Genomic DNA, 70,549 nt, shown 5'->3' with positions numbered 1-70,549 from the left:
CAATCCTGGGAATGGTACACAGAAGTCATATCAGTCATCTGAAGCCAAAATCACTAATGTCAGCTGTGTAAGATGATCAATTTAACAACAGTGTGCGTGACTGGGCTCTACACTGCATCATCATACTACACTACATCATACTGCAGTCTCAAAAACTCTATAGTAAAAACTGCTTTATGAAGTTGATTGTACTTACTGCTACTGAACTACAAATAAAGTTTGTAAGAGTTTATGCTCTAGAAAGTTCACATTCAAAGTCACTGCATCACAGCATCTACAAAGACTGCATTTATACTTTTATACATGCATTTTTCTTTTAAAAATGTATTCCGTTTCAAAGATGAGCTTTCATACTTGTCATATCTACAGGATTACAAACTTATTTTTCTAAGCTGGGTATTTATTTAGCACAAGGGGTTTGCTTGAAACATTATAGAACCATTTTGTGATATAATTTTCCTTCTTCCAACTAAAGCACAACAGAATTATTTTATCAGGAGAGGTATTTGCAACTCTGTCCGTCAGTGGCTCAAGACTGATTTGCTGTTTAATTTAACTTAACAGATGTTTATCTTATACAGTTTTTGTTTCTTTGGATTTTTAAGAATCACTGGGGAGAATAACTGATACTATGTAGCTTCTTCTACTAATGAGGCTATACAAATATTACCATCAATAATCTGGGGGCCAATAGTTTAAAATAGTGATAAAACCAAGTTTCTCACAAATCACAATTTAATTTGCATTCTCATTGCTTCCTGACACTTTTTAAGAGATCTATTAGTCACACTGATTGCAAACGAGGGGCAGTTGAATCTTACAGTGCAAAGTGACTCTCCCAAGGAGATGATTCTTTCATGCAATTCCATTGCAATTAAAATATATTGCCCCCCCAAGAAGTTACCCAAATTACAAGCTAAAAATCAGCAGTTTACTTCTCAATGAAAATTTTACACAGCCTTATAATGGAAAGCAAAATATCACTTGTTATTACTGGAATAAATTCAGTCCCCAGCAAGAAAACAATGAAAATAGATGGGCCTATTACTCTTACAGCATACAAATTATCAAGAGTGATTCCAGCACCATAAGAAAAAATAATTTATAAAAAGTAAGTGTGGTGACAGTAAAAAGTATCAACCTTACTACTCAAGAACCAGAATGCCTCTATTAACCCAACAATACAAGTCTTCCCACTCTGCTGTAGCAATATGCATCAGCCTGGAGGAATCGCACAAAGCCAAACTGATGACTGTAGTTATGCTACACCAATACAACATAAGGCAGAAATTAAGATGAGATCAAAGTTCTGAGTAACACCCCTTACCATACCAGTAGGAGGGGAGAGTGAAACAGAAAAAGCCAACATACGTGGATTACTGTGAAGTAAAAAAAAAGTCTGAAGGAAACTAAAAATGTGAAAGGAAAATCCACGGTTAAAATAGCTAAGAAAAACAGCTATGCAAAGGCAATGACCTTTTAAGATACATCAGCACATAAATGAATTCTAGTACTGAAAAGATGAAGACAGTAAAATTGCTAAAGTGAGGCAAAAAGCTGTAAGTGTTCAATAAATACTGCCTATCTGTATTTGATAATGCAGATAACACATGAGGATAATGAAATACTTCCAATATAGATATGACTAAAACAGATAATATCATTATAATCGTTGTTAGGATTTCATAAGGAGAAACATAACCACAAGGTCTAGAAAAATACCCAAGAGAACTGCCTTAGGATATCAGCAGGACCCCAATGTCTCTCTCCAATGCATGTGGGAATAACTGAAAAATTTCTCCAGAGGAGGTATCCCGATATAAAAAAGTAACAACTAATAATTGCAGGAGAATTAGAACACTTTTAATCATGGATTAAATGTAAAAGGGAGGTTAAATAATGAAGTATTAATTCACTTCATAATAAGGAGTATAATTAAAAGGAGAACAATATCATTAATGCCAGTCAACATGGTTTCATAGAAAAGCTATCCTGTTAAATGAACCTGGGTTTTGTCCTTTGTGTAAGTAATTGCAACAACACTATTTAGGCTTTTATAAGGCACTTCACCTAGAACACATGGCATTCTAGACAAAATAAAAATAACACAGTGAAGAATGCATTACATGAATTAAAAATGAGTGAATTAAAAATGAGTGAAGTGAAAGACCTCATATTTAGCAGTTATGCCAGTGCTAGATCTGAAGTAATTTTACATTGTTCTCAGTGAAGTGAAAGTCACAGTACCATCAGTGGTGGTAGAATGGCAAATAATGGTGGGAATGGTGTGATCTGGGTAAGTTGGTTCACTGCACTCATTTCTTGAGAACACATTCTCATGCACATATTAAAAAAATGGAATGAGCGTTTGCAGAAAGCATGTATGTAAATCCCAGTTAAAAGAAAATTATTTATGCTCAAATTTAAGAAAGCTTAATCTTTTTAATCCTTTAAATAAAAAGCAGACTTAATTTGATCGCAGTATAAAGTGCATACAAGAGGCCATACTGAAAGGCTCTTTAATCTTGAGGATAAAGAAATAAGGACACCAATGTTTAGAAATTAAACTTAAAAAAGATATCAAATTTCATATTTAAACTTACCTAACACTAAAGGTAATAGAATCTGAAAAAAACACAGATAATACCCTTATCTCTTGAAATTTTCAGATCAAAACTATACACCTTGGTATTCTTAGGTGCAAATAGTGAGTCAGGGGTGCACTTATATAGGAATTACAGTTCATAAGCAGTCGGGCTATATAAACTAACAGGACCTTCTGTCTCATTTGGATTTTACAACTCAAAGACAAATGTTATTTAATTGTCTTCGCAGCAAGGCAATGTTTTGGAGAAACAGGCAAATGTATGTTCTTTTCCTCTATAAATATTTCTTCCTTCAGCTTTACTTATCCATCAGTTAACCCATCCTCATACAAACAGGCATAAGAACAAATACACCGTTCCTCCATCTATTCTTACTGCTTCAAGGAGGCTAGCATGCAATAGTTCTTCCTATAGAATCCAAACCATTCTGTTCTAAATCATGACTGATCAGATGCAGTCAGTCTTGTGTGACAAGTACATCGTTTTACATATGTTAAGATTTTGGCTTGTTTGTTGCAATGGCAGAACGCAAAACTTATCACCTTTCAGGGAAAATACAAAGTTAATTTTATTTACCTCCTCCAGATAATAGCCCCCTGGCTTACTACCAAGAGCTGTACTCCCTCAGAACAGCCTTTGTGCCACTAGCATGTCTTTGATATTTTTTTAAAGCAATAGAATGTAGCTCTAGATGTCACAGGTATTACAGTGTATTTACTTGTGGCTCAAGTATTTTATTTGCTTCAGTGGGTTTTCTTCAAGCTCCCCAGTCTCCTCCACCTGTTTGTCTGCAGAGAAACTTCAACTCTATGCCTGTAGCTTCAGTATACGAAATTGAAATTGAACTTGAATTACACTAATAAGTGTCCTGTTCCATGATAAATATCAAACTTGCAGAGAGCACACTTGAGACATGATATTATATAATGTATGAAATATCCCACTGAATGTGGTAGAATTAATAAACAAAAAGCAACAGAATTCACCACCATGGCTGGGATTAATCCAGGCTCTTCTCTACTCTTACACCGAGAGATACCAGGCAAGAAAAGAACATCTGAAAAACCTGCTGTATCCTCCTTCATGTCAAACCACACCCAGTAGCTGGAAATCAAACCCTGTGTCCCAAGTCATCTTTAATTCCACTTTAAGTGTTTACTGCTATGTGAAATCCACTGTTAAGCTAAAAACTTCATACTACATCTTTTCAGATAGGCTGTTAATATAACGTGCAGCAAGGCAAATCATCTTCCAAATGAAATTTAATCAAAGAGGGCATCTCACCCTTAGCAGATTTAAAGTTATTCTGTTCAATTACTGACAAATGTGTCAAATACATCCCTTAGAGGTCCTAAGGAAATAAATATTCAGTGCAGGTAATTCTAGCAGAGAAAAAAAGAAAGAGTTATATCTCCCCCAGAGGATAAAACAATGTTGCAAGAGCTGATTTTCAACCTTGTATAATAAAAAAAGCTATTTGCCACAAGACCTTTAACATCTATTTGTTAAAGTAACCCAGAAACTTTATTAGAGTGATAGACTAGAAACACATAAAAAATTTGTTCACAAGTTTTAATTACTAAGAAAATTATACTATACATTTTATTCAGATTAAACAAATACTACTAGACAAGCCTGCCTCCAAGATAATAAGGCAAGAAGCAAGCCACAGCTTTTTCTAATGCAAACAAACAAAAAAGCCCTCTTTATGCAAGCTGGAGTTCTACCCTTGCCAGTTTGCCCAGACTTGCCCCTTCCTTTGCTGTATGTTTTACCATGTGATTGATGTAGCGCAAGATATTTTTTTTCTGACATACGAACACTAGACAAAAGCTCTCTTTCATCAAGTATCAACTGGGCTCAAACACCAGGCTACCAAAAAAACAGCAATGCTAAACACTATACAGTCTCCTATAGCTGGATTACAAACTACTGCTTCTTAGAATAGGAATCACAATATCTGTAAATTGAATCCTTTACTGGAGTATCAGTACTACGTGTCTCCACGTAAACCAGCAACACAAAGTTTTGTTATTACATCAAATCCACTGTATCTGATACTTTTATAAACTTGTACCCAACTAGCATTAGAGAGACTGACAAAATGGGAAGGAACTCAATGTAACACCAGAAACGGCAAGTTTTTACCTTCCAGAAGTCAAAGTAGTTACACAGTATTGATGATCAACGTTTCACTCTGGCTTCCTAGAGTTTAAGTTTTAAATGCAAACTTCATTTCCCAATAAGCTCAAACATTTTCTGCAATAGATCAAATGTTAGAAGAGTACTTTTGCTGCCATTCAGTTTGCACACACTGAAAAGAAACCACACAGTTCTACACAGACCATTCAGCTCTACTCAGACACACAGCCAGCAAGCTTTACTGAAACTAAGCATTTTGTGGTGATCTGAAAAAAACATCAATGTTCAGAGCTTCACCTTTCTAACTCTGAAGCTATCTGATTATGATTAGAAATAGCTAGAGTAAGCTTTGAGAGCAATGTAAAAAGCCCGGGGCAGGGGGGAGGGCAGCTGGGACAAAATAGACCAAGTCAAAAGCAGTTTGAGCAAGTCTTTATTGTTCTACTCCAATAACTAGAAATAACAAGACAAATTAAGTCCCCAATTCTTTTTGTCAAAATGTTGGGGCATGATGGAATCCAGCCCTCAAATAAATGCATGCTTTGAAAAAGGAAAAGTAAGAGTTATTTGTGCCTTGCAGCCAAACTTGAACGACCCTGAGAGAAGTCTGTGCAGACAAGTCACTGGAAAGATTTATGTGCAGCCTGTTAGATCCGTTTCCCACCCGCTTCGTGTTATTGCTCTGCAAATTGAGGAATGTTTTAACAAGTGTTAATCTTAACTAAAAGCCATCATAAAGAGTGCTACAATATTGCTTTTTATTACAAATAGCCAAAATTCTTTTAAAATATAAATGTGTAAAACAATCAACTGACTGTACAGGGCATTTACAGTACACAATCTCAAAAGTTACATACAGTGTAAAGAACTGCTTTATACATTAGCCCTTGGCCACAAAGAACTTGGGAGTACAACTTTAATGACTATAGGGTGGAAAAAAAAAAAAATCCCAGTCACATCTAAGTTTACCATGAAACTGGGATACAAACATCACTGTACAAGGAATAGCAATTTCTAACTAGAAACTGTCATCATGTTGTAATTCTTGGAAGGGCTGGATCTGCCAATTCTCCACTCCTCCTTACAGCTGGTTCTACTCTCCAGCGGCTTGGTCGTCTTCCCACCAGGCTGGGGACTTTCGTAAAGGACACAGATAGACCCATCTTCACCTATGCGATAGGACACTTCGAAAGGGTCGACCCAAAGAGTTAATTCGCTGGGTAAGAGCTGGAAGAGTCTCTCGTGGCTCAGTCCAATCATCCCCGCTGCCTTTCCTATCAAGGGGTCCATCTTATGGTTGATCCTAATGCACCGGTACCCGGAGCCCTTGGAGGGCACCAGGGGGAACCAGTGGTGCTTGTAGTGCTCTGCGGGAGGGAACAAAGAGGAGCTTTACCGCGGCCCCGGAGCCCCACCGCCCTCTAGCCCCGCGGAGGCTGCCCTCCGCCGGACCCCTCGTGGGGCAGAAGCAGAGGCGACCGGCCGGGCCGGGCCGGCCCCCCCGCCGCCCCCGCTCACCGCGCAGCGCCTCCTGCAGACACTCCCGGAAGCACCGCAGCTGCTCCTCGCCGATACCGCCGGCGGCCCGCAGGAGGCGGGTGATGAACGCCGCCGCCGCGGAGATCTCAGTCCTCATGGCCGCCCCGGCCGGCGCGCACCTCCCCGCCGCCGCTACCGCCGCCCCGGCCCGCTGCCAGCGCCGCGGCGCCCGCCCCGGCCCGGCCCCCGCGCCTCCGGCCAATGGCGGCGCCGCGCAACAGCCGCGTCGCACGGCGGCGCCCCGCCCCGGCGGGCAGGCCGGCGTCCCATTGGCGGCGGCGGGCGCTGGGCGGGGCGGCCCCGGCGACGGCGGGCGGCCATTGGGCCGCCGCAGGGGCCGGGCCGTGTTTGTTTTGTTGGCGGCGGGGCGGGACCTGCCCGCCGAGGGGCGGGGCGGGGCGAGGCACGGCACGGCACGCCCGCCGCGGGAGGGGCGGGGAGGCGGCCCGGGCCCGGGTCCCCAGCGCGCGGGGCGCGGAGCCATCCGTAGCGGGGTTCGGGGCGGCGAGAGACGGCCGCAGCCCCAGAGCGCCACGGTTGGGCTTCGCCCAGCCGCGCCGCGGGTCGCCGCCGGGCCAGCGGCCGGCCGTGCTTCGCGTCCCGCCTCAGGCGCGCGCGGGCTCAGCCGCTTGCACCCGCTGAGCGCCGGCCGCTCCCTGACCGCGCTCGGCTCCAGCGCTTGTGGCCCCCCATTTCTCGAGTTTCCTCCTCTCTAGTTCTTCGCAGTCCAAGAGGAGGAGTAGGTTACATGCAGGTTTCCTGCTCAGCATCTACAGGTTCGACGGCAACATACTCCTCTGAATTCCTCCACTTGCCCACTTGGAGCACCAGATTCCCACCCCGGGCTGTCGCAGTCGCTCTCACAGGACATCCACTCCATCGCAGCATTCCAGGCAGACATGACGATTATCTCCCCTTGCGCCCTTTTCACTCGCATTTCTCAAGACCCAATATGAGCAAAATCTAAAAATACCTCACCGTCTCTTTTTAGACATACAACCCCAAGGCCAAGATGCTCTTGCATGACAAAACAGCAAAGACATTTTAAAGATATCCCCTCCTTGTCTCGCTAGCACAGAAACAGTTTTCAGTAACAGTGGTGCAAGAACCTAGAGGTCATTTTCAGGAAAAGAGGTGGCCCAGAAAGCATCAGTTTTCTTTTGAAAGCCTGTTTGCCTGCAACGATTGGGAATTTAGCACACTTGAAAATACATGCACAAGTTAAGTAAACTGAATTCTGTTAGAATTCAGAGGGATCTCACCTTTGAGGAAACTAAGCAATATCTTGTTTCCCCAACTGCACGTCTTAATCTTTTCCACCTTCCTTGCTTCTCAGCTTTAAGAGCCTGACACCACCTCTAGTTCACCAGCTGCAAAAGCCATGCCCAGAGAGTTAAAGGGAAGAAAAAGAAAAACCATTGTCTGCAGGCCTTTAAAAATTAGATCCAGTTTTACTGCTATTTAGAGATGACCAGATAGTACCCATTAATCAGTAGAAGTGTGAAGAAAAAACTCGTTCTGGCTAGTGTTTTAGCTGTTACTAGGAACCAATTTAACACAACTTTAGAATTTACAGAAGGTATTTACAGGAACTTTCCCCAAACCTCTGTCCCTTTAATCTAAGGGTCAAAAAAATCATCAAAGCTGTAATTACAGGGGTACAGGAAAACAGCTCATCACAGAGCCAAACCTCATCCCACACAGGAAGAGCTCCCAGGGGAATGCCCAGTTACCTGCAATAGCAGGACTGATAGTTCGTTCATTAAACTACTAGTGAATTACAGGTCACCCCCAACAGTTTATTTTTGCTAGATTCCACCACCTGATACGTTGAAACATTCAAATAAAAGTCTCACTACATTTACAATTAAAGCTTCTTCAGACTCATTCTGTTTAAATCTACTTCAAGAAAGCAAGTTCCTACTCAATTTGGACAAAATTATTTGTAACATTATGACAACATTAGAATTCTTGTAGTGCCTCCTTACTTGATGTTACTCAATTAAGATGATTAAGACTTCTTACCCTCCCTTTCCTCTAGTAGCAAGTAACAGGACCAAGACAAAAGGGCCAAGAACCTCAAATGACAAAACTATAGACATTTGTCCAAAACCCAGATGCTATCACCTAGTTTGACAGTCCCACTTCACAGCTTAGCTAGAGTATAATTCTGTATGCCATTTTATAGCCTAAAGAGATTTTTAGCAAAGAAAAAAAAAAAATCTTCTTTCACCTCCTCTTCAAGAAGAACGAACAGATTTCTGTGCTTTCTTTTCCCCTCACTCACAGCTGTTAGCTCCATACTACTTCCTCTCCTAATCAAGTCTCAGATCTGGATCAAGATTTTATTAGAACATATTTTCACTGAAGTCCAGTTGCATTTCAGTACCTCAAACTTTAGAAATTACGCTAAAAAAATTAATCTCTGCTGTTACGTGGACATATCAGTCATCCAGTTACTTCAGTCTTTTATTCAGTGTTTTGAGAATCAGAACACAAAACCCAATTCTCCAGCTTTGGAGACTTCACTAGTAAAGCCACCCAGGTACACATGGACTGTATCACCCTACATTTGAGCAGTCACAATCATCACTTGCTAGTTAAGTTATGTGAAAGCAATAAAAAAAAAAAAAAAAAAGAAGAGTAAGCCTGTGTTATTTGTTACTTGGTCTAGACCATTATTCCTGCACAACACAGTTTTACCATTGCTTTAAGACAATCTCTGGGTTTATTCTGCATGTTCTGTCAGGTGCTTATCTCAGAACACTTCCCCACCCCTTCCCTTGCATTTGTGAAATACAGACTTCCCCTACCATATCTACACTGCATGACTTCAAAGCCTCTAACACCCTGATAGCACTATCACAAATGCAGTAAGACAGCTACTCATTTCCAGACTCATTAAGATAATGGACAAAGAAACAACGCTTGCATTTAAGTAAGTTATGAAATTCTTACTAGTATTCCAGAATAAACGTAACATTACTGTTAACAGCACTAAGAACTGTACAAATCCAGACGTAAGTTATTAAACTTCATGCTTAATTATGCTAAAGAGCCTCTCCCTTCCAGGCTGCATGTGCCCATGTGAATATATACACAAATTCCCAATTACATGCAGCCTGGTTTTACTGCAAGTCAGTCAGACAAGGTTCTGCTAAAGCCAGGACAGATATTAAGGGATCTGGTTTTAACTCACTTGTGAGAAACTTCAGTAAAGATCAGAGTAGAAAAGCTTTCTAAGCAAGCAAATGAAAAGTAGTTAGAAGTACTACAAGAGTAAATGTTAATATTATAACACTGATAGCACAGATTAATGCTCACTAGATTGAGGTCTGGCGCCTGGATCCACTAGTCCTAAGTGGACCATTCAATTGAAATAAGAAGGTAAGAAGGTCTGGCTATAAAAACAAAAAGATGCCACAGTTGTCACGTAACGGTAAAGTCACACTTTGATTTCCTGTATTCTCCTCAGCGAGTTTCACATTTAAGGCTCGAGGTAAGCAAGCCACAGAAAGACAAAAAGAAATCAATAGATATGCAACTATTTGACTTTCATCTCCCTGACAGAAAATGATTCCATAGGCAGTAGTATTTAAAACAAACTCTGGGAAGGGTTCATCAAGAAACTAGTTATTTGCCAATTATTAAGCTAACCATTTATATAAGTGGGCTGGTTTAGAGAGTATTTGGGGTTCCAATAATTCCAGCTCGAGCTGCTCTACATGTTGGGTAAGTAAACCACTTATTTACTCAGCAGATTGGAAACTTGTCTTCTTCGAGCAGGAACCTAGGGCCAAGCCCTGTTGAGGTGGCATCCACACAATTCCTAACATGGACTAGATAGCGGCTGCATAATTCCTGCAACAGCTACAATACATATAACCTTCTTTCACAAATAATTTTTTAGCTCATCGACTCAGACTTAACTTGTTGTTCTGTTCATCTGCAAGTCATTTCTCTTTACCAGGAACACCTGGAGTAGAGGAAAACAGAGTCAGTATCTTGGTTTACCTTGTTAAAAAGAAAGTGCATGCAAGTATTCTATAATTCCATTTTTCCTCAACTTCAGTTAGGAGAAAAGGAGAAAATAAAACTGAAGCAATATCACTTATACAGTATATTGTTATTTAAAAGTAATAATAACAAAAAAAATAGTAATAATAATGATGATAGCACAAACTTATTCATTTATAAAAAAAAAAGCAGCATTAAGACCAAGTAAAGTCTAAATCAAGTTCCTTTTAGATTACTTAAATTAAGGTCTCAATACGTGTCTCTGCAAACATAAATAGCTGAAACAGAGCACTAGAACCTGCAAGAAGAGGTTTTAAACAAAACAAGGAATTTTGGTTTTACTCCATCTCATAGAAGCATCTCTTTCTAAACATAATCAAATAAAACCATTCTTAAAAGCAAGAGCTGCCTTTTCTTTATCGCTAGACTACAAAGACAAGCATTAGGTTACCATTCCCACTACAGGGAGAAAAAGAGTATTTCTGAATACAAATAACAGTACCTTCAATGATTTAAGCATCAAATCCCTCCATAATTTCCCCAGTTTGGTACACTAATTAATAAAACACAGCTTCTTAGAAAAACAAAAAGAAAACCTTAAGCCAGTACCTCAGAACTAAAGTGATAAAAGCATTGCCTCCCTCCAAGACTACTCCTTTTTTTGTGCACCTCTGCCAACTAGATACAGCTGCCCTGCCTGCTTAAGTTCAGAGGGATCAGCTGCAGTCACTTTAGCAGAGAAGCTGGGATGAGACAGCACAGCTGAGAACACTGACCCTCAGCGCTTTCTTTTTCTTTTGGCCTTACTGGCTGATCACAAGCTATTGCTGCTTGTGCCAGAGCAGCGGATAGATAAAGCAAATTACAGTCTAGTGATAATTTAAGTTTGCTGCACATAGAGAGAAAGAGAGAAATTAACAAGAGAAATCTCTGACAGAATCAGAAATATGTCATATTAACAGCACAGTGTTTTTCACTTAAAGACCATCAAGTGATTTGTAAACTGATTGATAGCACTGACAATTGCTACTAATCCTGTTTTAAAAATGTGCTGCAAGACCATTATCTAGTCTACACTTAAAAAGTTTATCAACATAGCTCTGACCTCATACTCACCTAAGTTATACAGAGCTTACATCAGCTGGAAAGTATATTTTTCAATCCGCTTTATACAGCTTTTAAAAACAGACCAAGATACGATTACAAAAGGAAGTTAATCCCAGTAAATTAATAGGAGGTTTTTAGTACAGAATTTTTGCAAATATTGCACTTCCCCGACACTATTCTCTCTTACTGGTCCCACTTCATTGGGAAAAAAAAACAAACATGAAAATAACCTATTTAAGATCCCATTTCTTTGCTAAAGCAACTAAGCATTTAGCCAGTAAACAACATGGTTGCCAATGAATTAGCAGAGAAAGTGAAAAATTACTCTGATTACTACCTTTCTGGCAATACTAATGAGGGCAAATATTACAGGGCAAAGTGTCTTTTTTGTAATGGGCTGTTCTATAGACTTAAGTATTAGATTAGGACTGCAATTAAAAAAAAAAAGGACAAATTTTGAGGACAAAACATCCCTTTGAGTCTGCAACAGAAAATCAGAGTAAGTGCTTTCTGGTCTTCACAAGCATGAGTTTGTCGAGTAAAAATAAAATTTCCTTTTCTTTCAGTCTTGTGTCTCATATTCCCATGGGGTACAAGCAAAATCACCATTGCTTACTTGTAGTCTTGTGTTCCTCTGCAGCTACCCCAGGATGTCCTCACAAAGAAAGGATCAAGAACACAAATGACCTACTAGGACAACAGCTAGGATCCATATTTGTCTAAATATCTGTAAAGTTTCTCCGCAATCCTGTGCCAGAGAGGTAAGAGCATTGTTTGTAAGTCTCCAAAAGAGGTGAAGGCAGCAGAGGTGGCCTTGTCTGATGGCTGGCAGCGCCACGACCATGCACAGGCATGCACCAGCAGGATGTGTCACTGCCACCCTCCCAGCATGTGGCCTGGCACCATCTTGCAACAGAAAAGCTCAGGGCACCAGCATGACCATGCCACAGGACAGGCCAGCATCCAGTCTGGCTCCCAGCAGCCCACCAGCCCTGCCCTGCAGGGTCTGTACACCATGACATCACCAGGTGCTGCTCATGACATCACTGACCTGGCATGGCAGCCCTGCTGCAGCCTGCATCTGTGATGCTGCATGAGGCCCAGCCGCCTCATGTGACCACACCCGCCCAGCTGCCACCGCCACCACACCGTAGGGCAGCGCCTGGCATTACATCAGTAGGCCCACCCCTCACCACGACGTGCTGTGACATCACCTGCTAACGGTCTGACGTCAGCAGCCTTTCCCTCACACTGCTGACAGGACGAGCCTTCCCCACGCCCTCAACCGTCCCGCTCAGCGCCTGCCCGCGCGCCGCCCAGCCAATCAGCGAGGCGCTTGCAGCGCCGGTGGCCGCGGCCAATCGCGGGGACGCTTACAGCCAGCCGCTGCGCGCCGGAGCTGGGTTTGACCCTCGGGGGCCGCCGTAGGCCCGGCGGCTGTCCCATTGGCCTGAGGGAAGCCCTGCCCGCCGGTGATTGGTGGGTGGTGCGGCGCGGCGCGCGCGGGGCAACGCGGGGGGGGGCGTGGCCGGGCCGGGGTCCGCCGGCGGGGCCGTCAGCGGTCCCGGTGCCCGGAGCGTCCCCGACCCCGCCGGGGAGGCCGCCAGCGTCCGCCGCCATGGCGGCGCAGCCTCCGCTCGGGCCGCGGAAACGGAGCGGCCCGGCGCTGTGGGGGGCGGGCTGGGCCGGGGCAGCCCCTCCGGCCGCGGCGGGCGGCGGCGGCGGGGCCCTGGTGAACGGCTTCCCGCCCCACAAGCGCCCCAAGAGCTCGGGGGCGGCTGGGCCCGACGAGGGGCCGGGAGACCCCTTCGGGGACAACGACGACTTCACGGCGGACGACCTGGAGGAGATCGACATCCTGGCTTCGCAGGCGCTGTCGCAGGAGGCTGCCGGCGGCGCCGGGCCCCGGGCGGGCCTCGCGAAACAGGCGTGGGGCGGGCGGGACGCCTTCGGACCGAGCAGCGCCGAGCGGCGGGCGGCGGAGCTGGCCCGCGGCAGAGACCCCGCTGCGGGAGGGAGGCTGAAAGGTCGGTGTGGCCGTGCGGGGGGGGCGCGGTTCGGCCTTGCCGAATGTGTAATAGCAAATAACAAAATCTTGATGTTAAGTCATCAGTGATGTACATACGTCATCCGTGCTTCAGAACAGATCTTGGCTTTTATTCTGCAACAGGAAACAGTACGGAAGATAGTCTGATGAGAGATGCATTCCAGTTTGAAGTACTGCAAACACAGCATGAAGAAATTAAACAGAAGGTTAGCAATATCTTCCTTCCCCTCTAAATTATCAAATTTTGTGATAGGGCTAACTGAAACATGGGATAAGTTCAGTTCCAAGTATTTCATTCTAATCAAGTTGATTAGTAATCTTTGAAATCCATGGATCTATTGAAAGCATCATACTAGAAACAGCTCTAGTGATATTGAGAGCAATATTTGATTTCTTAGTCATTTCAGATTAGCAAATTTGTCGGTTTTACCTGTTTCCTATCAAATCCATTCTCCCCTGCCCTGTTAGCTCCCCAGCAAAGAGTGGTTTTGTGCAACTTAAAGATTTGAGAAAGTAAAGTGACTTTAAAGTTGTATTATGTTACTTTACCTTCTGATGATCCCTTATGGAAAGATATTACAGGCAAGAATTAGATGCAGAAAAGGAAGAAGGTACAAATGCGCGTGTACCAAGTCCATCCTTTTTTGGCAGGCAGCTTAGGAAGAATATAAGACCTGAGCAAGTTTACGATAATATTTTACCAGAATAGTCTTTTAGCCTCTGGTAAAATGTTATGTAAGTACTTCCCGATCCAGAAATATTATACATGTATTTAATATTTTATAATGTGTTTTTTTAAACACTTGTGCGTTTGGTTTTGGATACCTTTTAGTGTGAAAGAGGTCTGCAGCTTAACAACACGTTGTGTCAAGAAATTTCTTCTTTGATTTTATTTTTAACTCTGCACCTAGTGATTTTCAGTGGATGGATCATGGCTGTTATGAGGGGCAGTAAACAAGGAATAACTTGTGCATAGCAATCGCACCTCAATAGACCTTTGTTTCCTCACAGTTGTGCTTTCTCCCAGATAGGAGGGTCCTACTCTATTTACTTTTCTCTCATCACCCTTACTTCTGTTCTCTGAATCTTTCCCAGCTCTATTATATCCTTCTCTATTGGAGAAGCTCCTACCTGTACACCACGTTCAACATGGGGGTAAACCGTAATTTTACATAGTGGTATAGACGTGTCTTTCTGCTTTTTTTCTCCATGCTTTTCTGAGTAACTCATTTATTATCTCTCCAAAGTCTTGTCTCTGAGTGGTGATGGCTGTTCGAAAAGTATTAGAGACTATATATGTCGTGAAGATACTGTCTGGGGGTGGTAGCTTGTCTTAGGACAGCGTGCTTGTTGGCTGCCATGCTAGATGAAATACGATAATTACATTATCATTGTTATCCTCCAAACAATGAATAAATTATTGATGTGTGTGACTAGAATACTTTTCAAAAAAAGAACATGATCACAGAGAAGGGCAAAGAGAAGAATGGTCTCTTACAGACACCAGGACAGTATATGAAGACATGCCTTTGCTGTTATTTTATAATTCTGATAGAGAAAACAGTAGCTGAGCCAGATTTAATGAGGAAAAGGTTAGAAGCAACATTGCAGAATTTCTGAACTGGGTTACAGGAGCATTTTTCTCCCTAGAAAGTATAAATATACCTAATTTTCAGCCACATAATGATATAAATACATACATTTGGTTATATACATCCTTTAATGGAATTCATCTGTTTGCAGCTGAAAGAAATGCAGGATGAAATTCTTACTAAAAATGGAGAAATTAAAATTTTGCGTGACTCAATGCAGCAGATGGAGTATGCTATGGAGGAACAGAAAAGATCGTACATGCTATTGGAACAGCAAAAATCTCAGACCTTAAGTGAAAAAGAAAAAGAGTTCTCCAAAAAGGTTTGTAAATAATGTCAATTACCTGCACATCACACGCAGAAGCTAATTGTATGACTTAATGATGTCACAGACCATCTAGTCAAAGGAATAACATTTGTGTGAAATTTCCAAATGATGTATGCTTTAATTTTCTTGTCTAGAAGAAAGCATTTGTAAGAACTTGCTGAGAGTTTTCTTCTGCCAAAATAAAAGAGTAAAATTCAAGTGGTAGAGGTTTTTGTTTACTTGTTGCCTTTTTTTTTTAAGCAAACCCAAGAACATTAAAATTGGAATGTATTTTAAAATGGAAAAAAGCGACATAATATGCTTTATGAGTCTGATCAGATTGCTATTCCTGTTGCGGTCATCTTTCTGAAAGCCCGGAAGAGGACAGTGGCTGCTTTTATCTTGTTTACTCTGCTGTTAATAGCCTCACTGTAGTCATGCTCTGCATGGCACTTGGTCTGTCTTAACAAGTCATATGCTTCTTGCCTGAAATTTTGACACTTGGTTCTAAGATAGTATTAATTGGACTAGCATACATAAAAATGGAGATCTTATGCAGAGTTTACAGTAAGTAGATGGTAATCTTGAAATCTTATGGTAGTCCTAGTTGCTCTGCAAGTTATAACACCTCTAAATTATTCGGTAACGGTAAAACTGTCTTTTTAATTCCTCTTTCAGTTACTGTCATTACAGACAGAGTTGCAGTTCAAAGATGCAGAAATGAATGAACTAAGAACGCGACTTCAGAACTGTGAAAGAAATAAACATGTTACTCAGACAGTTTTAGCGCCAAGGTAGGAGTTTTGGAGAATGAATTTGTGTTCCTCTTTACAATATGTGTGCTTAAACTATTAAAGGAGTTTTCTTTCTCCATGTAACTCTTGGCTCTGTTGTCTTTAAAAAATACAACCAAAAAAAGTCCATTGATCTCTGTGGAATTTGCTCAAAAGGAGCCTTCCTTGTATCTGTGACAGAAATGCAAAGAGCTTATAGTGAGATACCTTTAAAACATCTATGAAAAAGAAATATTGATTCATCTAAGTATTTGATTTTTATTTTAGCCCTAAAAAGAATTTTGGAATACAAGTGAAATCAGAAGGATGTTCTCCACAGCCTGGAAAAAGATCTTTTCCTACAAAGGAATCCTTCAGTGCTGAAATGTCCACTAGACCATCATGTTCTTCAGTAAATTTGATTGCCCCAACTACTTCAATCAAAGAAGGTAAACCCATGTACAGCCTGCAACACTTAGCTGCATATGAACGTTTCTGCCTTAGATAAGGATTTTTGTGCTATGTGCCTGAACAGTTTCAGTAAGTTCACTGTAGAGAAAAACAAGTGCTTGTTTTATTTTGGTTTTGCTTAAATTTCTTTCCGTTTTATACCAATTGGCGTTAAATAGCTATGACTGAAATTTGCATCAAGATCATTTTAATTCACACCTTGGTAATGCCTGTATACCAGATGCCAAGATGTGAACTGTTGGCCGTGATGAAAAGCTTTCATTTATTATGTGATGAACTAAAATATCCAAATTGTTAATCTGCCTTTATCACTGAATAAAGAAGAACAGGAAATAATTTGCCTATTTCTTGAATCGGTCTGCTAGTCATCTAATGCATTTTTTTAATACTCTTGTGATTTTGGCTTTAAAGCTGACCTTTTTGGGGATTTTATCTTAAAGGGTACATATTTAGCTGTATTGAAAGAAGCAACTGAAACAGTATATTCATTTCCTCTTTTATGTATAAGGCAGTAATTCTCACAAAATTGTATCTTGAAATTAACTGAGTAAAGCTTAAGAAATTAATATATGCATGTATTTGAAGGTTGCTATAATATGAAACAAAAATGGTGGGTTTTTATAGCAGCCAACTGTGATGTTTCCAATAGGAAATAATAAATGGAAGAAATTTGGGTATCATCAACTTATCCTTACAGAAAGAATCATGAAAAATCTGAGATATTACTATCAGTTAAAATATTCAATCTGAAACTGTATGGGCAGTATGAACTCCATCAAAAAGAAAAATACAGTCGCCTTAAAGCATTAGTATTGCTATTTTTTTAGCCGCCTGACTGTGTTATGGTAACAAAACTCAATATGCCTATTTGTTTGAAAAACACACTTGATTATTTGTCTTCTGAACCCTGCAAGGCTTTTGGCTTCAGGTTGGCTAGTCATTGTGACATATATAGATGACTGAAAGATTACGAAATGCTCGATTTTTTTAAAATTTTTTTAGACTTTTATGTTGATTTTTAACTAACGTCATGTAAATCTCTGCTAGCGATGGGAATTCAACTTAAGGTATGGGTTTTTTCTAAAAGAAAATTTGAGAGCAATAGCACTGAACAATCTGGAACATCTGACAGTAAAGGTGAAATTTTATTCACTTTTCTAATTTATTTTGGGGAGCAATTCTACTTGCATCACAGCTCTTAACTATTGTTTGTTGTATCAGAGTTATACAAGACAAATGTCTTTTACTGGTGTACTGTCTGTTTACTTACTATATAACAGCTATGGCTAACAATGTGTGTAAAGGATAGGTATAGATATATAAGCGATATAGTTCTCATGTTAGACTCATAATTACTGTTTGTTTTAGACAGTAACATAACCCATCCTGAAGTTTTATCCGTGAAGCATGAAGCAATGGGAAAAAACGGTTCCTACAACTCTGTACCTAAACGAAACACACAAGGTAACTTAATTCTGTTAATACAGAAATAGTGAGCATTTCTGAGGAACAGCTCAGATGCCTTTACTAAGCAGCATCATGCTGAGGAGCCTGCGATGTACAGTGCCACTGCACAGAATAGTGGTGGTCAGCTAGTCGCTTTTTGCTTCGAATATTGTGATTTTGCAGTAAAACGTTTCAGATTATATTATTATCTTGTATCCTAACAACATTCTTATGTTGTTATTCTATTTAAGAAAAAAGTTTGCCTGGGTTTTGCTTTATGGAAGGATATGGATCAAGAAGCATCTTATTACAAGGCTGGTTCTTTCAGTATTAATATATTATGCTTTTTATTGTAAACCAATATAAAAACAGGAAAAATGTACATTTTTTTTAAATGAAGGTAAAAACAATAAAGCAACATTTACAACAGTCAACGCCAGGAAGTCTTCAGGGTACTGTTTTATTTCCAATTCAGAACAGAATGCGTCACATAATTTTAATGTGTGGACTGGAACATGGAGGGCAAGTCATCAGGATAGTTGGGATACACAATCATTTGGCTCAAGCTATTTTGCTAATATGTGATTGTAATTAAAATCTTTCTAAATATAATTTGGTTAATGTTTAAATCATATCTTAAATTGATTTTTCTGAAAATCATTCTCTTGTAGAGAGAGAAGATTTGTACTGAAAAAATTATTTTGAAGTTGAGTGCACTGTGAATAAGGCTAGTCTTTTAAAATACTAATTTTGCATTGTTGTTGATGTTGCAGTTGATGGTAAAGCTACTCCAAAGACAATTATGTATTGTTTCAGGTTCTATCTTACTAAATGCACTGATGAAGCAGCCCATTGTCCCTGGGTCATTACTAGGACTCTGCCATCTTCTTAGCAGTAACTCTGAGCCTCTACCTGGAGCTGTATTGCAGCCTAACTATTTGGAATCGTAAGGTTTTTGGGGGTTTTTATTGTTTGGGTTTGTTTGGTTTTGTTTTTTTTTGTTAAACTGCATCTGACATGTTCTTAGTATAGTGGCATTCTCTATACTAAGAAATGCTTATTCATGTAGGATAGTTCATTCCCTATGTTAAATGCTGTTTTGCTTAGGCCATTTAATGCAAAATTTGGAACATCATTCTGCATCTTTGATTATTAATCTTTGATTATCATAGATATTAAACAGTAGAACAACACTAAGAGATAAACTAAGTTAATTATATATTGGGGAAGGCACAGAAACATGTTTTGAAAACCTAAGAGTGACTGTAAGCAGCTGCTATTGTTAACCATAAAACTTGCATTGCAATGAGGGAAGCTTATAAACATGATCATGAGTTAAGTGGGAAGTAAATGTCAAAAATGTGATCAAAAGAACAGTAGGCTTTATATCTTCAAAGTCTAAACTATGTTCAATTTGTAACATACAATTTATGTGCAATTTTCCAAGATATATTTATAGTGACCGGTAAAGCATTTTAAATACAAATATTAGATATATATAATCGTTTTTCACTTTCAAGAAGTAGACTGTAGCTCCTGAAATACCTTTGCTTTTCTAATATGTTATTTTATTAGTAATTCTTGTGTTTTGTGGATTCATAGCAAAGCTCATGTCTCGTTGCATAAATGGCAAGGGCAAGTAGCGGTGGTGTGTTTGGCCTTTGTGGCTGCAGTTTGACTAGTTAATAGCTGAACTCTCTCTCATCTCTGGCCAAGAAAATAATTTTTTATTGTTGTTGCAGTCCTTTTAAAGGCCCCTACATATTACAGATCAGTAATGTACAAATACTTGTTCTTCCCAGAAGCTACCAAATAACATCAGGGGAAGATAAGAATATATGGCAGGTTATCAAAAGCATGAAACCGGGAAGCCAGTGTTTGAAATGTAGTTTCAGACAATGGCTTATAGTGAGCTGCTGAAGTTACTCAGCTGTAAGCTCCGACTATTTTCACAAGACGTAGGAATGCTTTGAAATTGCTCTTCCATGCAGGTATCAAGGAGTAGGATTTTGCGCCCCCCCCCCCCCCGTTTACATTTTATGTTGGGAAGACACCTCTTACTACTCTAGCCTTTCTATTATTTGATTCAAAATATGGATAACTCAAATTTCAGCTACGTTCTCTGAGTTTTCTTCTGAAATATTTCCCTTCTTTTAATTTTATTTGGATAGGAAGTCCACACAACTACCCAGCAGCAGGACAACTCAAGAAGAAATTGTTCCTCTTGTATCCCTGCGAGAAGCTCAAAAACTTGCAATAACAGGATTGAACTTGATTGCTATGGATGAAGGACTATCTGAAGGAAGCGCAACAGAAAGCCAGAAAGAATTCTTGCACCTCACACGCTGCAAGATCCGAGGCGCCGTGCATCTCTTGCCCTTGGTAGAACACCATATTGGTGCATACTGTCAAGCGGTACAATTGGCGGACAAGTCAGTAAATGGTTCTTGTGGAAACCATTCAGCTGTTTCTTCCAGAACCAACACAAATATGGTGTCAAGTAAGGAGGACTTCAGGTTGTCTCTTGAAGAAACTACAGTTATATCGCTGGGTGTTCTTTATTATTTGGCATTTTATAGCTGGGATGTTGTCCACACATTGCTGTCTACTGAAGTGGAAAAAAGTTCTGCTGCTGGAGATGAACAGGTTTTCAAGATGGACAAAAATGTGCTGTGTGATAATAAAGAAGATACCAGGACACAAGGAGGGCTGCCTGTAGCTCCACAGGATGCTCCCAATAACAATCGAGATCAACATTCTTTGTTTAAAAAGCTGGTTCAGGTTTTAGCTTTTTCTGCTGCAAGAGGCTCCCAGACTGATAGTATACTGAACCAAAGCCTAAAAGTTTTGGTGAAATTAGCTGAAAATTCAACAATGGACTTGCTAATAAAGTAAGTCAGGTTTAGCTTTAAAATTATTTCAGACTCTTGTTGTTTAGGAATTTCCATTCTCTGTTGAAACTAATTTGTGCAGATGACAGTAGAAGTTTTGACATGTATGAGAGAATATCACATTTCTCAGATCACCTCTGAGAAACAGTTCAAGATCTTTCTACTGCCTTTGCTGCTAATGCATGTGATAATCGCCCCCAGTCAGTAACAAGATTTGCCTCTGATGTTTATATGAAGCAGATGCTGTTGCCTCATTGCATAGCTGTCAGTTTAAAGTGAGAAAACTTCTTAAGGCCATATGCAGTTGATCAGAATATCTATAACATTAATTTTGGGTTTTTTGCGGTTGCTGGGATATGGATAAAGAATGAAAGCATAGGGTCTCATTCTGGGAGGTAAAATGCCACTCTAAAAAGTGAGACATTTCGTCTGCTCGTGGTCTAATATACACAGCCGTAGTATGAATTGCAGACTGACTGCCAAATGTAACAGAATATGTTTTTTAATATATTTTGTATTTAATGACACATAAGTTGAGATCAGGTATATTCTGAATGGCTAAAAAGGCACAAATTATGATGCTGTGTACAAGAAATAGTGTATTTTCAACTCGTCAGTGCACTTCCCGTTTCTAACTGAGTTTTCTTTTGAAGTTTTCAGCACTTACTGAGCAGCCAGATACTGCTCCGTTGTCTGTTTCCGGAGACTCCTTTGCCTGCTGTCCTTTTGACCCTGAGACTCTTGTCTATTCTTGCTCAACACCACATGTTGGTTGCTCAACTTTGTTCTCATTCAGGTAACAGACTGCATAACACAGAGAACTGTTATCAGTTGAATGTTAGTTAGCATAACTAAAAGTAATGCAAACAGGCCTTGCTCCAAGGTGTTAAAACCCCCAAAGACAAAGAGCCTGCTATGTTACCTGAAAACTTGTTTTCTAGTGCTGTGTTTCAGTTACTGTTTGAAGAGTATTTTGTCTTGTGGTATCTGTCTACATACAGTGCTTTTGATACCCATGTGGATTTTTAAAACTACTCTCCAGATTAATGTTTATTATATTAACGGTTGATGAGGAAAAAAGGGCTTTTGAGGAGTTTTGAAGTTTTATTTTTCTGCGCTCATGACACTGTTGAGTTTAGGGATCCCAGTACTCTGCATGACAAATAGTCTTTGTCCAGTTCCTTATGAATGAAGTAGGACACTATTACCACAAACACATATATAAAGTTTAGGGATACCAGTTTCTTTAGCACTGCTTAAGATGTCTGAAGTAAAGCAAGAAGTTGAGCCTGTATCATGAGTCCCAGGATAGCACTCTATGTATTTTCTGAAATGTTTTCTTGTGTGACAAAATTAATTTTTGTCATAAAAAATTGACTAGTTGGGAAAAGAACAAAGTCATCTCTATTTCAGATACCTGCCTTCTTCTTGCACTGTACATGTATATTACATCAAGACCGGATAAATCAGCATCTGAAATGCTTTGGCTTCAGCTCGAACAAGAGGTAACCACAGCTGTTTGTTCATATGCTTTTTTCCTGCTGTTTCCAGTTGGGGGAGTGGGAGAAGCAGGGCAATGCACAAACTGTCCGAAAAGAGGTTCTTTCTCCAACTGAAATAGAATACTGAAAGTATTGGCTTGCAGTAAGGGATTACATTGATTTTTAAGAGTAGCTGCTTGAAACTGAATCAGTAACTATTCTTAAAGAGAGCATCAGTCATAATAGTCATAGTTGTCACTGAAAAGGCAAGAAAGATCCTAGGATGGCTGTAAATGTTCAACACTAAGCTTTATTTTGCTTTTAGATCGATAGAAGAGTAAAAAGAAGCAAGATCTAGGATTCATTTTCATTGTATTAATTACTTCTGAACTGTATCTTACGAGTTATTATATATAAAAGGCAGTCCGTAGCAAGTTAAGATTATATTAATTGTATTCAGTGGAAATGCTAGCTTGCTATATAATAGTCATGATTATATATAGGAAGAATAGGTTTTGAACTTAATTTGTGTTGTTTGTACTGACAGTGGTGACTTGTCTGAGATTCTACTATTTGCTTCACTTCTGCTCTCATTTGAAAGAATTTTGAACCATTTCCATTATCCCCTTACCTACACTGTTACATTAAGTGTAAACATATTATTTGTATGCAGTGAATTAAGGCCCACTGCACCTTGTTAGCCTTTCTCATCAGAAGGTTGAAAAGGTTTCTGTGCAAGGCAGATTTTATCTCTGTAAAGTTTTACAGGGGAAAAAACTTTAGCAATTTTTTGGTGCAAAAAAGATCAACTGTTAAGAAAAAAACAAGAATGTTTGAATCTAGTAATGAAATATCATTTCTACCTCCCTTTATTTGCAGCTTAATTGTTTGATAATTCTGCAGAACCCTAGTACTCATTATAATGCAATCTGCGTGTTTTTGTAATAGACAGTTAGACTCCTGACAAGGTGTATGCGGTGTTCCAGTCCAGCAGTTTTATTACCTGGTACAGACTGCCAATGTAATCTCGAGGTACGTCGCTACAGTGGCTGAGTTTAATCTACTGAGAACTTAAAGGTTTCAATGCTGAAATAGCTTTTTGCCCTTTTTTTAGCTACAATGAAAAAGAAGTGTACTGTACTTTAAAGGATGGCACCTTCTAGGAAGCTTGCTTTTGCTTGCTAGAAAATATTCTGAAATTTGGAAGTTTGAGAGATTAATCAGTAAAGTTCATAATGAAATAAGTTTTCCATTACTATAATTTTACTTCATGTATTGAGGCACTTTTTTTCCTCTTGCAGGTGGTTAAGGCACTAATTATAATGTTACATAGACAGTGGATGAAGATTAGAAGATCTGAGAACAGCTTGTGTGCATATAAGGAACAAATTATTCAGTTTTTACGGGATGCTGTTTTACTCTTACACAGCCTGTCTCAGAAAGATAAACTGTTTCATGAACACTGTTTGGAAGTTCTCCATCAGTATGACCAAGCCATGCCAGGCATAAGAGCCATTCTCAAAAAGACTCAAAAATTGAGTGCCTGTGAAGGTAAAACGAGTGAAATTATAATGTTGGCTTTTTTCCATGCTGTAGAAATAGAAATTCCACTTCTGTCCCTTTCCTCATCTAACAAGTACCATATAACAAATACCATGGATGTTTGTTGCTCAGACTTCTGAAGGCAGTCCGTAGCCTCGTGCTTTTAAATCTTCATTATACTGAATCACTACTCTACTATCTTTAATAGTTTTGTTCTCTCCATAGAAATATGCCCCTACTCTCTGATCAAACAAAATCCTATACTCCAGCTCTATTTCATAGAACAATCTGCACTATATGTTACCTTATTTAAAAAAAAAAAAAAATTATTCCAAGTCTCCAACTAGCATTACACCTTCTCTCTGCAATTGGTCCCCTCGTCCCCCTTAACATCTCTCTTCTTCCTCTTCCCTCTTCTACCCCCAACCTTCCTACATTACCCCAAAAGCTTCTCTAGCCCATGCCCATCAGGACTTGCCCCTTGCTTTGCACACTTCTGGTGTCCATTTCCTAGAGCGAGCTAATCTTGTGAAATTGCCTCTCCTTGTACCTTGATGCCATTTCTTCGTTCGCTCATGGCATTATTTACATGCATGTTGTAGAGCTGATGTGAAGATTGTGCTCTTATGTCAGTATGTGGTTTGCTAAAATCTGGTATCTACCAGACAAGGCATCTGGTCTTACTCAGAGCTGGAGTGATAAATCCTTCATTGTTGGTGTACATATTGCATCGGTAAGGCAGGTCATGCAAGCATGCCACTATTAGTTACGGTGACTTTTCTGGAGATGCTAAACGCTGTGCCATGTATTTATTCTACTCCAATTGCTTAGAGTGTCCTGAAGTTTTCTAGAACTTTGCCTAATGCCTTGTCTAGTTATGCTTGGGAATGGACAAAACAGTGTAACAGCTTGTGATTTTGGGGATGGTGGTGCACACATGTGCTTGCAAACCCGTAGTTAGCATTATGTCCTTCCTCTAAAACACAAAATACTGTGCTTTTGTCCTAGTGGCTTTTTAAAATTAGTTAACAAAAATGAGGTTTTAAATGTAATAAGAAGTCAGAACTAGTTGTAAAATAACAAAGTGCCCTTTACTGTTTTTCCACTAATAGCTAAATTTAATTTGCGGTCCAAGATAGTTCTCTCCTTTAATGCCTAAAAAAGCATTAAAGAAAAGCGGGGGAGAAGTTTGTATGACAAAACGCGTATCTAAAAACCTGTTTGCATTGAACCTTGAAAAAAGATATTTGCTGTAGCCTTCTACAGTCAGAATGTTTTCAAATGCAAACAGATACCAGCCATAATTATACTATATCAAGTAGAAAAACTACTCTCTGAAACATGATTTTTTTGTTGTTGCAGAGCTGATTTTGGATGAATTGTATCCTTCTGAGCCAGAAGCAGAAGACCAAGGAATGGACTCCAGCTAGCTAACATCTTGCAAAGATCTCTGTCCTTCCTCATCTAAATCATAATAATCATTGCCAGTGTAAATCTGAAATTTAAATAATATATTTTATTAAGTGATAATCTAAAGGTTGCACTCAAGGGCAGCACAACTAAGATACATTTTTTTGTTGTGATTATTTTATTTAAGCACCATCTAAATGTAGCTGAAAGCAAAGAAATTTTGATGTAAGAATTATACTGCAATGTACTGTTTTGCTGTGCAAAACCACTCAATGGCTTATGACTGGTTCTGTTTGTGAATTTCATCCTTTATGAAATTGCTGTGAACGGAATGGAAATTTCACTATTGTGTTCCCCATTTTACTGTGACTATAGCTGAATTTATGATGCTGAATGTGCTGAGATGTTTGGGATCACTGAGTTCATATGAAAGACTTTTGAACATATTTGTTTCTCTTGCAGCTGTAACACTTTCTTGCTTGACTTCCAAAATTTTCACGTTGACATTAGTAAAGAGTTTACTGTGATTTTAAAAACCTTTCTAGAAATAACTTGTAGTTGGCAGTTCAGTTCTGAGCAAGAAATTCAAAGCCCTGTAATGATCACCTGAGTTCACTCATTTTTCTGTTTCATGAATCTGCTGAAAGTGTAACTATTGAGATGCCAAAACAAAAAATACTAGAACTTATTTTTTTAAAAAAGTTACCTTAGAAGAGTAAGATGGTAATGTTGAGGAGAGCATTTATCTTACTAGGTGAGAGAAGGATATTTAAATGTGTGCAGAATAACTGAGTTTTTTGGTTGTAGTACCTGGATAGGCACTGCAGTGAAGATGAATAAGCATCTCATTCCTAGGATACAGCACTGATGACTGGAGGAAGAACTGTTGCTATACCCTTTCAAATGTGTATGATTATCAGCTCTCATACTCAGCTGCAGGTATCAGCTGAACCTTAGACCCTAAAAAGGGAAGTGTGAGTGCTACTAAAATGAGCCTACAGGTTTGTGTTCTTAAATAATTTGGAAAGCTTTTTTCATTTTTTGACAGATACTTGATTCAGAACAAGCCTGGCTCCAGGAGGAGGAGGAGGGAGAGTACTACAGTGGGAAGGAAGCCCTTGGAAAACTGGGAAACATCCAGTTCTCTGGTCGTAACCCCAAGAGGCTGTGTCCTGCCCTGGTGTAAAAGAGCCCCACTCCAGTGTGCTGAGCGAGCTCTTGACTTGGCTTTCACTTTTGAAGAGAACTTTCCCAGAAACCGATATGCAGGAATAGCCAGTGTAATAATCCAGCATCTCCCTAGGGCTAAGCCTCCTCTTTGAGCAACAGCTGGGAGAGCTCCACCAGGCATGGCCTGTTCGTTTCTGTAAAACACAAGCTGCCAACTGCTCCTCTCTGTATCAGGTTTCAAGTCCCTTGTAGCATCTGGAGAACTTCCATTTTCCTGCTTAAATGCAGCAAGGAAGGATACACAAGCACATAACAGCAAAGCCGCCTGAGTCCGTGTATGTTTGCATAGTAACTAACCTAGAACTGCCACCAGGGCAACTGGACAAGACATGCTATGGAAGTTTCAGCATGACAAAACTATTTGACTTGTCCACATAATTTAAGTTTATGGAGATAAGGTGTATTTAAACCCCTCCTTTGGGTGAACAGACCAAATGAGCTGTTAAGAGGAGTTTGGACAAAAACCAGTTAAGGAATCCTAAATTGTTGCAGCAATCCAGTTATAAAAACGTGTTTAAAAAATTCATGGCCTCATCTAAAGGGTGTGTGTATGGCAACTTGGTAAAAGGGAGATGTGTATTACTGCTAAACTTTATATAAACAGAAGTGTTATCTGTGGGGAAAAAAAAATGCTAGGAAAATACCTCTGCTGGAAATTCCCTTCTGGCACTGCATCCCCTCCCATCCACCCACTCTAATGGACAACACCCTAACATGTACATCTACACTGATTGTTTTCTTCCCACTTTTGACTTTTAAAGTGGTATAGCCCAGGCTATATTACAAACAAACCCAAAACCCTACACCTTCACCAGTACAAATGACAGTAACATCATGGTATTACAAAATTAAACCATAGCTTTTAAAAATGAAGGCAGTTTCTGTAACTGAAAAGTTCACACTCCTAAGGAAAAATGAGGCTGCACTCCTATAGAGAAAAGGCAGACATAGGCATACTTACAGAACTGCCGTAATTCATTATTTCTTAAGTCATTTACAGTGACCAATCTTTTGTTAGGATTATTGCAAGATTGTACTGACCTTCAGTAATTCTTCCCTTCTTACATTCTCTTGGGATTTTTTCTTGGGATTAAAGAGATCCAATCATGTATACAACAGCTGATCACCCCCTGAAAAAAACAAGCATTTTTACAGATTATGGGGCTACTGGTTTACTATCTTCATGACCTAAAAATAACAGAACTCAGACTGTTCTCATCAGACACTCCTTGAAGAATTTACAGGATAGCAGCTCTTTTTTCAAGGCCAGTTCGCATTTTCCCAACATGGTATAGATAAGCTGTGCCTCTGTATTAGCTGAGAAAAGGAATTTACTCTGGCATCAAGCACAGTCACAGGACTGAATAATGAAGTATTGAGCAACAACAAAAAACACTAGTCATGTTCTATACATGATTATCACGTCAGTCAGCAGCAGCCACCCATCTGTTTTCTTGCCCATGGGGATCGCAGCTAGAGCTTCCCCTTTGCTGAAAGCTGAGCTACGTATAGCTGGCTTTTTCCTCAATGAACTGTACCGAGCAGACAGGACTAAAGCTAGGCAGGAGCTGAATGAAGAAAGCGATCACCTCTACTAGCTTATCCATTACTCAGGCAACTTTATGCAAAAAGGAGGATGACAGCCTTGCTGACTTCTATTTTAAGATCTACTGACACTACCCCTTGAACAGTCGCAGTGCAGGAAGAGGTATCATTGCATTGCGAAGCATCTTCCTGTGGTGATTCAAGGACCTGAGGTACTACATGGGTTCAAACACAGCAATTTATTTTTGCTAAAGCTACATACAGAGATAAAGTAAATGATGCTTCATTGACTAAAATATTTGGAGAATTTGCATAGGTAACACCTTATTTTCTACAACTTGTAGAATCATTTAGTTGAGGTTGGAAGGGGCCTCTGTAGGTCACCTAGTCCAGCCTCTGATCAAAGCAAATGTCCACAGACAAGACAAACAACTGTTTTGTGTCTCAAAACACATTTTTATAAACCCAGCTGTAATAGGTGAAGATGGCAAATACAAAATACCTCATCATGTAGTATGCAAGATCTGACCTGAGTTGTTTTTATTCATATTAATCCCAGTAGTGTGAACTACTGCTTAAGAAAGTTTAGCCTGTGCTAGACTATTAGAACAGTCAGTTATTTTAACCGTTGAATAATGGGGTTTATGTTAGTTACAGTCAGTAATATTAATTATTTATGGTTATATTAATTAAGGTCAAATGCAGCAGTTCCAATCTGCCTGTGTAAAGACTGTGTATTATATGCTGTGAATGTAATAGCAAATGCAAACTTCCATTTACAGTGTAAGCTGTTAAAATAAAAACTATGCAACGTTGATTAGAATTTAGCAGACTGATAAGAAAAGGTGGTCTGTGAGCTTTATAAAGACCTACAAACCCCCTGTGGCTGAAGTTTATCAAAATGCTTCCAAGAACAAGGGCTAACATGTTCAGTATGAACTGCAGAGTCTCCTAACAGAGATAACACAGAACAGTAATTTTTTTTTCTCTATGCATATTGCAGGTTGGTATTTTGAGAATGCAGCTGAACAATTTGTTTTGCTGAAGACCTCCTTTACAGCACAGCTGTGCTGCAACACCCATCCAGCAGTCTCTAAAGCAGATCCTACCTGATTCCAGGGCCAAAGTAACATCAGAGAGTGAACCACGAAAACCAACTGCAGGAGCAAGAGATATTAGAATGTAAAGTCTCCAGTAAATGATTCAAAAGTTACTTTAACTGCAGTAAGAGAAATAAGATATCAGAGGTTGATTTATACATATCTTGAACTGTTCTTCACTCTAAAGAAACAAAAAGTGAAACAGCCCCCCAACTTGTCAGTTTGCAGGAGAGGAGGGACAGCACTGAGACAGAAATGGCATCGCTTCCGAACCTGCACAGCACGCTGCAGCCCCAGGGGAACCAGAGAGGGTCCATGCCTCACCGCGCCAGGCAGAGCCTCCTCGCTATCCAGTATTGACAAAAGTAGTTAGTTGTGTCTCAAACCTGAAGAAATCACTTTACAACAGAAGGACATCCTTTCTAACGTGGCTAACTTGCCCTTGGTGGAGGCTGCCATAAAAAGGTGAAGCAGAGGAGACTACTCCGTCAATACAGATGCCTGAGCTCTCGAAAAGATAAAATAACTTATTTTCTTCAGCTTTATCTCACCTCCAACAGGCTTAACTCAGGTACTTTTTTCCCCTCCTATACAGCTTACTTAAAAGCTGTAAATCTCACCAGGTTCCTGTGATGCAGGCTATACTAACAAGTAGATGAGGTCAAATACTAACCAGAGGGAAAAAAATAGGCCTCAAACCACTGGCTACAGCAAACCTGGCAAGTTATCATACATGCCCAGATATGATACTAAGTTTCCATACTAAAAAAAAGAGAGAGAGAGAGAGAGAGAGAGAGAATCTCTTGTTTGGCAATAATTGCTGAAGTTTTTCCCTCCTTTGTGTCCAGCTCCTCCATGCAACCCTGCCATGGGTTTTAAGATGCATGCCAAGTTTTGTTCTGGAAAAATTCACGCTACCATAAACAACTGCTGATTAAACATTATGAAAACATAACCAGCAGTATTCCTCACCTAACCCCAGGCTCTTAACTTTTTAGTTCAGTGGTTTGCTCTCCCGTACAACATTTTGCTGCAATTTTAGAAGGTGAAGGTAACTTTGAAACCCAATGTGCTCGTTAAAGGAAATCTGAAGGTTTTAAACAAAACACTAGCTCCTGTTCCTCAGACCTGTGCGCAAAGAGAAGGGAAGGCACACAGCTTTCCTCTGAACAGGAGGCTTCTCTGTATGTCACTTCTTAAATTCAGCCATATTTCACAGAAGCACCTGCTAAAAAGTCATGGGAAAAGAAAAACAGATAAACTAAAAAGTAGTGGCAACAAAAACATCAGAAGTAACTCTGCGATTTCCTGGAGTAATTTTTAGCCCAAACATTAATTATATTTGTTTTCTAGATTTAGGTTTTTAGGAGCATACATTTTGTCTGCTGTCCCCAGTTAACTAATAGAAATTCTGTTGAGAAAATGTGAAATAAAATTGGAAGTGAAATGATCTACATTTCACCTGCAACACATTATCAGCCTGCATCTGAAACTCCAACAAATTCAAGAAGTAACATTACAAAACTACCTGATTATTCCATGATAAACAACTCTTTTAGAACAAGCTGGGGGGGGAGGAGGTTGGGTTTTTTTGTTTGTGTTCCCCCTCCCCTTTTCTTTTAAATCCTACGTTGGAAACTTAGCTGGCAATTCAAGGTAATAATGATTATATACTGAACACCCTCAACCAATTCAGTACTACATGGTGTCTTATAAAAAAGCATTCTTGACCTGCTCAAAGAAAATATTTTCAAGTGAAAGACTAATGAGTCGGGGGCATGAATACAACCTTTCAAAAGCATTTTTTTTTTTTCAAAACTATTGAAAGTACACAAAAACTTCAGCAAAAATGTTTTCACACAGAGTAGAAAGCATCACACGTTCAATTGGTCAAGTTGATAAATGAGGCACGATATTCACCACACAAGTCAAAACACATGTTGAAAAGAGATTAAATTTCAATCAAATTATAGACTTCCTTGAAGTCTACCATCTTGTCTACACTAGACTTTTCAAATGTCTTGGGATTTGTTGGCTAATGCTTTCAAACTTCAGGCATTTAATTTACTCCTTAGGCTAGACAAGGCCTTAGAAGCAACCCTTTTAGATTAGCTTTGAAGCATACTGTCAGAATATCATTCTGGAGCTTATATTGTCCTTGCTTTATGTTGTAACCTGTAATTTCGATTAGGCTTCAGTCTCCACTACCAAAAGTGATACTCATGATACGATGTGACTTAAAGTACACTTGGTAACACTAGCTGTCAAACACAATGAAGTAAAATGTAGCTTTGCAGATACACTCCTAAATAATACTCAAATTCAGGCTAAGAAAACAAAATTGATAAAATATACTTCAAACACTGCATTTATTACAAAGGTGCATAGAATTTATGCCATTTCTTTTGAATACTTAGATTTAAACTACAAACAACATACAAAGCTAGGTTACAGTATGTAATAAAATCAACAATGATTATCTAGTAAATTCAGTACAACAGAATATTCTACTGTATTTCATTTCACAAAACATTTCTGAAACAAAGGCACTTACAGAATAAAAAAAAATAACATATACTCTTTCAACATTTAAAATTTTAATTCCATTCCTCCTCCTCTATGGCACTGTGGATAACTAGTTTGATGTGAAGGCAATAGCTACTTGGACTGACACATCAGCAGTGCTTAAACTAAAAGTTTATGGATCAACTTCTCTCTCTTTTCTATAACCATCCCATTCTCTTAACTATATGAAAACAAGTTTCAACAGATTGCATGGCAACAACTAAATAAAATTTGGTCCTATGCCTTATTATTAATGATGATTAATACACTAAGAAAAGATCTGATTAAATGCTCCAATTATGACCTAAGTGGACCATTTTCTCTTCTTTCAATGAGTTTTGTAACTGAAGTAGTAATACTACTACTAAAGTAATTTCTTGTATATTAATGATTCATCTCTTCACTTGTATATAGTTCTCATTAGCATATGTTCACTGAAGGAAAGGTGTAACATTTTCAGGCTCCTTAACCCTATCCCTCATCTCCTCCCACCGCTCCACATACAGTGGTGTTCAGGGAAATTTATTTAGTGTATACATCATGTACACCAAAACTTCAGATTTGGGGACCTCTGTTATTGTTGCCACTTTACTTTTCTACTATCTTTCCTTAGGGATGATGGCAGATGACTGAGCCAACTTCTCATGAAATTGCAGATTTTCCTTTCATAACCAAAACATAACTCTACTAACACTGCCACGAACTGTACACTTTGTCACATCAGATGGAGGAGAGGAAGAGCGGTGCAGAGTAACAACCTCATGAAGCCCAACACTAGAATGCTGTACCTGTGCTCTGAGAGCTGCACGGCAGCTGTGCTCGCTGGCTGCATCTCACTGGCCAGACTCCGTCCAGGCAGCTGGCTAACAAAGGTAACAATAGTCTCTGCCCTCCTTCTGTATGAATAAACACACAGGGGTAGGATCTATAGCAAGGGAAGAATTTCTGCAGTTATTCAGTGCCCTCCCGCACAGATTCCAGATTTCTAGGGAAACACTTCATCTTCCATACAGGAGACACTGTCCATTTTTAGTTGTTCTCACATAACTCCTAACAGTGTAAGGAAGCATTGCCCAGTTTCTCAGCTTACAAGGCAGGAAAGAGGAAGAACACACAGATACAGGGCATGCATGTAGGGCATGAATGCTCTGTGAGTGCCCCTTGGCACCACTTCATGCTATCAACTTCAACACTCGGGAGAGGTGTAACAGAGGGGCGTGGGTTGTCATGAATCCCAATGATAAAAACTTTCTACCAGTTTCTTCTGAAATGCCCTGAAGACTTTCTTGAAAAAAATAACTGGAATAACGCAGAAATAGACTCAAAAATCAGGAAGAGAAATAAGGCTGCCTTTGACAGCAGAAGTTTCCATCCATCATACGAGGTAAAACAATGCCACCATCAATGTTTTTCAAACAGTAATATACCCCAAATGTAGAATTGCAGGACAAATGGCTTAATGGCCTCTCTAAAAAAGTAAAATCAGTGTACCAGATATATCAAAATTATTTCACTAATTATATCACAGTGATACACACAACAGACTAGATAGCTCTACTGAGGAATAACAAATTGTATCTCAATGTTAGAAAAGACAGAATTGTAGAGGACACTAAAAAAAACCCCATGATTCGTTCGATCAATACAAGGTGTACAGAGCCAAAAGCCTTGCAAACACTGGTAATACTCATGAGGATGTCTCAAGACATTTCACGACTGCAAGCACTACCTTCCTGAAAATACATTACCTCGCTGTGACCAAATCCTACCACTCTTCCTTTCCCTGACTCCTCGTTCTCTACTCAGCTTTATGGGAATGTTGAAGACAAAAGGGAGGTTTAATCTCTGCCGTGTGCTGGGCTGGGATTTTTTATCCCCCCCTGCATATTATTATTCAAATGCAGACTTAGTTTATAAAGATTATCATTCCTAGGTTCCTGCCATCTACAGTTCCCACTAGAGACACACAGTGACAAACCCTAGGCACTTAAAAACCCCAATCTATTTGTGACATCGCATCTCTCCTGTAAAATAAATTCCTTCCCTATGATGAGGCAGGACTGGACACTGGCAGGTACTTCTGCTTAACGTATGATTAAGGTGCTAATTTTTCTTCCAAACTCATCAACAACGTATGACTTAAGTAAGCTTGTCCAATAATACTTGGACAACAAATACTTGTTCAATAATTTTTATGAAGAATTTTCAGGTTTTCAGCTTTTGTACTACTAAGTGGCAGAGAGTTTGGTTTTGTTGTTAATTTCTAGCTATAAATTAAAATGGCCTGAGAAAACACCCAATGACAGCACAGTTTTTAAGCCTTAAAATTGGGAAAGAAAACAAGGAAATTATCAACTCATGCTATTTATCACAGAAAAATGCAACCAGTCCAAAGACAATTAAACGTGATTCGCTACCCTTTACTGAAGGCAAATGTGTTTCAAAAAAGGAAAATTCCCTTTTGAATGGTAAGTGAAATGTATTACATTGTAGCTTACCTAACAATAGTAGCTTCAAAACAGGCAGAACATACATAACATATATCAGGTAGTTTCTTAGAGATTAAATTTTTATGTTTTAATGCTGTGCAAAAGATTGCTACAGCTTTGGGTGTTTGATAACAACCATTCCTTTCAAAATTATTGCACAGCAAATGTTATTGTGGTTCTTATTTCTGAAGTACTCCTTCTTCATGCTTTTCTCATTGTATATAGAACAACATCTCTTTTTGTATTTGCTTGAGGTATAAATTAACTTCTGCAAGAAAAATACTCCTTCCTTGTACTTGAAGCATTTAAAAAAAAGACACTGAATTAACTTTCACTTTACTTAGACAAAAGATTGCTGTCTTCCAGAAAAATATACTACAGTTGCACGGTGTAAACAGCACAAATTATACTTTAAAAAGTTTTGTATGCAGAAGCATAGTAGAAGATCTTTTCAATAGGTGGGCTTCTGAGGATCCACATAAGCAGGGTTGTAAGGGGGCTGGCTGATTGGGTAAGGTGCTCCAGCACCAGCTGCAAAAGCAAAACACAAGAAAAAAAACATATTTGTAAAATTTACATTCTGAATTCTACATCTATAATGGCAACTTCTGTTTTGAGCACACAGTTAAGAGGTTCAACTTATCTAGCATCTTAATTGGACTTGAGAACAGTTTGTGCTAACTCATAAAGCATCTGCATTTCAGAAGTAAGATCACAAAAACCTTTGTTTTTGCGGGTTGTTTTTTTTTGATGCTTGAGTATACATGTGTATTATGGCAGCGACAAGCACATGGTTAGCCTTTGGGGAGAACATAGTCTAAAAAAAAGGAACAGATTTAGTCCAAAAAAACAGCCAGTGGAAGTCAGAGATGCACAAACAACCAGATATACCTGATCGTATGCTGAGAAGTGAAAATAAACCACTGGGCAAAAGAGAAAGGACTTGAGAAAGCATCTTAGGATTCCTTCAGGGAAAATGTTTTCTTGGTAAGTGTCACAGAGTTAGTTAAAAAATTAAAATAAAAGGGAAAAAGTATCCCACTGCTACTGAGCACATTAAAGAGTTTAACTTATATACTAGATGTATATCACTCAGAAGATATCCCTATTTTCTAGTAGTGTGAGACAAGCTGCTTTCAAGTGGCACCTTCATTTTCCAGCCTGCCGAACAGCACAAGTTAGTTCAAGTAACGCAGCACCTGATCAGATCCCTGGAACGTACAAGTGTAGTTATCTTTTGCTGATCTTGTAAAGTGAGTGGGTTTGGCTCCTGTGTGACAGAGAAGGTATTCTCTCCCTTGCATGTGACCTAATTAAGAGACTGCCCCTTGGTTAATAGACAAGAGAAATAAAGGGAAGAGCTCTCACTCTGAGGCATTCTCAGCTGGCAACATGGAAATTGCTTTGAGATTTTCCCAGAAAAAAAAAATATTTTAAGAACTAACAAACCAGCAACAGTTTGAGAAACCAGAGAGTAGGAAAAGCAAGATGAGTAGTTTATTGGCTCCCTCACATGATAAAGATGAAGCCAGAGCATTCTGGGGTAATCCCATAAAAAACCACAGCTTCTTCAGAGTTTACAACAGAAAGATAAAGTCAACAGGCCTGCCAAGTTAGTGTTTTTACATGCAGGGCTGGTTTGCACATTGTTAATGTACAACTTCTAACTGGTTTACAAATGCTTAAGACCATGAACAGACATTGTATACTTGAGTTGTCATGAAAGAGTTACTTTCTAAGGGCATTATCTACTATTCAGGACTATATTTTGCTTGTTACCTAGAAGGATGAACAGTGTGGTTTGTAAGAGGGCTTGGAGATCCTCGGACAGATAACAGCCTAGTTTTGGCCTCTCTGAGCAGCCAGGAGCCAATTGTTCAGAGAACAGCTAGTACCAGAAGTGGTAATTAGTAATAGCAAGAATAAAGCTGCATGAAAACAATGCTGTGAAAGAAGAAAAGCAGAAGAAAAAGCTTCTGATAATTCTAACTGCTAGTCATCAGCAAGCTTGTCTGAAGTTGATCAGAGACTTGTTATTCCATAAACACAGCAACGAACTACTAGAAAATGCCATCTGTGTATAGATTAAAACATTTAGCAAATATTAAATTAGAAAAGTGTATGTAGAAACACCCAACTACTATATATATGTTAACTAGACTTTGATTTTAATTTGAAATTTCAACTGAATTAGTGAAACATTCTACTGGATCCACTGATAGTCCCACATACCACCGAACTTTGCCAGTACAGCTCCAGCCACGTCTCCTCTTGCAATGCTTAACACAGAAATGGTGATGGGGAAACTTCAGCAAGGGTGAATTACAGCATCCACCATCACTACAGTTTTATATAATTTGTTTACATTTACATTAATATAGTCATAGAAAATAATAAATGTAAATAATACAAGATTGGCTCCAATGCAACTATCTCTTTAGCTACTTAAGAGATGAAGAAACACTCAGCATTGCCTTACCTGCCATCGTCTCATGATAAGCTGGGGGTCCTGATGGCTGCATGGGATAAGGGGGAGGATATTGTGCAGGGTACGGTGCTACCGGCATGCCTGGTTGTGGCTGGATAGCCACAGGCTGATATCCTTGATACGGGGCTACCGGGTAGTTGGGTGGCACTCCCTGTTGTTGGGGATAGGGAGCGTGAACCACTGTAGTGGAAGTAGTAGCGGTCACAACAGCTACAAACAAGCAGAAGGAACATGGTTAGTGCTGGTGGTTCTAGGAGATCACCTGGGACAGTCAACAACAGTAATGTAAAAAACATCCTCTCTTAAGATCAATTTCTCACTTCAAAATCTGAATAATTTCATTTTTAAAGTTCCACAAAAGATTTAGAACTGTATGCCTCTAAATATCCTTCCATTGATCTCAGTGGTAATGAGAGCCTTCACATACTGGGATAGCAGCCAACTTATCTCCTTGTTTCTCAACCACAAAGAGCAAAGAATTTTTTTTTTTTGGACTCTTTAAAAATCAGGAACTCAACCCTGCAGCCAAGTTATCTATCATTTGGTATGAGACTGGAAAAACGGCTCATTTTTAAATGTTATCTGCTTTTAAGGATTAAGGTGACAAAGATCTCCTTTATTAGGTACGGAGCTTCCTACCATGATCACCCAAATGAGTTTCCTTTTTTATGTTGTCTACACACCAATACGTTCATGTGTTAATATGTCTTTCTGTAAATAACAGTCAGAAAGGCAAATACACATTAAGTCATCGATTTTTGTAGGAGCTGACGTTGGATCATTGGTTCATATCTCTTATTGGAATAAGGGACTATTAACACTTTCTAATAAACTCCAATAATTTATTTTCAAGATCTCCTTCCTCTTTATGCTACAATTATAGACTTTGTTCAAGATTGCACTGTTGCAGTCCTGGGCCTTTGGTGTATCTTTCAGGTATATTTTTAAGAGACTGGGAAAAATTTAAAATTTTGTTCTATCCCCTGCTTACCTAAACCAAAAAAAAAAAACAAAAAAAAAACCAAAAAAAAACCCCAAACACCCCTCAAAAAAACCAAAATCCACACACTGGGGAGGTGGGGAAAAAGAACTTCTTCTAAATGCTTAGAAAATATTCCAAACTATCTCTCTGCAACTTCACATTCTGAGGCAACTTAAATGCTTATTTTTAACATTTAGGTATTGCAACTTTTGTAGCAGAGAGGTAAGGCAAGATTATTTTAACCTTTTATAGGAACACAATTGTCCAATGTGGAAAAAAAAAAAAGTAAGTCTTGTTCAAAGATGTGAAAAAGAAAATAGATACACAGGTACTTACGCCGTGGTCTTCGACATGCTTTATACAAACAGCAACATGAACAGGTGAGGCACAGAATAATAGTAATTGCAATCACTGCACAAACAGTAATTCCAATCGCAACAAGGGTTCCAAAACTGCAAGAAAGATATCACCAGAAGTAGTAAGAGTCTTTCACACAAATTTATTACTCTTTAACCTAACCTTCTGTAGCAAACACATTGCTCCTCCTCCAATCTGTCACTCTTACTGCTTCACGCATTTCAGTAAGAAACAACTGTCAAATGCAGTGCTATATGAGGTCAGGTCTGCTACATCAGTGGAAGCTGACCAACACCTATCAAGGAGTGTGCTCCACTGCACAAGGAAAGGACCAACCATGAGTCTTTGGACCCTCTCATTTTAGTGTGACTGTGATTCTTCTTATTTCAGTGCAACTGTGTGTCCCTTTATGTATTCCAAAAGGTTACCGCAGTAAGGTTTCAAAATCACTAGTTTGATGATATGATTTTCCAAGCATTACTTGACTGCTCTGAACACACAGGTAGGCATGCCTGAAATGAAGCACCCCAGACTTCAGGGTGACAGCACATTCACAAGACCTCTCACACCCAATCTCCAGACAATCTCGGTACTGAGCAGACCTCTCCATGCTGCAGACTCTTGGTAGGTTCCGTTGCATTCGTAAACTGTTGTTTTAGAAGGCACACTTCACATGGTTTGGAAGATCTGAAATTCTGCCAACTTTACTGCAACAACAAGTATGTTATGCTACATTACGGGAGACAGAAACACTGCCTAAACCACCAAAACCTCATACGGAAAAGCCAAAGATTACACCAGCTTTAACCTCTGCGAGGAGTACCAAATGATGGAGGCAGATGTAAAGCTTCCAGAGATGACTGTTTATAAAGTTCTGTTTACCACACAGGGAAGAAAAAGTAACGTTGTAAAGCATTAAATGCCCAGTGACAATTCCCTTTTAAGTGTTAATTCACATGATCTATTTCCTACTGTCTGTAATCAATAAAGCCCTTCTTTCACAGAAGCCAAAGTCTCCAGCACTTTTATTTCTTAAAAAATGCACCACGTATCAGTTTTGGGAACAATTGCAGGAAGTCAGTTTTAATGAACCACAAGCTCTAAAATAACAAGTAGAGAGCTGGTTTTATATCCATCCTGTTTTTGCTTCTTCGTAGAGATTTTGGCTACAGAACTCTCTAGTTTTGTTCCTGCTCAGTTTCCTGTTAATAGCTTTAAACAAAATGACACATCTCTAGAACCTCCAGCAATTTTCGCTTGGCTACCAAACAGCCATCAAATGTGAAAATTGTTTTTGAGTATCAAGGACACTGTAAGGTTAATTCACTGACAAAAAAAATGCAAAATGCTCTATTCGTAGCCCAAATTTGGAAGACCTCACCTCAGTCTTCCAGAGCAACTTAAGCCTCGGTAAGACGGACACCGAACATAAGCATTGACAAATAAAACACGTTTAATTTAAAATGCAGTTTTTCCCCCTAAGAGAGGTTCCATCAATTTTATTCTGTTTCTGCAATAGCTAGAAAAACCCTTGGGTCAAATCTGTTTCAAGAATCTGAGCAACAGTTTTATCTAACTGTACCTAACTTGTGCACTGATTTTGTGAAGTACTAAATACAACACTATGGATTTACTCCTCAAGTACTAAATCTAATACTGTGGATTGCCTACGGCCACTGCCCCTAAGCATTTACATGTAAAACAGGAAGCAGGAACTGCTGCAGCCTCCTGAAGTCCCAGAAGTCACGTCAGAAACACTGCCAGGAACGCAAACAGATGATTGCAACACAGCTGCAAGACGTAAAGATGCATGTGTGCTTTGTCACGTTTATTTGCACCTTTACAGAATGTTTTTCATATGCCGACTTGCACATGCAAATGCATTCCTAACCATGCCGCTTTTAAGTGCTCCCCCCATCCTCACGAGCATTAGTTTCACTTCAGCACAGTAAGTTCACAGCCAGCTCATCTCCATCCAAAAATCCCATTTCTTTCAAGCCTGGTATAAAAAAAGAAGATACAAACCCAGTTTCAAGGCGAGGGGGGCGAAGACAAACATGCACAATGATACCGCATCCTGAAACACAGGTCGTGAGGCCAACAGCAAACATACATCAAGTTAGTTTGAAAACAGAAGCCAAATACTTGTGTATGCAGAAATGGATTAGATTTAAGAGTGATCTGTGGAATTTAGATTAATTGTACAGGGTCCTTACTAGATACTTATTATATAAATTCATATATACACTAGAGAAGAAAGAGAGAGAAGTGTGCGCAATGGATTCATGCATTAGACTTAACCATTTTGATTGCAATATTCACAAGAAACAGCACGAATGCCTGTGAATATCTATGGACACCTCTAGAAACTGCAGGACGACAGACGTTAACTACAATTATTGCTACTTGTGGAGTGCCAATAGCATTTTCCCTGCTCTTGTTCCCACTTCTGTATCAACCCTGAAAAAGCTCTCTCACTAGGGACGTTCACATTTCCATTACACACAATTATTACCAAGCAACATTAGCAGAGACAACAAAGGAAAAGAATCTTCTAGGTTCTTCCTCCGGCTTCTTCCCCAGTAAAGAAGGAAAAAAAACAACCAACCAACCAAACTTTTTTGCTAGTGAAAGCAAAAGTTTCTTTCCTATGCTAAGGAAAGAAATGCTGGTGTCAAGGAAAAAGATTAGGCCTGACAAAGACAACTAAAATTCTTCACTTCTACAGACAATGAACCTCTTTGAACTTCAGCAAAGGCTGGGCAAAAATCAAAGAAACCTAAGAAATGGAGTAAACAGAAAAAGTGGAGAAACATCTACTCATCATAAATAAACTAGCACAGCAGGAAACTGGCAGAGAGCTCCCATCTTTCACGACCAAATTCAGTTCCGATATGACAAGAGAGAAAACAGCACAAGCCCATCTGCAGCCAAGCTGGTCACAAACAGATAAACACTGGTCAGTTTGAAGCATGGGCTCCATTTGCTTATTTTTAATAAAGTTTTCTGCTCACTGAAGCACATATCTCATTGTGTATTTACTACCTCTAATAAGGAAAGCAACAAAAGCAAAGCTCAGGGGAAAAAAACCCACCATATCCTTATTTTCACCAAGTTGTTAGAGACACCCTATGCATTTTCATCATTTGTCTGCATCTTTGCTAAAATGACACAACCGCGGCATGATGACATTTTGCATACATCTTTTAAAGAGCTAAATGGAGACACATATTTAAAGTACAGGTGGGTCAGGTGTATACACTTTAGAGTGCAGTTCTGTGTTTGTGTGTGTAAACACTGTGATTCAGTTCTACCCACTGAAATACTGTGTGATTACTACAGACGAAAATTATAAGCCTTCAGAAACAGCCCAGTGACTGAAATAACAGACAGGAGTTAGTTCTCCCCAGAGTCTTCTAAGGAGTGTACCCAACTGGATTACTGTAGGCATTTTTATCACCTACTTCACAGCAGAAGCATAATTTCCCTGCCAGTGCTTGGGCTCGTGCAGACTAATGTCTTGAAACAGCAGAAGGTAGCATGACATTTACAGAAAACAAAACAGCATGTGCTATGAACTTGCAACTCACGGCATCAACACCCTCTTTCAACACTGGAGCTCTTAAAAAATAATTTTTTTCTAACAATTTCTATTGATAATCAAAACTAGCAATACTCTCTTGGAATATCTGAATGGTCAGGCACCACCTTACTGTAATAATGTCTGTCCTCTTACTGCCCAAGGAGTACTGCCCTGAGCACTTTTTCCTGAACATTCAGTAATATCGCACTAGTAAAACTACTGAAAAACAAGTGCAGGAAGGCTACTGCTAATAGATGATGTTACTCAAGTGAGGCCAGAATGGTGCTCAGCATACTTTACTCAGTGAACCATCTAAGCTTCAGGAGACAAGACATTCCAGACACTGTATAAAGACTCTTTGCAGCGTGCTAACTCCAGAATGCCTATGCTCCTTTCTTAAACAAAACTATTGCTTCATTTAATTGCCTTCACTTGATGAATCTGTCTAAAAGGACTCTGAAAATATTTCGAAAAAAAATATATTCACATTAAATGATAATTACCAACTGTTAGCATTATACATAAATGAAAAAGAATAGACATGAGGGATTGTAGCTTACTCTTGCCCAAATGGTTAATCAAACAAAACAAACTAACAATCAAAAAAAAAAAAAAAAATCAAACAAACAAACCAAACAAAAACCCCACACCTTACCCCCTGCATTCTGCAAACAAATGTCAGAGTACAGAAATCAGGGTGGCCAGAGCACCAGATGCGAATGCTCTGCTGGCGTCACAGTCTGAACACGGGTTTCCAGACTCCCACATTATATATACCATAGTCTCCAAATAAAGCACACACTGTTATAAACAGCTTGAGCTCATTCACTGCCATTTCCTGCTTCTTTCTCTTCACATAAAAGCTAACTTTTGCCAATAATTTAATAGAAAACAAAATTGAGAACAAAACCAAACCTAATAGCAGTTTTACTGCAGCAACAATAAACTGCAACTTCTCATAAAATCCATGGGGAAGTAAATATGAAGAGACAACGCCCTGCCCTTTGCTACTACCACCTCTCTCCTTCCTTGCCCTACTCCACTTCTACCCCTATTCTCTCACCTCTGGGAAGCACTAAATTGTATGTGTAATAAGTATACCTCGCAGACTCACCTTACCTTTAAGGTTGTTCAATTATTCAAAATATGTATCAGTTCACGTAAAGGGAGTTATGTGATTAGTGCCTGTTTTACCCCTTTTGGTACGGAATGAGACACAATGGACATACTAAAATGTGACAATCAAACACAGGATGTAAATAGTACTATTTGTAGAAGTTAATTCTCAAGGCAGTTATTGTTCATATTGGAGATCTCAATCTTAAATACTGTTAAGTGGAAAAAAAATGTAAAATGCTTTGAGTGTATTTAAGGCCTTTTAAAATATCCAAGTTTCAATTCCAGCAACATATTTTTAAACCTCCTTAATAGTTTGAATCACTGAAGTTGGCACATTTGGTAAGCCCTGCTGTAAAGAAAGTTTCTGCATATCTATGCATTCATGACAATGGGACGCACTGCAACTTTTGTCTTTAAAAAAGAAAAAATACCCAAATGAACAACAACAAGACCACCTAGTTCTGAAAAATTAGTTTAAGCAGCCTATTTATTTCGCAAGTTTTAATCTATTCCAAGATTTGTTGCATGCTACAAGAAACATGTTGGCAGGGCCCTTTCAAAGGCATGACTGGTTTTAAAAATGAACATTTACAAATACCAAGTTATGGCTGAACACAGGGTGGTCTAGAAAGACTTCAGAAGATAATTTACGTCATTCCTAAAAGTCCAAAAAAAAAAAAAAAAAAAAGAGTATACACATATTCTTTACTGCTCCAGAAAAGGATACAGTTCCCAGAAATGTGACAGAATGGTAAGTGTCCAAACTTGCACTGACTCAGGTAGAGGGCATGACCAAACAAGTCCCCAGACTAAGATGCTTTCCTAAATCCAACATTTTAGTAACAGCCATACAATGCCACATACTGCCTCCAAAGCTTAGCAGGAAAATAAAGGACAAACTTTTTTAAAAATTATTTTTAAAAAGATAAAGCAATATGACTTCCCAAGAGTCTTTCAGAGGGATTAGTTTTTACAAACAACACACTTCCTCGGTTTAATATTTTAGCACGAAGATTCAAAACATAAGAACCAATTTACTAGAGACTCAAAAAAACCCCCATTTACTATTACACAAAAAGCAAACTTCGTGAGGTTAATACTCGCAGGAAAACATTAACGTGACTTTAATACTTGATAGACTGACCAGCCTATTTTCGCACAGCTGGGTTTTGGCCCACAGGAGCTTCAGCCCATGCAGACAATCAAAATATACACCACGTAAGTTAAGCCTCACAGTCTGGGTGCAATCACACTAATTGCTGGTGTCAGCCATGGCCTGCTCCAATCATTTTACCCAAGCGCCACCTCCCCAAAACAAGATCTCTACATGATCAAGAAGTGTCTAAGAAACAAGGGCCCAGTGATTCCTGTGGTGGGCCACAGGCAACTCAAGACTTAGCCTGAATAGCATGGTTTCACAATTATGAGATCTCAACAGTTTCATCAGACTGGCAGATTTGAGTAACTGCTAAGTCATTTTGTAAGCTATGCAGTGCAGTGAAGTGTGGACTGAAACTGTGATGTCTGCATTTGTCTTTCAGACAAATGTTAACTCAAGTTAGCACTTGAGAATGTCCCTCCTATGGTCCTGCCCACGTACAGCTCCTTAACGTAAAGAAAATAATTTCATTTTGGCTAACCCATCAGTGTGGTACCAACTCAAGTCATCACTAATTCTAAACTGCTAAACTGCTCTAGCATGGATGCAGATTAACTGCCACCGAAAACCACTAAAGCTTATCACAACTTTCCTTCTTTTTGGGGGTACCCAGAAAGAACTATGGAAAGTTTGCAGCAGGAGCCCCCCAAAGCAATCCTTGGGACACCTCTGCTTACCTGCAGTCTAAACAACCCTGAGCTACGTTCCTGAAGTCAGGACAAGCCTACATAGCTGAGCACAGCCCACTGACCCTTTGCATCAGCCAAACCAGCTCTGGCATGAGAGCCAATACTAAAGCAACAACAATAATGCCGCAGTAAGCCAAGAAGCCCTGCAACTGCAAAAGTGTTATAGAAAAAGAATGCAAGAGTCTTTTGAGAAAAAGTTTGCTAAGTATGTACTGAATGGGTCCTTTTTCTATTTGTTCAAATAGGAAGCTGATGTGAGTTACTTTAAGCCCAAAATAATAAACTTTTATTTAATACACAGAGACCTTATGGAAGTAAAGTTAATTACTACTTTTTAAAAAGACACTAACTTCTCTATTTTTTTCAAGCAACATGTAACAGGTTCAGCACAACCTTAAGCAACAATCTTAAACAGCCTATACAAGAAAGTGGCAGGGAGGGAACTTCCTGGAGCCTGTGGTTTTACTCAGACATCTGACACCTGGATCCAACAGGCTATTATAGAAGATGTATACAAGCATCTCTTCTTGGTCTATAAACAGTTCACTTGCACTAAATATGTCTATTTACATAAATTCCTTTGTAATGCACACTAAAAAGACAATTTTCCAGGGAAGTTTCCCAGGAAATCTACTATTGTACACTTTGTAGACATTTGAGAATAATTGCTATAGGTAACTAGCACATTAAAAATATGCATGTAACAAGAAGGGAAAAAGTCAGAGCTGCATTCAGAGGGACTAAAGTCTTTCATCAACAGTGCAAGAAGTAACACTGCAGCTTCATGCAGGTCACAAGACAATTTCAGACAAGTCCATTTGACCCTTAGCATTAAAAACTGTCCTTAAACACAATACAAACCACTTGCTTCTACAGATGATAAATAAACATAAAATGCTCCTTTAGTGGCAAAAAGAGAATGTAGATTGATTACAGGCACAGATATTTAAGGCAAACAAAGTAAGTCAATTCCCCTCCTACCATTAGGGTCCCAGTTAAACGATACAGGATGTTACCCCCCACCCTAATTCAAATTTGGGACCAACATAAAGACAACAGGAGGGATTTTTCTGAAATGGTTAACTGAATTGATAGAACAAGTTTAACTGAAAAAAAAATTAAGTACCACAGAAAATTTTCCCCACACAAACAACTGCAATACTATGAATTTGCTACTGCCAATACCATACTAATTCTACAAAGCAGATTTAAGCAACTAATTAGAAACTAATTTGGCTAAAGAGTTAAAGTTTTAAATGAAATTTTTTAAAAAGGATTTTTTCTGGCAAATTGTAATTCAGTGTATGACTTACCAAACACACTGAAACTGCAATCAAAGAAAGTTTAGACTAGGTTACACCCACCATCTTTGCTTACCATATAACCCAGCTCTTACATGAAACACACCTTTTTCTCTACGCACATTACTCATATGTCATCACATATATAAAAGTTAGAAACACTGTGTTCAGGCAGGAGCAAAGTTTAAATTAGGTAAATTAATTATCCTATACTACTATGAACTGACATGCTGCCTCACTCTCCCTCTCTTTGGGAGAAGTATTACTCATCCAGCACAATGAGGATCATGAAGGAAAACCTATCATTGCACAAATAAGGAGAGACCTCTGCAGTAGAGGTCACATCTGGCTGACCACTACTTCTCCTTTTGAATGGTATTCATCATTAACAAGACCTTCATAAAAAAGTCACAAAAGTGGCTCTGATGACTGGTTCCTTCCATAACTTAAAAAAAAAAAAAAAAAAAAGAGAAGTTTTTAAGTTTACCTCTCAGTGAAATTGAGAGCCAAAGATCATGCTAGCAAACATGGAGAGGACTATCACATTAAAAATGAATGGTATAAATTTTTTTTAATAAAAATAACCTTTTCAAAAGACCAATCTTTGCACAATTGCAAATTTCCTGAAATTAAACTAATTTGTTCATTTCACAGAAGACACTACAACTGCAGTTTTAAAAGGCCAGGCATTTTAAGGACATTGTCCTCCTCCCATAACAATACATCTATTCTCCTCTTCCCATAATAGATCTACAACACAATCTATCTAAATACATCTTGCTACACCTCAGGCCATGGCTATTTCATGGAAGTATATGAAACGGCAGAGTTAGAGCTAGCTTTGGAACCCACATGCTCAAACTTTCATAGATCCTACTAAATAACAATCATGGTCTTTTAACCATGTTTTCAAGGAAGGATTCTTTGTTTCTCAGGCTACAGGACACTTCCCTGAGGGTTACCTGCCTGCAGCTGCTTTGACAAGCTCTCTCCAGAGTCAACCTATATGTTAAAAATTTACTGTTTTCAGAGTTACACTGTGTAAAGGCACAGCAAAGCCCACAGAGTTAGAAGAGGGAACACTCTACCCTAGTAAGTACATACAGTCAATGAATTACACACCCACAGAAAAATGAACTCCTGAACATAATCCAAATGATTAATCTTACTGTCTTTGCATGTGTAGGCCAGGTTGTCTTGTTTTTTGCCATGAAACAGTCTTCTGTAGTTAGGAGAGCACGCTAACCCAACTGTGCACATCTGCCTCTTGAGCCAGGACAGCATTTTTCAATCTCTCCTTCCGTCTTAGTTTCAGAGTAAATGAACCTGCATGAGCATTAAGCCCACTGCCTGAAGAAGGCACCTGAGAAATCATTAATGGCAACTCACAACTGCTTTGTCAGCTTTAAGTAGCTTCTTCACTGAGAATACAGTGAACACAAAACCAAATGCTCTATAATGCAAGTTACAATTACAAATTGTGCAAGCTTGTACTTACTTTTCAGGCTAGTAAAAAGCATAGAACAATTTTTTATATAGCTTCAAATCCAAATCTCAACTGTTTCTAGACAAGAAGCTTACACTCCTTGCTGAGATTAGCCTGTGTCTGAATGCAAGCCTTACAGAAAGGGCTCTGTATGCAGTTTAACTCATTTATTACAGAAAATATTGAGGACCAGTACTGGAAAAGAAATCCTCTGCTCATTAACTAGAGACTGCTTACATTTCTAAAAGTTCTTTTCAATGAATCATCTTCCTAATTTATTTTCTTACTATTGGCAACCTATTACAGATGTTGGAGCATCCAAATACACTGTAAAGTGTGAACTGAAGTCCCTGATAGTGATGGGGCGAAGAAAGAGAAATGGGATATACTTCGACATCACAGTGTTTTTTACCTTATCTATGGAGAAAGCATATGCTTAAAAACATCTAAATTGAGAGACACCAAATTAGGGTAATCACACGTTCTACAGTTAGAAATTCACTGGTTTTGCCAGCTTATGCATGTAGCAGACTATTGCAGGTGCTCCATTTCAAGGCAGGCAGAATGACATGGATTTTCTCCATCTCACAAAAGGAGAACCAAGTCACAAGACAACACATTGATCAGCCCATGACAAAACCCGAAGGAGCAAATCCCCAGTCTAACAAGGCTGTGCTGTCTCTGCCAGCTGAGGCTTCCCAGGAAGACCGTCATTCTGCCTCCCTCTTCTCATCACATCAGGATGAACAGCCTTTTCTCAAGCATTACTGTATCTGTTACACAATCTGCTGTAACTTCAGGGCAGAAATTAATTCAGAAACAGAGTCCAGTTAACTGTGTACAAAGACAATTTGAAGTTTTGTTTCCATTCAAAAAGACTGACATCAGCTGCCCCAACTACATTATTTTCTTCTGTAACTCTGATACAGATGTTCTGAATTGCTCCACCCCCTTAAACATTCAAATATTTCACAATTAGTTGAACTGTGGATGTGAATCATCTAATTTCCTTTTCCAGTAAGGGTCACTATTGGAAAATTGGCATACCAAGGCTAAATAACCATGTTACCAATGCAAATTATGACAACTGCTGTTCCAGTGAATCAGTGCTCTGCTTTCTGCAGTTTCTTAAAGCTATACTACTATGTACTGCAGAATGAAAGGGGAAAAACAACTACATTAACCTTACTACTCACAATCCATCTTTGAAACCAGAGAAAAGCAGGGGAAAATTCAGTAATCCAATTAAAAAGAAAAAAAAAAAGTGAAACACCTTCCAGTAGTGAATCCTTGCCACAATGCATTCACTAGCAGCAGAAATTGTAGAAATTGCATTTGGTCATCTTACATGCAAGGAAAAACGGTGGCAAATTTAACAAGTTCAGTGATACAAAACCTATGTCTATGCTCTGACCTAAAAGCTCCGAATGATCTTTAAGGACTGATCACCAATAGAAAAAGCCTGAATCTGAAAAGTTAATGCTGACTTTATACTTTCTCTAAAATGCTTCCATTTGCTTCCAAATGCAGTGTTCTGGGAAGCACAATGCTACCAAGTACTTCAAAGTACATTATTAAGATGCCCCAATGAATGTCATTTATTGTATTTAAAATGTCCAAAAGAAGATTATAGGACATGAACTGCTTGCACTGTGAACTGCACTTAATAGGGTTGCCCAAAGCGCCTCGCGCCCCTGCTTCAACAGCACTTGATATTCAATATTAAATACTGAAAGATATTAATATTAAAGGATACTAATAAAAGAAACCTATTAAAAAATTGGTACTTTGCTTGCACTTCTGGAGAAGACCTCAGAATAAACACAGCAAAAAAAGTAAAAGCACAAGCAAACTAAAAACTCCTCAGCTACACAAGACAAGAAAGAACATACATACCACCACTAACCCTTCCCTAACACTGTCCTATAGAATTAGAGCGTAATGGGGGAAGGTTTTCCAAGCAGGGAGAATAGAAACCCCAGCTCACTCAGCCCAGTGGCAAGTCCACACACGGTTTGTGATAAGCCCTCAGAGAGGTGGTTCTCTTAAAAAGCCAGGATTCATGAGCAATATTCCAGAGTGGTAACTTGATCTAGGAATAAGCCCAATGGAAGAATGAGGAAGTAAATGTTTTCTGACCCTTAATGCCAGGAAACCATCACCTCTTCAAAGGCAGTATTTGCAACTCAGGAAAGTTGCAAACAAAGTTGCCCTTTGTTGCCTCTCCTGTTATAAACTGCTCAAAGACTATGCTCATCTTGCTGGGAGATAAAAAGAAATCTCTCAACAGACATCAGCCCTCCTCTCTGCGCAGTAAGTATTAAATAAACATAGTCATCAAGAAACAATGTAAAACTTGTCTTTTAAAAGAAATTGGCATGGAGTGAGAGGGTGCAGTATACCTTGCAGGCAGAAACCAGGGACAACTCTTCCAGAAGGAACATGGCTTACTGCTTGGTTAAAAAAAACAAAAAACAAAAACCCCAACACACACCACACAAAAACCTGGGCAAAGTCTGTAATGAAACAGAAACCTACTTGGCATCCCACTGACTGCAGTCACAGAAAGTCCTACTCACTTTCATTCCTGATGTTGAAACACCCTAAATTGGACACCCAAAGTCATTAGTTACTTTGGAAATTTCTGGGATGTGGTTTTCCTCTGGAGTCACATATGGGTGGCTTTTCAAGGGCGATATTTCTGTGAATAACTACCATCTTTCTATTAAAATTGCCTAACCAGAAAGTAAGTTTGATGTTAAGTCTAGGCCTTTGCATAACACATTGATTTTTCAAAGCTGTAATGTAATTGAAAGGAAAAAGAGAAGTCACTAATAACCCATTTTCTCAAGGTGAGACATCAATGATTCTCTTTTTAGACATTCCATAGTTGAAAACAAAGATAATTAAAGCAACTTAGCTACTACTTCCCGAATGTTTTCTGTCATTTACAAATGCACCTTTGTGGACTGTGGCCCTTGGTTACAATTCCTTTAACAATTCTGCGGGGTTTTTTTGTTTTGTTTGTTTGTTTTTCAAAAGACTATACTCTTTCATTTTCTGTGCTTTTTAATAACTATGCTTCCTTACATGGAAAAAATATTTTTATTACATTCTTTATATTTAACGTTTATTACTTCAGCATTCGATATCTCTGCAGGCCCAAAGATGGGAAATGGAAGGGTTTTTTCATATCTTTCTACTAAAAATGCATCAAGAGTGAACGCTGATTGCAAGATGAGGCTCACACCTGATGCAGTTGAACCATACCTTTGAAGAAGATATGCAAGACAGCTCCATCAGCCTAGCAGAGAAGGGGCATCCCTCCTCCAAAATATTTGTAACAGCAACCCTTTCCTTGTAGAAGATTATTGGGTCAAAAGAGACCAAGGATCCAAGACATTCCTTTACCCTCTTCACATCTATGTCCTGGCGTACACCGCGGCAGCGCTACCATTAGGTGCCTCTAGCGAGGCTTCCTTCCTGCCGCGTATAGAATGCAGAAAGACCCATCTATAGGTTATACAACGCGGGGCACCTCCACTCAGCTATGCCAGAGAACGAGCGCGGCCCGAGTGCCCGCCGCACCATGCCGTTCCTAGGAGGCGGGGGCGACCCCGCTGACACGGCCCCGCTCGCTAAAGGCTACCGAGCCCGCGCAGAAGGGCTGCCCCGGTGCGGGAGGCACGCTCCTGCCCGGGCCAGCCGGGCTTGCCGCAGCGGCGGGGCGAGCCCTGCCCGCCGGCGCCCGGACCCCCGCCCGCCCCGCCGCGCCGCTTACCCCATGCTCGCCGCCGCCGCTCGCCCCGCGCCCGCCGCCCGGTCCCGGCCCCGGCCCCGCCTACGTCACGCCGCTCGCCCCGCCCCCTCACTGGGCGCCGCAGCGGCGGCGGGGCTGCTGCTGCTGCTGCTGCTGCTGCTGCTGCTGCTGCTGCTGCTGTTGTGCCGGCGGGCGGCCCGGGTCCCGCCTTCCCGTGAGCCCTGGAAGCGCTCGTCAGTCAGACTGATGCAGATATATCAAACATTGATAGCTCAGAGTTAACCCTGGCCCTCTCTCTGTAGTCTTCCACGCTATGAAAAATAGAAACGTTGTGCATCACCAATAGAATAATAGAATCGTTTAGGTTGGAAAAGACCCTTAAGATCATCGAGTCCAACCGTTAACCTATCACTGCCAAGTCCACCACTAAACCATGTCCTCAAGCACCACATCTACCTGTCTTTTAAATACCTCCAGGGATGGAGACTCAACCACTTCCCTGGGCAGCCTGTCCCAGTGCCTGACTACCCTTTTGGTGAAGAAGTTTTTCCTAATATCCAACCTAAACTTCCCCTGGCGCAGCTTGAGGCCGTTTCCTCTTGTCCTATCACTTGTTACGAAGGAAAAGAGACTGACCCCCACCTCGCTACAGCCTTCTTTCAGGTAGTTGTAGAGAGCAGTAAGGTCACCCCTCAGCCTCCTCTTCTCCAGACTAAACAACTCCAGCTCCCTCAGCCGCTCCTCATAAGACTCGTGCTCCAGACCCTTCACCAGCTTCGTTGCCCTTCTTTGGACGCGCTCCAGCACCTCACTGTCCTTCTTGTAGTGAGGGGCCCAGAACTGAACACAGTATTCGAGGTGCAGCCTCACCAGTGCCAAGGACAGGGGGGCGATCACTTCCCTAGTCCTGCTGGCCACACTATTCCTGATACAATGCATAGACTTAAAAGAATTTATTTTGCCTTTAATTTAAATAAAACAAGAAATATTGATAAAAACTAAGTCCAAAAGATGCTAAAAAGCAAGGAGATACTTCAAACAAAAGCAGCTTCTCTTACCGAGCCACTACGGACTTAACCTGTCAGTATCAAAGAGTATAGAGCAAGTGTGGTAATGCTTTAGAGGATGACCTCCCGTTCAGTAATAAGAATACAGACTATTACATACAGCGATCATTATAGTCTAAACAGCAGCATCTAACCTCTTCCTCACATCTCTACTTCTTCAAACACTCTGACACGTACATGAGTGCTCCACATTCTTAACACACAAATCAGTATTTCTATTTTCATTTTCTATTGGCATGTATTGATTACACAATGAAGACCCTCTAAATAAATATAATTTTAAAAGCTGAGACTTTGCATGGCTTACCTGGGCCCAGAAGAAATGTAATCATCAGGGTCCGAAAAAAACTGCATGTAATTCACATTGCTTGAGTCAGAAGTCCTGTAGTAAGAGAATCAATCTCAAAAATGGAATTTACAACTTATTCAAGTACCTCGCTAAGTTCCAAATGCTTATGAAAGGTAATGTACACTAAAAAGAGAAAGAGATTAATTTTGTTATGCTCAAAGAAAAATTAAATAGGGTAAAAGTATTTGAAAATGCTCAAGAAAACACACACCAGTTCATGCATCAATTTGCCCACCTCATTATTCCCATTGTACAGGTAAGTTACATGCATTAACGTAGACCCCTGATAGAGGCAGATACAGAGCTGAAAGGTCCCTTTGTGAGTCTTTAACCATTAAACTGTGTGGTTTTGTCATTTGATGATAGAATTATAACCTTCTGCATACATTCAGTTTGCCTCGTACCTTCCATTAGGCAGATTACACTGAAATTGTCGTTCTTCATCAAATTTTAAGAACACATTAGAGCAACAGTACTGATGCATGCAATCTCCACAGCAGAAGTTGTGACAGGATTTTGCAGGTTGTGCCTTGCCATGACGATCAATATATGCCTGACAATCCTCACCCAAAACTGAAAAAAGTCAAAATCCCATAGTTAGTAACTAAAGAAATAATCATATAAAGTCTCTTTCTCAAACTGACCATCTCACCTAGGTTCACATTTAAATATGTTTCAAGTATTTTGGTTAGGTTTTAAAAATCAATTATTTCCTTTTAGAGTATAGCAAAGGCAAATACTTACTCCTTGCACACAAAGTATCTCATCTTCATCAAGTAGCTCTTCCCAACTGTTTACAAACACATAAATGACTAAACTGCACGCAAATATACTTACGAGATGTTCTCTCTTCACTACACCTTCTAGTAGCTACTAAATTACTGTAAAGACTCAAAGCCAGATATGTTAAAAAACCCACACAAGCCCTAAGATCAGTTAGAAGAAAATATTAAATTTTCCTAGATGTTTGACTTGGTGCAAAAGATGCAACACAACTGCATTCACTGTAGATTTGGATTTCCACGTGACTTGGTTGTTTTCTACCTGTCACTTTGTTTACTTCATGGAAAATCCTAATCCTGCTAACCCACAGCATAAACCAGAGATGTTATAAACCAGAGATTCCTAGGACTAAAATCGGTCGAGTGGTGCCTTCCCACGGCAAGCGTCAACTGGCGCAGCTACAATGGTAAGGAAATGGAGATGTTCATGTACTAGGACGGATTTCTTAAGGGACATCCCATGGTTTTCAGCACTGCATTGCATTGGGCTGCTACATTCCTTAACATACTGTTTTCTCTCTCTCTTTGCCCTCTCAAGCCTGAATGACTGCAATGTAAGAACGACACATTAAAAGCTTCCAACGGTCACATAAAAATACTTCTCAAAGCTTAAGCAAAAAGCATTTCCCAAGAAGAATCATTGTCAAGAGTATCATTACAGTTTTCAGTGATAAATGCTGCAGCCAGCTGGTTTCTATTCCTCTGACCATTTCAGTCACGCTTTAGCTCAGCCCTCAGACAAACTGCAATCCTTTACTACTCTGACCAAGTTAAATGTCCTCTTGCATATCCACTAAAGATCACATTTATCCTTCCAGTATGTCTGTGCAGAATTTGATGCATCAGATAAAGTGACACCACTGATACATACAGTATCAAGAACGCTTCTCCTTTTCTGAGACTTCACCTGATAAGTCCTATGATCACATCTGCTTTTTCTCATCACATGACAAAGTTGGGGAAGACCACATACTCCATCCTTTAAGCACAATAACAAGATAGTTAGAGATAGGGCTGCTGAAAAAAACCCAGTTATCAATGTTACCATCTGGTAGCTACGTATGAACTCAATTATCAAATGAGTTTATATAAGCAGTGCTGTTCATGCGATACCCTCACTTAACACCTAAGTAATTATATTATCTTGCCCTAAAAGGCTAAAATTTACAGTGTAGGGGGGTAAAAAGGTGAAGGCTTTTAATGGGATGTGTCAAGAGTACCCGGCAGCCACTTTGTGATACATTGTTTCTCCCTCAAGAGTCTTACCTTAGGTTTACCAGTAGACAGCATTCATTAGGGGGGTCTACGCAGCTGTTATTGGGGCACTAATTGCTCCTGTCTAACAACGCACACCGGTATCAACACAAATCTACCTCGCTTTTAGTGTAACTTTTCTCTCAGTGAACCCAATTCGCACCAAAACCACTGTTCCGCGCTGGGGTGAGGGCTGGCACCGGGGCCAGGGCGTGTGGTTTTGGGGGGCCATGTCGGCCCTCGCCCCAGCGTGGGCGGGACGCGTCCACCACCGCTTGGCTGGCTGAGCTGAGAGGGGTCTCTGCTCGAGGCCAGGGGCTCCCCCATGCCGAGGGCTTCGGCAGGGCCTCCCCGGGGGACGCAGCCCCGGCCGCGGAGGAGGCCGGCAGGAGACCCCAAAGCCGCCTCAGAAAGAGGCCGGGGCCCCCTCCCGCTTGCGGCACCCAGCACCCCTCGCCCCGCAGCGGGCACCCCGCGCTCACCGGCCGCCGGTAGCAGGCAGAGGAGGCCGAGACCGAGGGCGCCCCGCCACGTCGCCATGAGCATCGCCGCTTCTCCCGCTGGCGGGCGAGCGGTCGGGCGAGCGACCGAACCAGCGAGTGAAGGCCGGGCGATCCGCCAGGACTCAGGCACCCCCGGGGCGCCGCCGCGCGGCCGCGGGAGGAGCAGCGGGCGGGGCCGCAGACGGAGGGGCGGGCCGGCGGCCGGAGCGCCCCAGGCCGTGCCGCCTCACGCACAGAAAGAGCGGGAAACCGGTGTAGTATGTGGTTGTTCCTCCCGGTAAGGCGGCGGTCCGCGGAGCGGCTACAGAATGTCGCCGTGGGTGGAGCGGGGCTGAGCCCTGGGCTGCTGAGTTTGAGCCTCCTATGAGGGCTACTTTGCGTCCTGTAGCCTGCCCTCTCCTCCCCTTACACCCTGTGCCACGTCCTCACCTGGCTCTCCGCGGTCAGGCCGGCCCATCTCTACTGGAACCCCCACACACTGTTTCGACAGTAGCCAAAGGGCATTCCCCGTTCCCCAACATGATTGCTGCTCTACCAATGGAAGGCTTCCTTTGTGCAGTATAAGCCAAGAAATCCTTTTTAATAGAGATTGCAAACACCTGGGAAGGACTTTACTCCACTGTGGAGACTTCAGGAGAGTCAGAGCAGTACCTGTTACTGAGGGCTTGAGTCCTGTCATACGCCCTTTGAGGGTAACAAAGGGCCTGGGAACCGTCAGTCAACCGAAAGGGTTTCCCTCCTGTTGGAGACCAGCAAGTACCTTTGTAGTGCAAGAAGGAGAAAAGAGTTGGTTGCAGAGTGACTGCTGAACAGCTCCGTGGAAGTGGGCGGAGAGCTACAAGGCTGAATCAAAGAATAATGGTGACCAAAGCGCGAAGGAAATCCCTTCGTGGGGTGGCTGTACAGGTGTGAACGACCAGACTTGCCCTTCGGGCAAACTAGAGGTAGTCTTATGGTGTGTGCATTAAGTGCCTTCCCTAGCGCAGCATGAAAGTTGATTCCTTCAAGGAGGGAGCAGCTGTTCTCTCTGAGGAAGGCAGGGGAACCGGGCAGACCTGATGGCCTTTTCTGCCAACAAAGAGGCAATGAGGTAGAGAGGGTCCGAAAGAGAACTCGGTGGCAGCACTTTGTCCTTCTCTTCTTGACTGCTGTGATTGGGAAGGTGTGAGGGCTAGACACGGCCAGAACAGGGAGTGCTCTTCAGGGGGATTGCGATGGGAGCTCCGAGGCACTCCCGAGCAATGGAGCTCGTCAAGTGGAGCTGGCCAAAGAGCTGTGCTCACGCACAGCCTCGCTCGGAACCGAGGAGCTTGTTCCCTGGCACCGTTCACCTCTGTCGCCATCTAGCGAACGGAGCTCTGTAACGTGCTGGCGTTGGAAGGCTGAGAGAAATCTCAGAAAGCCTGGTGGGAAGGAAACCCTGCACACCAGACTTCGGCTTGGAAGGTGGCCGGTAAACGAGGGCTTCAGGGCAGCATGCACTCCAGCCCCCCTGGGCCCGACCGCACGCGAAACCGCTCCCGGTTGAACCGTCGGGCCCAAAATCCCTACAGCCAGCCCAGCGGACGCCGTGAGAGCAGACGCATGCCAGCACCAAGTGCTGAGAGCAGCACCCCCAGCCAGGCGGCACTGGGGTCGTCCCACAGCTCGCCGGTACCAGAGACCAGCAGCCCCAGCACCGCCAGCCAGCTGCCGTCAGGGTCCTCCTGCAGCTCCCCAGCGCTCGAGAGCGGCAGACGCTCCAGCCCCCCTGGGCCCGTGCGGATGCGAGAACGCTCCCGCTTGCAACGTCGGGCCCAAACCCCCTACAGCCGGCCCAGACGCCGCCGTGGGACCAGCTGTGTGCCGTCCCCGAGTGCTGGCCCTGATGCCCCTCCACCGGCACAATAAAGTTGGCCATTAATCTCTGCACTGGGAGATTCCACGCTCATTTGTCGGCTTCCTCCTACTCCTCCTCCTCCTCTCCCTTTCTCGAGGGCCAGCGTTAGGGGTTGGCAGCACCTTCCCCAGACCTCCCTCCTTGCGGGCTGGCCTTGGCCGGCTGCCCAGCGCCGTGGCCGTGAGCTTTGGGCCTCGCTGGCCCCACAGCCTGCTCGCTTTCTCCTGGGGGAAGTTCACACCCACCCGCGGGACAGGGGGTCTCTGCGCCTGCCCCCGGGAGGGTGGCGTGGCACGGCCCAGTCAGCGCCACTGCCTGTCTTCTGGCAAGGTGGACTGCGCTTGCCCACATGGCGTGGCCCTCATGGCTCGCCCCCCGAAATCACGTGCCCCGGCCCCAGAGACTTTTGACCCATAGAATCATAGAATTGTTTAGGTCGCGAAAGACCTTTAAGATCATCAAGTCCAACTGTTGACCTAGCGCTGCCAAGTCCACCACTAAGCCATGTCCCTAAGCACCACGTCTACCCGTCTTTTAAATACCTCCCGGGATGGGGACTCAACCACTTCCCCGGGCAGCCTGTTCCAGTGCTTGACAACCCTTGCCCCATCGATGCAGCCTGTCCAGATCCCTCTGTGGAGCCTTTCTACCCTCAAACAGATCAACGCTCCCACCCACTGCCTCCCACGCTGCCCCACAGTCGCTTGCAGCTTCCTACCCCACCAAGGAAAGCCTCGCACTGACTCTGAAAGGCAGTTTATTGCCACGGAAAAAGGCCATTTCCACCGTCACTCCCCAGCCTGCGGTCCCACTGCTTTTTGTTCTGGAGGCAGCACATCACCAAAGCGCTAAGGAGTTCAGGAGAAAGATGTTGGGCCACCTGCGACGTTCAGGTGCCGTCCTGAGGTCCTGTGCTGTGCCCCGGCCACCCGCCGCGTCTGAGCGGACGGGATGTGTGAGCGCAGGTCAGGCTCAAAGGTCGCTTCTGTCCCCTCTACTGGGGAGCCCAGAACCGGAGGCAATACTGCAGATGCAGCCTTACCAGGGTGGCGCAGAGAGGAAGGATCACCTTCCCCGACCTGCTGGCAGCACTCCCCGTGCCGGGGGCAGGAGCAGAGCTTTCCCTTGGCCAGGGCTGGAGCCCTGGAGTCGCACTGCCTGAACGGCACCTTTCGGCCAACGGTGCCACCCTCGACGGTTGCCCCGCAGCACCTGGCATTTGACTCTGCACTTGCCACAGGGGCAGCCGCTCCGGTTACGTGGGTGCCGAGGGCTCGGGCGCCCGCCTCGGCACTTCACAGGCACCCCTGTGAGGCGGGGGCCGTCTCCGAGTGGGTGGCAGGTGGCCGAGGGCGTCCCTGCCCGTGTTTGGGGCGCGCGCAGGCCAGCGGCGATGATGTCACAGCGGCCACTGTGACATGCAGGGGCAAGCCCACAAAAAGGAGCGCTGGGCTTGGGCCGTGGGTCGGTGCGCCCTGGTGAGGTGAGGAGAGGGCAGGGGAGGGACGGGGCTTGCGCGGGGCTGCCCAGCGAGGAGGGGGGCCCCACACCTCGGGGCTCTGGGCCTGTGCTGCAAGCTCAGCCGCGTCTCCCTTCTCCCTCACCCACCTCCCGCTTCTCCCTCACAGTCAGCAGAGGAGCATTTGGAAGAGGCACCCCAGCGCTGCTGCGACAGGGACTCTTTGAACGCTCACCGTTGACGTGCGCCATGTCTGCAAGAAAGCGGAAGGCCCCCGACTCGATGGAGCAGGGTGAGAGCAAAGTCTCCCTCCCACAGCCTGGCGCAGGGGTTGTCGGGGCGGTCAGCGTGGGGCCGAGAGCGGTGGCAGGGGGAGGCAGGAGCTCCCCAGCCTCCCCGGGGCAGGGCCCTTCCTTTCCTCAGCAAGCGGGGCCCAGGCCGGGCAGCGGGCACCTGCTGGGACACCCGGGCCTGCAGTGCCCCCTTCCTCTCCAAGGCCTCCAGCCCTGCCCATCAGCCAGCTAGGCAGGGACAGAGCAGGCCCGTGGGGAACAGCCCTCAGGGACGCTTCCCCCGGCCCCGCAGAGGTGCTCATTCCCGGTGCCATTTGCTCTCTCCCCTCCAGCATGCGTGCTGTGTCGCCGGGCACAGGCTGACCCGGATATCTGCGGGCGCAAACTGCAGAAGCAAGGGCTCTGTGCCCACGTGTTTTGCCTGGTGAGTTCCTCCAGGGCTCCCTCCAGCTTTCCGACAGGCACTCCCTGCCACACACTCCTCATCAACTCCTCGTCTTTTCTCTCCTGCAGTTTTTTGCCAACGGGCTTTTTCAGCAAAGGAGTAGGGATGGGGATAGCCTTGAGGATATCAGACGCACGATCGAGCGCGCAGCACAGAAGGTGAGGACCCGCCAAGAACAGGGAGATTTGTGCCAGGAGAGGCTTGCGGGACCTTAGCCCAGACCCCAAGAAAGAAAGCCCAGCCCTTCCAACCAGCTCTGGAGACAAGAGTCTTGCTCCCAGCAGCTCCACAGAGGCTCCAACACAGGAGCCGCCTCCGCCAGGCGGATCTGTGCGGTGTGACCCAGCCTCGGCCACATCCTGCGCCCTGCCCAGAGGTGCGGGGCTGGCTGCGGAGGCCCTGAGGCTGCCGCTGATGGGGGCTGCTCTGCTCTTTCCAGCACTGCTTCGTCTGTGGCGAGAGCGGGGCCACCATCACCTGCCGGGAGACGGGCTGCGACCGCAGCTTCCATCTCCCCTGTGCCGTGGAGGGCGGATGCGTCACCCAGTTCTTTGGGCTCTACAGGTAAGGGCAGCCGGCCCTCGTGGCGGAGGCTCCTCGCCTTCAGTCCCCTTCCTGTCAGCATCAGCCAGACAAGAAGGGAACCCACAGTGACCCTTCCCAGCGGCCGGTCACAGGCAGAGCCAGAGCCGGGCAAGGTCTAGGGCTCCTTCGCACCTCCTCTCCCCTCCTCGCCACCACCGGGGAAGGACCCAGCACTTCTCACCTCGCCCATCCCTTTCCTCTTCCCCCCAGGTCCTTCTGCTGGGAGCACCGCCCAGAGCAGGCAGTGGAGGCGGCTCCGGAGGAGAACACCACCACCTGCCTCATCTGCCTCCACCCTGTGGGAGACAGAAAGTCCTACGGCACCATGGTGTGCCCAGCGTGCAAACACGCCTGGTTCCACAGGGGCTGCATGCAGAATCAGGCTATCCATGCTGGCTTCTCCTCCTTCCGCTGCCCGCATTGTCAAAATGAATATCGATTTCTGATGGAAATGCTCACCATGGGGATCCGAATCCCCAGGAGGTTGGTTTTTTTTTCTTCTCAGCTCACAGGACAGGAGGGTGCAAGCGCTGTGCCGTGCCAGGGCCTGCCCCAGCAGTCCTGGCCCTCCGCTGTCCCGTGAGTCTGGGCTTCAGCTTCACGCAGGAGCTGGAAACAGGGCAGAGGGGGAAGAGCAGGGACGCCCTGCGTCTGCCTTATGCCGGGGCAGCAGGGGCTCATCAATTTTCCCTTCCTTCGCCAAAAGCGGACCATCATGGGAGGACGATGGTGCCTATGAACAATTATATGAGAGGCACAGCTGCTGTGATGCCAGGGAGTGCCTTTGTCCGGGAGGCAGGGAGGAGGCAGAGGAAGAGGGGTAAGTTGCCAAAGCTGCACCCCGGGGCTCTGCACGGGATCTCGGTCTCGCCAAGGGCTCGAAGCGGAAGGGCGAAGAACAATCCCGTGCTGCGGTCACTTTTTCCTCACAGCCATGAACCTGTTTGCTTCCCCAGGCCCTGGCAACTGCTCCTGTGCTGCTCCTGTGCTGCCGAAGGCACCCACAAACGCTGCTCCTTCGTGAAGCACAGCACAACTAGCTGGGAGTGCGTCAGCTGTGCTGGCCTGGGCAGCGGTAAGAGGCAAAGCACCTGCGTGCCCCTCGGCTGGGGCCAGGGGGGCCAGGGGCCAGGCAAGGCCGGGCAGCGGGTGCCTGGGGTCAGCTTGGCAGAGCCTCTCTGCTCCGGAAGGGCTGGGGGCACCGCTCTGGCCTATCCTGCCCCGGGCCTGAGGAGACGGGCCCTTGACCTTCCTGCTTCCCCTTACAGCCTCCGGTGCCAGCTCGGAGCTCGCCGGCCCCAGCGCTGCCAGACAGTCAGGATCGGGGCCTTCCCACGGCTCCCCGGCACCCGAGACCAGCAGCCCCAGCACCCGCGGCCAGGCGGCATCGGGGCCATCCCACGGCTCCCCAAGGCTTCAGGGCAGCAGCCGCTCCAGCCCCCCTGGGCCCGACCGCACGCGAAACCGCTCCCGGTTGAACCGTCGGGCCCAAAATCCCTACAGCCGGCCCAGCGGACGCCGTGAGAGCAGACGCATGCCAGCACCAAGTGCTGAGAGCAGCACCCCCAGCCAGGCGGCACTGGGGTCGTCCCACAGCTCGCCGGTACCAGAGACCAGCAGCCCCAGCACCGCCAGCCAGCTGCCGTCAGGGTCCTCCTGCAGCTCCCCAGCGCTCGAGAGCGGCAGACGCTCCAGCCCCCCTGGGCCCGTGCGGATGCGAGAACGCTCCCGCTTGCAACGTCGGGCCCAAACCCCCTACAGCCGGCCCAGACGCCGCCGTGGGACCAGCTGTGTGCCGTCCCCGAGTGCTGGCCCTGATGCCCCTCCACCGGCACAATAAAGTTGGCCATTAATCTCTGCACTGGGAGATTCCACGCTCATTTGTCGGCTTCCTCCTACTCCTCCTCCTCCTCTCCCTTTCTCGAGGGCCAGCGTTAGGGGTTGGCAGCACCTTCCCCAGACCTCCCTCCTTGCGGGCTGGCCTTGGCCGGCTGCCCAGCGCCGTGGCCGTGAGCTTTGGGCCTCGCTGGCCCCACAGCCTGCTCGCTTTCTCCCGGGGGAAGTTCACACCCACCCGCGGGACAGGGGGTCTCTGCGCCTGCCCCCGGGAGGGTGGCGTGGCACGGCCCAGTCAGCGCCACTGCCTGTCTTCTGGCAAGGTGGACTGCGCTTGCCCACATGGCGTGGCCCTCATGGCTCGCCCCCCGAAATCACGTGCCCCGGCCCCAGAGACTTTTGACCCATAGAATCATAGAATTGTTTAGGTCGCGAAAGACCTTTAAGATCATCAAGTCCAACTGTTGACCTAGCGCTGCCAAGTCCACCACTAAGCCATGTCCCTAAGCACCACGTCTACCCGTCTTTTAAATACCTCCCGGGATGGGGACTCAACCACTTCCCCGGGCAGCCTGTTCCAGTGCTTGACAACCCTTGCCCCATCGATGCAGCCTGTCCAGATCCCTCTGTGGAGCCTTTCTACCCTCAAACAGATCAACGCTCCCACCCACTGCCTCCCACGCTGCCCCACAGTCGCTTGCAGCTTCCTACCCCACCAAGGAAAGCCTCGCACTGACTCTGAAAGGCAGTTTATTGCCACGGAAAAAGGCCATTTCCACCGTCACTCCCCAGCCTGCGGTCCCACTGCTTTTTGTTCTGGAGGCAGCACATCACCAAAGCGCTAAGGAGTTCAGGAGAAAGATGTTGGGCCACCTGCGACGTTCAGGTGCCGTCCTGAGGTCCTGTGCTGTGCCCCGGCCACCCGCCGCGTCTGAGCGGACGGGATGTGTGAGCGCAGGTCAGGCTCAAAGGTCGCTTCTGTCCCCTCTACTGGGGAGCCCAGAACCGGAGGCAATACTGCAGATGCAGCCTTACCAGGGTGGCGCAGAGAGGAAGGATCACCTTCCCCGACCTGCTGGCAGCACTCCCCGTGCCGGGGGCAGGAGCAGAGCTTTCCCTTGGCCAGGGCTGGAGCCCTGGAGTCGCACTGCCTGAACGGCACCTTTCGGCCAACGGTGCCACCCTCGACGGTTGCCCCGCGGCACCTGGCATTTGACTCTGCACTTGCCACAGGGGCAGCCGCTCCAGTTACGTGGGTGCCGAGGGCTCGGGCGCCCGCCTCGGCACTTCACAGGCACCCCTGCGAGGCGGGGGCCGTCTCCGAGTGGGTGGCAGGTGGCCGAGGGCGTCCCTGCCCGTGTTTGGGGCGCGCGCAGGCCAGCGGCGATGATGTCACAGCGGCCACTGTGACATGCAGGGGCAAGCCCACAAAAAGGAGCGCTGGGCTTGGGCCGTGGGTCGGTGCGCCCTGGTGAGGTGAGGAGAGGGCAGGGGAGGGACGGGGCTTGCGCGGGGCTGCCCAGCGAGGAGGGGGGCCCCACACCTCGGGGCTCTGGGCCTGTGCTGCAAGCTCAGCCGCGTCTCCCTTCTCCCTCACCCACCTCCCGCTTCTCCCTCACAGTCAGCAGAGGAGCATTTGGAAGAGGCACCCCAGCGCTGCTGCGACAGGGACTCTTTGAATGCTCACCGTTGACGTGCGCCATGAGTGCAAGGAAGCGGAAGGCCCCCGACTCGATGGAGCAGGGTGAGAGCAAAGTCTCCCTCCCACAGCCTGGCGCAGGGGTTGTCGGGGCGGTCAGCGTGGGGCCGAGAGCGGTGGCAGGGGGAGGCAGGAGCTCCCCAACCTCCCCGGGGCAGGGCCCTTCCTTTCCTCAGCAAGCGGGGCCCAGGCCGGGCAGCGGGCACCTGCTGGGACACCCGGGCCTGCAGTGCCCCCTTCCTCTCCAAGGCCTCCAGCCCTGCCCATCAGCCAGCTAGGCAGGGACAGAGCAGGCCCGTGGGGAACAGCCCTCAGGGACGCTTCCCCCGGCCCCGCAGAGGTGCTCATTCCCGGTGCCATTTGCTCTCTCCCCTCCAGCATGCGTGCTGTGTCGCCGGGCACAGGCTGACCCGGATATCTGCGGGCGCAAACTGCAGAAGCAAGGGCTCTGTGCCCACGTGTTTTGCCTGGTGAGTTCCTCCGGGGCTCCCTCCAGCTTTCCGACAGGCACTCCCTGCCACACACTCCTCATCAACTCCTCGTCTTTTCTCTCCTGCAGTTTTTTGCCAACGGGCTTTTTCAGCAAAGGAGTAGGGATGGGGATAGCCTTGAGGATATCAGACGCACGATCGAGCGCGCAGCACAGAAGGTGAGGACCCGCCAAGAACAGGGAGATTTGTGCCAGGAGAGGCTTGCGGGACCTTAGCCCAGACCCCAAGAAAGAAAGCCCAGCCCTTCCAACCAGCTCTGGAGACAAGAGTCTTGCTCCCAGCAGCTCCACAGAGGCTCCAACACAGGAGCCGCCTCCGCCAGGCGGATCTGTGCGGTGTGACCCAGCCTCGGCCACATCCTGCGCCCTGCCCAGAGGTGCGGGGCTGGCTGCGGAGGCCCTGAGGCTGCCGCTGATGGGGGCTGCTCTGCTCTTTCCAGCACTGCTTCGTCTGTGGCGAGAGCGGGGCCACCATCACCTGCCGGGAGACGGGCTGCGACCGCAGCTTCCATCTCCCCTGTGCCGTGGAGGGCGGATGCGTCACCCAGTTCTTTGGGCTCTACAGGTAAGGGCAGCCGGCCCTCGTGGCGGAGGCTCCTCGCCTTCAGTCCCCTTCCTGTCAGCATCAGCCAGACAAGAAGGGAACCCACAGTGACCCTTCCCAGCGGCCGGTCACAGGCAGAGCCAGAGCCGGGCAAGGTCTAGGGCTCCTTCGCACCTCCTCTCCCCTCCTCGCCACCACCGGGGAAGGACCCAGCACTTCTCACCTCGCCCATCCCTTTCCTCTTCCCCCCAGGTCCTTCTGCTGGGAGCACCGCCCAGAGCAGGCAGTGGAGGCGGCTCCGGAGGAGAACACCACCACCTGCCTCATCTGCCTCCACCCTGTGGGAGACAGAAAGTCCTACGGCACCATGGTGTGCCCAGCGTGCAAACACGCCTGGTTCCACAGGGGCTGCATGCAGAATCAGGCTATCCATGCTGGCTTCTCCTCCTTCCGCTGCCCGCATTGTCAAAATGAATATCGATTTCTGATGGAAATGCTCACCATGGGGATCCGAATCCCCAGGAGGTTGGTTTTTTTTTCTTCTCAGCTCACAGGACAGGAGGGTGCAAGCGCTGTGCCGTGCCAGGGCCTGCCCCAGCAGTCCTGGCCCTCCGCTGTCCCGTGAGTCTGGGCTTCAGCTTCACGCAGGAGCTGGAAACAGGGCAGAGGGGGAAGAGCAGGGACGCCCTGCGTCTGCCTTATGCCGGGGCAGCAGGGGCTCATCAATTTTCCCTTCCTTCGCCAAAAGCGGACCATCATGGGAGGACGATGGTGCCTATGAACAATTATATGAGAGGCACAGCCGCTGTGATGCCAGGGAGTGCCTTTGTCCGGGAGGCAGGGAGGAGGCAGAGGAAGAGGGGTAAGTTGCCAAAGCTGCACCCCGGGGCTCTGCACGGGATCTCGGTCTCGCCAAGGGCTCGAAGCGGAAGGGCGAAGAACAATCCCGTGCTGCGGTCACTTTTTCCTCACAGCCATGAACCTGTTTGCTTCCCCAGGCCCTGGCAACTGCTCCTGTGCTGCTCCTGTGCTGCCGAAGGCACCCACAAACGCTGCTCCTTCGTGAAGCACAGCACAACTAGCTGGGAGTGCGTCAGCTGTGCTGGCCTGGGCAGCGGTAAGAGGCAAAGCACCTGCGTGCCCCTCGGCTGGGGCCAGGGGGGCCAGGGGCCAGGCAAGGCCGGGCAGCGGGTGCCTGGGGTCAGCTTGGCAGAGCCTCTCTGCTCCGGAAGGGCTGGGGGCACCGCTCTGGCCTATCCTGCCCCGGGCCTGAGGAGACGGGCCCTTGACCTTCCTGCTTCCCCTTACAGCCTCCGGTGCCAGCTCGGAGCTCGCCGGCCCCAGCGCTGCCAGACAGTCAGGATCGGGGCCTTCCCACGGCTCCCCGGCACCCGAGACCAGCAGCCCCAGCACCCGCGGCCAGGCGGCATCGGGGCCATCCCACGGCTCCCCAAGGCTTCAGGGCAGCAGCCGCTCCAGCCCCCCTGGGCCCGACCGCACGCGAAACCGCTCCCGGTTGAACCGTCGGGCCCAAAATCCCTACAGCCGGCCCAGCGGACGCCGTGAGAGCAGACGCATGCCAGCACCAAGTGCTGAGAGCAGCACCCCCAGCCAGGCGGCACTGGGGTCGTCCCACAGCTCGCCGGTACCAGAGACCAGCAGCCCCAGCACCGCCAGCCAGCTGCCGTCAGGGTCCTCCTGCAGCTCCCCAGCGCTCGAGAGCGGCAGACGCTCCAGCCCCCCTGGGCCCGTGCGGATGCGAGAACGCTCCCGCTTGCAACGTCGGGCCCAAACCCCCTACAGCCGGCCCAGACGCCGCCGTGGGACCAGCTGTGTGCCGTCCCCGAGTGCTGGCCCTGATGCCCCTCCACCGGCACAATAAAGTTGGCCATTAATCTCTGCACTGGGAGATTCCACGCTCATTTGTCGGCTTCCTCCTACTCCTCCTCCTCCTCTCCCTTTCTCGAGGGCCAGCGTTAGGGGTTGGCAGCACCTTCCCCAGACCTCCCTCCTTGCGGGCTGGCCTTGGCCGGCTGCCCAGCGCCGTGGCCGTGAGCTTTGGGCCTCGCTGGCCCCACAGCCTGCTCGCTTTCTCCCGGGGGAAGTTCACACCCACCCGCGGGACAGGGGGTCTCTGCGCCTGCCCCCGGGAGGGTGGCGTGGCACGGCCCAGTCAGCGCCACTGCCTGTCTTCTGGCAAGGTGGACTGCGCTTGCCCACATGGCGTGGCCCTCATGGCTCGCCCCCCGAAATCACGTGCCCCGGCCCCAGAGACTTTTGACCCATAGAATCATAGAATTGTTTAGGTCGCGAAAGACCTTTAAGATCATCAAGTCCAACTGTTGACCTAGCGCTGCCAAGTCCACCACTAAGCCATGTCCCTAAGCACCACGTCTACCCGTCTTTTAAATACCTCCCGGGATGGGGACTCAACCACTTCCCCGGGCAGCCTGTTCCAGTGCTTGACAACCCTTGCCCCATCGATGCAGCCTGTCCAGATCCCTCTGTGGAGCCTTTCTACCCTCAAACAGATCAACGCTCCCACCCACTGCCTCCCACGCTGCCCCACAGTCGCTTGCAGCTTCCTACCCCACCAAGGAAAGCCTCGCACTGACTCTGAAAGGCAGTTTATTGCCACGGAAAAAGGCCATTTCCACCGTCACTCCCCAGCCTGCGGTCCCACTGCTTTTTGTTCTGGAGGCAGCACATCACCAAAGCGCTAAGGAGTTCAGGAGAAAGATGTTGGGCCACCTGCGACGTTCAGGTGCCGTCCTGAGGTCCTGTGCTGTGCCCCGGCCACCCGCCGCGTCTGAGCGGACGGGATGTGTGAGCGCAGGTCAGGCTCAAAGGTCGCTTCTGTCCCCTCTACTGGGGAGCCCAGAACCGGAGGCAATACTGCAGATGCAGCCTTACCAGGGTGGCGCAGAGAGGAAGGATCACCTTCCCCGACCTGCTGGCAGCACTCCCCGTGCCGGGGGCAGGAGCAGAGCTTTCCCTTGGCCAGGGCTGGAGCCCTGGAGTCGCACTGCCTGAACGGCACCTTTCGGCCAACGGTGCCACCCTCGACGGTTGCCCCGCGGCACCTGGCATTTGACTCTGCACTTGCCACAGGGGCAGCCGCTCCGGTTACGTGGGTGCCGAGGGCTCGGGCGCCCGCCTCGGCACTTCACAGGCACCCCTGCGAGGCGGGGGCCGTCTCCGAGTGGGTGGCAGGTGGCCGAGGGCGTCCCTGCCCGTGTTTGGGGCGCGCGCAGGCCAGCGGCGATGATGTCACAGCGGCCACTGTGACATGCAGGGGCAAGCCCACAAAAAGGAGCGCTGGGCTTGGGCCGTGGGTCGGTGCGCCCTGGTGAGGTGAGGAGAGGGCAGGGGAGGGACGGGGCTTGCGCGGGGCTGCCCAGCGAGGAGGGGGGCCCCACACCTCGGGGCTCTGGGCCTGTGCTGCAAGCTCAGCCGCGTCTCCCTTCTCCCTCACCCACCTCCCGCTTCTCCCTCACAGTCAGCAGAGGAGCATTTGGAAGAGGCACCCCAGCGCTGCTGCGACAGGGACTCTTTGAACGCTCACCGTTGACGTGCGCCATGAGTGCAAGGAAGCGGAAGGCCCCCGACTCGATGGAGCAGGGTGAGAGCAAAGTCTCCCTCCCACAGCCTGGCGCAGGGGTTGTCGGGGCGGTCAGCGTGGGGCCGAGAGCGGTGGCAGGGGGAGGCAGGAGCTCCCCAACCTCCCCGGGGCAGGGCCCTTCCTTTCCTCAGCAAGCGGGGCCCAGGCCGGGCAGCGGGCACCTGCTGGGACACCCGGGCCTGCAATGCCCCCTTCCTCTCCAAGGCCTCCAGCCCTGCCCATCAGCCAGCTAGGCAGGGACAGAGCAGGCCCGTGGGGAACAGCCCTCAGGGACGCTTCCCCCGGCCCCGCAGAGGTGCTCATTCCCGGTGCCATTTGCTCTCTCCCCTCCAGCATGCGTGCTGTGTCGCCGGGCACAGGCTGACCCGGATATCTGCGGGCGCAAACTGCAGAAGCAAGGGCTCTGTGCCCACGTGTTTTGCCTGGTGAGTTCCTCCGGGGCTCCCTCCAGCTTTCCGACAGGCACTCCCTGCCACACACTCCTCATCAACTCCTCGTCTTTTCTCTCCTGCAGTTTTTTGCCAACGGGCTTTTTCAGCAAAGGAGTAGGGATGGGGATAGCCTTGAGGATATCAGACGCACGATCGAGCGCGCAGCACAGAAGGTGAGGACCCGCCAAGAACAGGGAGATTTGTGCCAGGAGAGGCTTGCGGGACCTTAGCCCAGACCCCAAGAAAGAAAGCCCAGCCCTTCCAACCAGCTCTGGAGACAAGAGTCTTGCTCCCAGCAGCTCCACAGAGGCTCCAACACAGGAGCCGCCTCCGCCAGGCGGATCTGTGCGGTGTGACCCAGCCTCGGCCACATCCTGCGCCCTGCCCAGAGGTGCGGGGCTGGCTGCGGAGGCCCTGAGGCTGCCGCTGATGGGGGCTGCTCTGCTCTTTCCAGCACTGCTTCGTCTGTGGCGAGAGCGGGGCCACCATCACCTGCCGGGAGACGGGCTGCGACCGCAGCTTCCATCTCCCCTGTGCCGTGGAGGGCGGATGCGTCACCCAGTTCTTTGGGCTCTACAGGTAAGGGCAGCCGGCCCTCGTGGCGGAGGCTCCTCGCCTTCAGTCCCCTTCCTGTCAGCATCAGCCAGACAAGAAGGGAACCCACAGTGACCCTTCCCAGCGGCCGGTCACAGGCAGAGCCAGAGCCGGGCAAGGTCTAGGGCTCCTTCGCACCTCCTCTCCCCTCCTCGCCACCACCGGGGAAGGACCCAGCACTTCTCACCTCGCCCATCCCTTTCCTCTTCCCCCCAGGTCCTTCTGCTGGGAGCACCGCCCAGAGCAGGCAGTGGAGGCGGCTCCGGAGGAGAACACCACCACCTGCCTCATCTGCCTCCACCCTGTGGGAGACAGAAAGTCCTACGGCACCATGGTGTGCCCAGCGTGCAAACACGCCTGGTTCCACAGGGGCTGCATGCAGAATCAGGCTATCCATGCTGGCTTCTCCTCCTTCCGCTGCCCGCATTGTCAAAATGAATATCGATTTCTGATGGAAATGCTCACCATGGGGATCCGAATCCCCAGGAGGTTGGTTTTTTTTTCTTCTCAGCTCACAGGACAGGAGGGTGCAAGCGCTGTGCCGTGCCAGGGCCTGCCCCAGCAGTCCTGGCCCTCCGCTGTCCCGTGAGTCTGGGCTTCAGCTTCACGCAGGAGCTGGAAACAGGGCAGAGGGGGAAGAGCAGGGACGCCCTGCGTCTGCCTTATGCCGGGGCAGCAGGGGCTCATCAATTTTCCCTTCCTTCGCCAAAAGCGGACCATCATGGGAGGACGATGGTGCCTATGAACAATTATATGAGAGGCACAGCCGCTGTGATGCCAGGGAGTGCCTTTGTCCGGGAGGCAGGGAGGAGGCAGAGGAAGAGGGGTAAGTTGCCAAAGCTGCACCCCGGGGCTCTGCACGGGATCTCGGTCTCGCCAAGGGCTCGAAGCGGAAGGGCGAAGAACAATCCCGTGCTGCGGTCACTTTTTCCTCACAGCCATGAACCTGTTTGCTTCCCCAGGCCCTGGCAACTGCTCCTGTGCTGCTCCTGTGCTGCCGAAGGCACCCACAAACGCTGCTCCTTCGTGAAGCACAGCACAACTAGCTGGGAGTGCGTCAGCTGTGCTGGCCTGGGCAGCGGTAAGAGGCAAAGCACCTGCGTGCCCCTCGGCTGGGGCCAGGGGGGCCAGGGGCCAGGCAAGGCCGGGCAGCGGGTGCCTGGGGTCAGCTTGGCAGAGCCTCTCTGCTCCGGAAGGGCTGGGGGCACCGCTCTGGCCTATCCTGCCCCGGGCCTGAGGAGACGGGCCCTTGACCTTCCTGCTTCCCCTTACAGCCTCCGGTGCCAGCTCGGAGCTCGCCGGCCCCAGCGCTGCCAGACAGTCAGGATCGGGGCCTTCCCACGGCTCCCCGGCACCCGAGACCAGCAGCCCCAGCACCCGCGGCCAGGCGGCATCGGGGCCATCCCACGGCTCCCCAAGGCTTCAGGGCAGCAGCCGCTCCAGCCCCCCTGGGCCCGACCGCACGCGAAACCGCTCCCGGTTGAACCGTCGGG

General features: G+C 45.2%; 3 protein-coding genes across 10 annotated transcripts; 1 reads left to right on the top strand and 2 right to left on the bottom strand.

The window, feature by feature from the left end:
* Positions 1–5,484: 5,484 nt before the first annotated feature.
* On the bottom strand, positions 5,485–6,424 carry LOC309595000 (protein BTG1-like). Its single transcript, XM_082321457.1, has 2 exons — positions 6,267–6,424; positions 5,485–6,115 (listed from the first exon to the last, which is right to left on the bottom strand). Exons 1-2 carry the CDS (start codon positions 6,382–6,384, stop codon positions 5,763–5,765), a joined length of 471 nt encoding a protein of 156 aa, XP_082177583.1. The 5' UTR covers positions 6,385–6,424; the 3' UTR covers positions 5,485–5,762.
* Positions 6,425–12,803: 6,379 nt separating this feature from the next.
* Positions 12,804–32,494, top strand: ATRIP (ATR interacting protein). Of its 7 annotated transcripts, none has more exons than XR_014229258.1 (16): positions 12,920–13,438; positions 13,582–13,664; positions 15,202–15,372; positions 16,036–16,151; positions 16,419–16,579; positions 17,970–18,065; positions 18,864–18,993; positions 20,219–20,938; positions 21,592–21,734; positions 22,352–22,443; positions 23,368–23,451; positions 23,721–23,970; positions 25,324–25,450; positions 26,420–28,358; positions 29,150–29,817; positions 32,425–32,494. XR_014229258.1 is itself a non-coding variant. In XM_082322385.1 (13 exons), the coding sequence occupies exons 1-13, from the start codon at positions 13,030–13,032 to the stop codon at positions 25,389–25,391; spliced, it is 2,523 nt and encodes an 840-aa protein (XP_082178511.1). In that variant the 5' UTR covers positions 12,920–13,029; the 3' UTR covers positions 25,392–28,401. The 7 variants fall into 7 exon arrangements, 2 of the variants coding, with proteins under 2 accessions (XP_082178511.1, XP_082178512.1); XR_014229259.1 differs by having other exon boundaries at positions 25,324–26,310; XR_014229257.1 differs by lacking the exon at positions 12,920–13,438 and adding an exon at positions 12,804–12,890 and having other exon boundaries at positions 25,324–28,358.
* A 2,249-nt stretch (positions 32,495–34,743) lies between these two features.
* On the bottom strand, positions 34,744–55,248 carry SHISA5 (shisa family member 5). Of its 2 annotated transcripts, XM_082322387.1 has the most exons (6): positions 55,159–55,248; positions 53,045–53,213; positions 52,599–52,673; positions 38,107–38,222; positions 36,780–36,998; positions 34,744–34,831 (listed from the first exon to the last, which is right to left on the bottom strand). In XM_082322387.1, the coding sequence occupies exons 1-6, from the start codon at positions 55,220–55,222 to the stop codon at positions 34,752–34,754; spliced, it is 723 nt and encodes a 240-aa protein (XP_082178513.1). In that variant the 5' UTR covers positions 55,223–55,248; the 3' UTR covers positions 34,744–34,751. The 2 variants fall into 2 exon arrangements, with proteins under 2 accessions (XP_082178513.1, XP_082178514.1); XM_082322388.1 differs by lacking the exons at positions 52,599–52,673; positions 53,045–53,213; positions 55,159–55,248 and adding an exon at positions 51,246–51,293.
* Between the last annotated feature and the right edge of the window lie 15,301 nt (positions 55,249–70,549).

Source organism: Platalea leucorodia (genome assembly GCF_965183815.1).
Source record: "Platalea leucorodia genome assembly, chromosome: 9".
Lineage (NCBI taxonomy): Eukaryota > Metazoa > Chordata > Aves > Pelecaniformes > Threskiornithidae > Platalea > Platalea leucorodia.
This window is presented reverse-complemented; position numbering and strand designations above follow the sequence as displayed.

Excerpts from the sequence above, each read along its gene's own strand:
- LOC309595000 (XM_082321457.1), bottom strand. The coding sequence starts at position 6,384 with ATGAGGACTGAGATCTCCGCGGCGGCGGCGTTCATCACCCGCCTCCTG. Across the intron at positions 6,116-6,266 it reads TCTGCAGGAGGCGCTGCGCG|AGCACTACAAGCACCACTGG; the intron begins GTGAGCGGGGGC and ends TCCCTCCCGCAG.
- ATRIP (XM_082322385.1), top strand. The coding sequence starts at position 13,030 with ATGGCGGCGCAGCCTCCGCTCGGGCCGCGGAAACGGAGCGGCCCGGCG. Across the intron at positions 16,152-16,418 it reads CAGACAGTTTTAGCGCCAAG|CCCTAAAAAGAATTTTGGAA; the intron begins GTAGGAGTTTTG and ends TTTTTATTTTAG. Across the intron at positions 18,994-20,218 it reads CAGCCTAACTATTTGGAATC|GAAGTCCACACAACTACCCA; the intron begins GTAAGGTTTTTG and ends TTATTTGGATAG.
- SHISA5 (XM_082322387.1), bottom strand. The coding sequence starts at position 55,222 with ATGCTCATGGCGACGTGGCGGGGCGCCCTCGGTCTCGGCCTCCTCTGC. Across the intron at positions 36,999-38,106 it reads AGCATGTCGAAGACCACGGC|CTGTTGTGACCGCTACTACT; the intron begins GTAAGTACCTGT and ends GCTTGTTTGTAG. Across the intron at positions 34,832-36,779 it reads TTATCATGAGACGATGGCAG|CTGGTGCTGGAGCACCTTAC; the intron begins GTAAGGCAATGC and ends TTGCTTTTGCAG.